The sequence below is a fragment of the Manihot esculenta genome, chromosome 10 (genome assembly GCF_001659605.2).
Source record: "Manihot esculenta cultivar AM560-2 chromosome 10, M.esculenta_v8, whole genome shotgun sequence".
NCBI lineage: Eukaryota > Viridiplantae > Streptophyta > Magnoliopsida > Malpighiales > Euphorbiaceae > Manihot > Manihot esculenta.
The window spans coordinates 8,541,262-8,613,350 of NC_035170.2; the positions used below are offsets into that span (position 1 = coordinate 8,541,262).

The window sequence follows — 72,089 nt, forward strand, 5'->3', positions numbered from 1 at the left end:
GAATAAATCAAACAAATATCCTACTGTTAATGGACAGAATGAGAATAGAAGGAATAAAATTAATTATAAATGTGAGGAAAAAAAATTTTCTGGAGCATGTGTAAGTCCCAATAGGTGATGGCTATTGAGGTAGGGAGTAATGATGATTGTGGTGAACATGTGAATTGGGAGACTGAGAATAAATGTGAAGTGGAAATTTCAATGTATGCTATAGATGGTAGTAGATCTACTAATACTATTAAAATTAGAGAAGTGGATAAGAAGCCTGTGATGATTTTAGCAGATAGTGGCAGTATGGATAGCTTTTGGGATGCCAAAATGGCCAAAAAATTAGGATGTAGATGCGAAAAGCTCATCCTTTGATTGTAATAGTAGCTAATGGTCAGAAAATACTAAGAAAAGCTAGGTATGTGGGCTTTACCTAGAGTATGTAGGGTCATGCCTTTTATTTTAATATGTAAATTACACTTTAGTTATTGAATTTTAGCTTAATTAAAGGATTAGTTTTTATATTTTTAAAACAGAACCTTTAAATTCTTTTGTCTGTCCAAAATCATATTTTTTTAATTCATTATAGAGATTAGTTTAAAGTTATTAAGTAGTTAAATTTGTGAAAATATAATTTTCTTTATAAAAACTCTTCACAAAAGTTTACGAACTATTTAAAGATTTCTTAGCATCCTTTAACAATGGATAAAGTTATAAGCTCTTTTTAAAAGTTTTAAAATTATCTGAAATATTTTAATAAATAAAAAATTAAATAATAAAAAGTATTAAAAATTTATTGAATATAATATTCTATATAAAAATTAATGGGATTGTGCTCTTTTAAATGAAAATAAAGGATAAAATATTTAAATTTTAATAAATATGAAAAAATAGATGAAAATCTAACTCTTTCATATTTTTAATTTTAGAAAAGGATAAAAAAAAAATTCTTACACTTTTATCAAAAGAAAATAAATGGAAAAATTGAAATTTAGATGTACAGCCTCTAGAGGAATTTAAATATTAATTTTTAAAATATAGAGATTAATTTATTTATTATATAAAATTTAAGTGCTAAAGTATAATTTATCTATTTAGAAGGATAATAAAATCAATTGCATGCTTTTAACAATAAAAAATAGATAAAATAATCTCTAATTTAAACGAATTAATTATAAAAAAATTTAAATATTTTATTTTAAAGTATAAAAATTAATTTATTAACTATACTATAATTTAGGCATTAAAGTATGATTTATTATTATTATTATTATTATTATTATTATTATTATGAAGGAGTGGAATGAGCAGCAGCAAGCTTACCTAAAACTAAGTGAAAGGACAAAATTGCTATAGATTAGGTAATGCTTTTGACCTAAAAAAGTAAAAAAGAAAAAAGACGGAACATGTAATGTAATAATAATGGTTGGTGTCTACTCATGCTTACTTGCTTGCATATTCTGCACCGACGATAATTTTTTCTTTTTTCTTTTTTTTTTTTCTTTTTTTTAAGTCTTTTTGACTATCTGATGTGCATGGCCTACGCTCACCGCATGTCACGCTTCCTTCTCTAAACTTTCGCCAACCACCTAATCATATTATTTTATTATAGCCTTTTTTTTAATTTTAAATAATATTTTTTTATTTTATTGTAATTATACTCAAATACTTGAATAAATTTTGAGTAAAACCATCTGTCATTAATATATAAAGAGAAATTATCATTCAAATACATTATACATGATTGATGGATTTTTTTATTAAAATTATTTAAGTATTGGTTAGAATTATAACAATATTGAAAAATAAACTTTATCATATAAAATTAAAAAAATCAAATTATAATGATAAGTGTACAATTTTAAACTTTTCCATTCAATATTCCACGTAAATATAATAAAAACAATCATCCATGAACAGTTAATGTGTAATTATTAGAGAGAGTTGCATTTACAAAATTACCCTCCATTATATGGTTTGACAGCTATACATTGTGTTGTCTTTTTTATTTTTTTTAAAACAACTAGCCAATCACTTTATGCTACGTCATCCATGATAAGTATGAGACCATAAAGTTTCAACATGTCCAATGACTTCTCCCTTTTTACTTATGGAGACGAGATAAAACGAGAGAGCGGGGTCCTTCCAAATAGTTTTGTAACAATTAATCTATATTTTTTAATTAAAATATATTTGTTTAATATTATTTATTATCATTCATATTTATTTAAGGATTTAAAATTAATAACAATTTTTATTTTATTTTTTATTTTACTATTAGATGAAGTATACATACTTAAATTATTGGTATTATACAATGATCATCTAAAATAATTTATAAACTATTATTATAAAATAGGGTCATGTGACAAAAATATGATAAATTGATATGTTGTCTTTTTAGATCTAGACACCATAACGCTCGGTTCTTCATCAAAATTCGTTCTCTTTTAAAGAGGTCGAGTTTTCACATAAAATTATCGTTAATAGACACGATTCAATAAGATTCTCGTTACGTCTATGATCACAGGATCAATAATCAATTGGCTAATGGGATCACTTATCAATTAGTCGGCACAAACAAATTCCCAGAAAATGCTATTATTAACTTCATTTTTTTACAGTATAAAAACTAATGATCGCGGAAACAAATATATTCAATTCTTATATAATTACTCTTTAGTTAAAAATATTATATTATACTACTATTATTAACTCCATTTTTTTTACAGTATAAAAATTAATGATCGCAAAAACAAATGTATGCAATTCTTTTAAACTACTCTTGAGTTAAAAATATTATATTATTTTCATTCTATTCTTCAGTTTACTGATTTGAGCGTCAAAATGGTTGTCATAGACATTAACTACCTCACATTTTTTTTTTCAAGACTGATCAATTTCAGCACAACTCTAATAAAGCTCGATTCTTCATCAAAATTCGTTCTTTTTTAAAGAGACCGATTTTTCACATAAAGTTATCATTAACAGACATGATCTAATAAGATTCTTGTTACGCCTATAATCACCGGATCAATAATCAATTAGCTAATGGGATCACTTATCAATTAGTCAGTATAAGCAGATTCCCAGAAAATGTCATTATTAACTCCATTTTTTTACAATATAAAAGTTAATGATGGTAGAAACAAATGTATTCAATTCTTATACAATTACTCTTTAGTTAAAAACATTATATTATACTGCTATTATTAATTCCATTTTTTTACAGTGTAAAAATTAATGATCGCAAAGACAAATGTATGTAATTCTTATATAACTACCCTTGAGTTAAAAATATTATATTACACTCATCCTATTTTTCAGTTTACTAACTTGAGCGTCGAAGTGGTCGTCATAGGCATTAACTACCTCACATTTTCTTTTTTTTAAGATTGATCAATTGCAGCACAGCTCTATTTCAGCCACATCATTTGGTTTCATTGTTGAAAAATCTACCGAAGAAGAGGTTACCATCCTTCTTCTGTTATTGTAGCTAAAGCTACTAGTTGTGCATAGTATAAGAAGTTGTCTACTAAGATTGTGACATTCTAACTACATTTAGATACTCATGTGCTATATGTCTCTCATGTCCACATCTATAACAGATTATGATTCAAAATTTATAGAGCCTGTTATATGGTTTTCCACACCCAGTGCCGTCTATAGTGAAATTTGAACTACTATCCATTCCCAAACTAGACTTTAACATATTATAGAACTTGTTCTTGTTGATTTTCTTTGTAGTTTTTTTTTTTTACTTTTTAAAGTGACTGTATTAAAAGAAGAGAGATCAAAATTTCAAGCACATAGCCTTAAAACTTGATGACTACGCCACTTGTTGTTTTACTATCCCTTGTATTAGGACACTGACATCTATCTTTTTTTCTCCATTATGTTGTGAAAAAAAAGAAGAGAGTAAAGTTTAAATAAAGGATATTGTTGTGATATATGATTGGTCATTAATAATCAATTTCACATAGAACATAGTCTAGTAATAATGTTTTGTGACATATATTTGACATTAAATTGGTACAATGCAAGTTCAGCGTGTGCCTACTCTAGCTACTTAAATATTTCATGTAAAAAATGCAAGTATTTGCCTTAGGATTAAAAATTTTTCTTATAATTAAAATTTTTTATTGACTTAAAATTCTATCTAATTAAAATGATATGGTATTAAAAATATCTACTTTAATTAAAATAAATCCTATCCGTTCATTTGAGTATTTGATGGATGTATCAGATTAATATATAAACTGGTCATATCTCTACCCATAAGGTCACACACATTCTTTCTAAAATATCAAAAATATTAGGATTATCTATTTTATAAAATCTCCATTAAAAAAAAAATTATTTAGAATCAAAAAGTATGAAAAGAGAAAAATCAATTTATTCAAATTTAGAGCTTTCTCCTATTGAATCAAGATGGTTCAAATTAATTTCGTATCAGGCATGCTTTTTTATATTTGTGAAGTTTAATTTATTCAAAATTTATTATTTAGATGCTAAATGAATCTTTTTTTTTTTGAAATAGGGGTGGGGGAGTCGAACCTTTGACCTCACAAAGCTACAAGATGCACTTTCCACCAGACTAAGCCTTGGAGTGCGATGCTAAATGAATCTTATATTTATAATTCATATTATATTTATATTTATGATACATTAAAAGATTATTTTACGTGTGGTATTAGAGTCTTATGAACAAATTAATTTCTCTACATTTATAATAAATATGATGTTCATGCTGATTAATTTAAATAGTTTGAATTATATTTTTTAAAGTTTATATTTAAGATTTATTGAATAGGGATTAAAGATTAAAAAAAGAAGAAGAAAAGTTATTGAAATTCTTCCGAATGGCCAAATCACGTTGAAATATGTTTTCATCATGCTGATGGTTTCGCCCAAACTTCATTGAAACATTTTATATATATATAAAGCTTCTAAGTGTTTGGCTAATCTCGGCCATGGCTATCGCACGATGAAATTCGTGTTATGCTTGAAATCAATTTTTAAAAATCAAAAGAAATTAAAAGAAAAAAAAGTTTATTGACGTTTAGTTGTTTTCGTTCTCTTTCGTTTCTGTGTTGCTTGTTTTTTTCAGTTCTGATGGTGCATTTCCTTTCCCTTACATTAGGACGAGAGGAGAAGAGTTTCTTTTTGGGGTCGCGTTCTTACCGGACCTACTTAACTGTGGATGGACAGACCGACTCTTGTTGTTGGCTTGTTGTTTTATTTTCTTAGGTCTTCGGCGATGGTGTTGGCATAGGAGATGTTTTTATGGGGACCTTTCCTTTGAGGGCATCGACTATGACTTCTGATGGGCGGATTGATCAGTGTGCGATGTTATATCTTAGGACCATATCACTATATTCGGTGATCATCGCTTTCGTTGGGTTTTTTTGGCTGGACTCTTCGGCGTCTCGTCCCTCGATTTTATTTTTGTCGGTAGACTTTATATTCCAGCAGTCTATTCTTCTCCGTTTTGCATATCTATATGGTGGTTGGTCCTTTGTTCTTTATTATTGTGTTTGTTCTTTTGAGATTTTGTTTCGATTGTTGCTACCAATCACATTTCTTCCAGTTATTGTTGTGGTCATCGATGTTGCTTTGGCAATGTGGGGTAGTGTGTGGCGGTTTAGTCTTTACTCGGTTGTCTTGTTTAGTTGAGTCTGTTTGGCTGATTTGATTTATTTTGCTTTCTTTGTTTCCTTTCTTAATTTTTGGTTGAATGGTTTAATTGATTTTGTCTTAATTTTGGACTGGAGTGGGCTTATGGTTTTTTATATGGCTCTCTTTATAATTATATTTGGTTTCGGCCTTGAAAATGCAATTTAAAAAAAAAAACAACTTTATCGAAATTTAATTAATAATATATATATATATATATATATATTTAATTTTTCGTAAAATTGTATAAGATCATAAAGGTATTTTTTTGGAAAAGAATTATTTTTTTGGGAATTTGATTTCCATAAAAAAATAAAATAAAATTTACTTTGTTACCCAATTTAATTAAAGATAAAAATTAAATTTTATTATTAACTTTTCATTATTTAATTATTGAATACATATTGAATTTTATATATGATTTATAGTTATATTTATGTTATTTATTAGTCATTAAAGTGGCCTAGCTATATAAATATGACATAATTTGTTTCTCGCTAAAGTGGCGGAATTATATATATTAATGATTGTTTAGTTTCTTTTTCACCAAAGAGGGCCAAATTAAAATAACATTCACGTGCATAAAATTATGAATAGTTATTGAAATGCCCATAAAGAAAATTAAATATATTATAGTAAAACTTACTAATAATAAAATCTTAAGAATTTTACTTAAAGATGAATTAATTATTTCATGAATAGTAATATTACGGAGACAATAATATTTTTTCAGATATATATTGAATGTTCAAAAGCAATTTATATATTTAATATAAGTTAATTACTTGTCCAATCAAATTCAAAGGCATTTAATTTATGATAGTGATATCACATAACATCTACCTAAAGAAAGGCGTAAACTGTCGCTACTAAGTAAGGACACGTGAAATGCAGTCTAGCACGAGAAAGAGAAGTTTTGGACACTTTAGTACCCGAGTCACTGCTAGAAGACTCGCCCTTTCCTTGGCAAGGCGAGCCTTCATATAAAATTACCATTATTAGGCATGGTCTAGCATATTTCCATTATGCTTGTGATCGCGGGATTTCTATCTAATGGCTGGCGTGTCCCATATTAAGCAGACGACTATATTACAGCCGAATTATCAGAAAGATACCATATTCACCTTTATCTCTTATAGTATAAAGGTAGAAGTGTTAGTATATTTGGCCTTGACCATTATCTTGGATCTTTTGTATGTCATTTTGTTTATTAATAAAAGAGGTTTTATTATTATTATTGTTTGTTTGCATGTTACATAATAATGATTAACATTCTTAGTTACTTATTATTATAATAGTAATAATAAAATATGACTAGTATGATTATTAATTGATAATCATGAAATAATTATGTGTATGTTGATATAAATCAATAATCATAGATACTTGTTAGAGAACAAAGTATTAGATGGACACACACTGAGATCACTACATAGGTTATTGTCATAGGTGAATCTCAATATAGTTATATTTTAATCATTTGACTTGAGATTATCATAGTTTCTAATATAAGGACTGTTATGATTTGACATAATCAAACATTGTCTTTAATCGGATAGTCATAAAGGTTATGATTGAGCATAATAGAAATTATGTAGAGGATATTGAACAATCAAGATAGAATTTGTTCCTCTCTTTGAGAGAGATATCTTCTGGGCCTCTCGATAAGTGAGACTGAGAAATGCATGACCGTGCTCAAATGAATTGATAATGTAATTAATATCATTTGATTTTATCAGTCTACTTAGAGATCGAGAAATCATAAGTTTGAATATTATAAGTTTGACATTGATTATGACTTATGTTCAAATTAGATATCGTGTGACAAAGGAATTAATACATGTTCTGTTTATTAGGTTTTATTAAACTATCGATCCTCATATTAATTGGGTAGTCATAACGTCTTGTTAGAGGCCGCTTATGATTTATGGGTCGTGTTGGACTGGACTTATTGTCAATTAATGTGAGCCTACTGGATCACACACAATAGAATATCATTGATGTGTTATGTCATATTAATGGGTTAAGAGCCCGTTAGCATAATTAATAATAATATTGATAAAGATGTTACTATTATTAATATTAATTATTTGTAATTATTATAAGATAATAATATCTGCAATCTATCTATAACAGTTACAGATTAAAGGTTTTTTCGTTTTCTTTTGAAAAAGACTTATCGCACAAATATATTAGTATATGTGATTGTATGTCTGTTATGATTTCCACAACTCTTTTATGAAAAGAAAAAGTGTGAAAACGAAAAGTTTTGGAGAGAAAATTGAGTGAACAGAAAACACCTTCTTTGAAAGCTTTACAGAAAGCGTGAGGAGGGTTTTTGTGATCGTTTTTTGTGTTGCAGATTTGGATCACATAGCTAATCCATCCATTCAGAGAGCTAGCACTCCAGATGGAAACGTTTGTGTGGATACCATTGAGGGTGTTCATTTCAAAAGCAGCACCATCAGTCCTGATAAGATTTTCAAAATCTAAAAGGTTAGTTTCTTTCGAATTAAACGAAGCACTCAGATCCTGAAATGAGAAACATAGATTTTTACTTTTTCACTGCATATTTTTGGGTTGCAGCAATTTCTAGGCTTCCTTACAAGAAGAACCGCAGATAATAAGATATGCTATCTCTACTGCTACTCAAACTCTAAGTAATCCATCGTATCCTCTCTATTCTTCGAAATACTGACTTGAGCGTCGGAGTTACTGTTATGGGCACTCACCACTGCCTCATATTTCCTCCCTTGCAAATTCCAGCAGGTCACAATACAGTTCCATTTCGGTCACGTCATTAACCTAATCTCAGCAACATCATTTGGTTCATTGCCGGAAAACCCATTGGATTCTCTCTGTTCATTTAGGTTTACACCGGGCTCTTGTCCCCTTTCTCTCTTCCCTATTCTTGGAAATTGTCGGAATTATATATGCCATCACTAGAGAACCTGACAAAGGAACTTTTCAACCCATACAATGATTTTTTTAAAAAAAAAATTGCATGCCTTCTGATTGATGCTGTAGGTATCATGCATCCTAGAGGAAGATCCATAGAAACTTCTTCTAATAATTCTCCATGTAGAAAGGTATATTTTACATCAAATTATTGTAACAGTCAATCCAAGTTTGCAGCTAGGGATAACAAAACTCGAATTGTGTTGATTTCAACCATTAGTAAAAAATCGATCCCATAGGTCTAAATGTATCCCTTAGTCCCCTCCCTCCTACAAAAAATTAGACCACCAACTGTATTTTAAATTGCTTAATCATGCCATCAACATTGAATTTTACAGTATATACCCATCGACATCTAACTGTTTTCTTTTTTTATAAATAAAAAATAAGTTCCTAAGTATTAATTTTAATAAAGGATTTTATGACATCTAACTGTTTTATTTTCTTATAAACAAAAATAAGTTCCTATAAGTATCATTTTTAATCAAGGATTTTATCTCCTCGTTCATAGCGGCTTTCCATCTCGAATCACCTAAGGCTTCCTACATATTGTTAGGAATAGATAGGTGGATAATTGATTCACAAATGATCTAAAAATTTGATGGTTAGACACGTAATGGCTCATTGGATATTTAACCTTACTAGAAATTTCAGGTTCATATTTGGGCTTAGAAATTCCTCTCACTATAAGAAAATTATAAATTAGGGACTTTTTTTAAGCAACAAATCTTAAAACATCTTAAAAGTTAACCTTTCAGTGACTTTTTTTCAACAAAAAAAAATCTAAAATAGTAATTTATTTGTGAAATTCCTCTAAATCATCTCAGAAAAATTTAGAGACGGTAACAAAATGTCCTTGTGTGGAACCTAATTTGTGACATTTCTCTAAAATGTTACTAAAAGATGATTAGTGTCCCCTCCACTGATTTAGAATCGACGCTAAAGTTTATAGCGATGTTCTTATTTCTTCTATAAAATATTTATCAATAATGACGTCATGAAAACATCGGTAAATAATAATTTCTTTGTGATATTCCTCCAATCTGTTTTTGAAAAATTTAGAGACCACATCAAAGTATTTATCGATTTGTTGTGTTGTGATGGTAGCTATCTTTTAGATGGTTCAAAGACATCTAAATCGATGATTGGTTTGGTACTTCAATTGCTTATGCCACATCATTAATAGCTTGTGGTATATCACCTTCTAAATCCACAAGTTCATATTAAACCATGTTACCTTCCGCTATTTAGTCTTCATGCATATCCTAACTAATAGGTTTAGAGAGACCCACTCCTTTAAATGGTTGAATTGCTTCATGTTTAAATGTATGAATATCATCATTATTATATGACAGAGCAATTAGTTTTGAACTTTACGGCATGCTTGGACCGGATCTAACTTTTGCTGCCGATGTCCGATAGATATCCACGATAACTTTTCGGAAAGGGAATTTTGAGACGCATGATTTTCAAAAGTGTGACGATGTTGCATTCTTAAAAGAATTTCAATGAGACTGTTCGTCTTTCAGTCTATCTTTTCTCTTATATCATATTAGTCAAATGATATTGGTTAAAACTCCTGACAGAGTCTTATTAGTCCATTATCATTATAATATAGAGTTAAAACTTCCTCTTTACTCATCCAACCCAACACTAATAGCTTAGCACCTTCTTTCTTCTTATTTGACTTTCAAGGGAGTGAGCGGGAACGCTAGATTGTAAAAGCTCGAAGGTAAATCCTAGGCCTAGCACCCTGTTCCTTCTTATTCCCCTTGCACGATAGCACTAAGAGAAAGGAAGTAAAGGCTAGCCACTAATGCAATTCATTGCTGCATGTTTCCCCATAAATTTTTTAGAATTCATTATCTCAATCGGTAAGAAAAAAATTTATACCCATTGTTGCTGAACTGGTTTGCAATAAGATATAATATCTTTCTTGATTTTTATAATCACCTTGTCACAATTATCCAATTCACTGAAAATCTCAATTAATTTTCCATATTAAATAAAAAGTGATCTACCATTCTATTTCGTGGAGAAGCTCTTCGATCCAAGGTAAAATCCTACAATTCATCAGCTCCATCACAAAAGGCTTTTGATAGAGCTTTCAAAATATCTTTGAGTAGTGGGCAAGTGAATATATCATTTCATAATATTAGGAGTCATAGACATTAGCAACTATTTGACATGGAGTAATTAGTCTTAAATTTTATGGCAAATTTGGACCGAATCTAATTTTTACTGTCGACATCTGATAGAGACCCACAATACATTTTCAGAAAAGGACTTAATTTTTATTGTCGACATCCGATAAAGACCCACAATACCTTTTTAGAAAAGAAATTTCGAGACGCACAATTTTAAAAAATATAACGAGAGCGGCAGTCCTGTTACAAAGTTCGTGACGAAAATTTCACCGAGTCCACATGTCATAGTTCATTTGATTGAGAATAGTCTCATCCTTGAAGGATGGATTTTCATATGAAGGATAATTGAATGAACTTAGTCTCAGAAGTGTTTACTTTTACTTTGCTCAAGGTCCTCTTTAGAAGTAGGTTCCGATGCCAAATTGAAAAAAAAAGGAAGTTTTTTTTTTATATTGAATCAAAAGAATTTATATACATGAGTATTTATGAGCATATCGACAATTTGCTAAAGATCCCACAATCAATCTTCTAATTTACAATCTCTAAGGAGACCTTCAATTTCACACAGTCAAAATATATGGACTACTGTGTTAATTTTGATATACTTCAGTAATTTTTACTAAAATTTATTATTAGTGATATTAGTGACAATTTTAGAAGATTAAAGTCACATTTTAAAGGGATTATGAGTTAAAAAAAGAATTGTCCCTCTTCTTATTTATTTATTTATGGTTAGTATCCATCTTTACTTTAGTAATTCCAACATCATAATAAGAGAGAGAGAGAGAGAGAGCGCGTTCAAAGCAATTGCATAGACATAAAAATTACCAGAAGCAATTCTGTAATGATTAAAAGTAGTTGTGTGGTTCCCACTCCTCCGTAACTAATGCCTTAATGGAACACTTTCTTCAATCAACTTTTATACCGCCTTCTTCTTCAACACTTCTCCATTGAAACCCCTCCTCCCTCTCTCTCTCTCTCTCTCTCTCTCAGAGCTTCTTCAATGGCTAAACCTGATCTTCATCATCAGTTAATCCTGTTCTTCTTAGCTGCTTCTCTATGTTTCTCCATTTGCAAACCTTTCCAGCTTATCTCTGGTCCAGGGGATGGATTTTCGTGGATCAATGAGGAGGACAGTGAAGTGGATATGGTCCAAACCAGGCATGATTCTTCAAGTAGCTGTGACTTGAACTCTGGGAAATGGGTTTATGATCAGTCATATCCTCTCTATGATTCAACTTGCCCTTATCTTAGCACAGCAGTCACTTGCCGAAAGAATGGAAGGCCTGATTCTGACTATGAGAAGTGGAGATGGAAACCCCATGGCTGCTCTATTCCTAGGTACTATATCCTTTTGGATGCATATACAGCTAATTTTTAAGGGTAAAAGCTATTTAGTTTCTGTGCAATTGGAAACTTATTACTTAGTCCTTTGAAATTGGAAATTTTTAAGTTTTTCGATTTTTAAAGTGAGTTAGTCGTTGGCTTATTTACAGAGATGGGATTTTAGCAGATAACTAATTTGATTAGTATCCATTTTCAGTTTAAAGAAATTACTAGTAATAAGATGCATTGATGATTACAGGTTTGATGCATTGAAATTTCTTGGAAAAATGAGAAGGAAAAGAATAATGTTGGTAGGTGATTCTATAATGAGGAACCAATGGGAATCTCTTGTTTGCTTAGTACAAGGAGTGATTCCAACTGGGCATAAGACTGTCAGCTATAATGGTCCTTCAATGGCATTCCATGCTCTGGTAAGATTTTCATTTTCTTCCCTTCACAATTTCAGGTTTTTGACTTTACATTTTAACTTTGAGCTCCCTTTATTTCCCAGAGAATAAAATATTTAATTACAATAAAAAATAGAATGTATTAATAAAATTCATATACCAACAAAATTAACGGGTACTAATAAAATTATCAAATTTTAGAAAATACCTTTATCTGTCAAAAAGAGATTTTCTTAAAAATTATTAAATTTTTTTCAAATACAATTTTTTTTTTTTGGCAAAAGCAACAAAGTCTAAATGAGTGATATGAAAAACAATGCAGTCAGTTACTTGAATCCATCCTCTTATAAAAACTTGAATACTACGATGCTGTTGACAGGATTTTGAGACAACAATAGAGTTCAGTTGGGCTCCACTACTTGTGGAATTGAAGAAAGGGTCTGGAAACAAGAGAATCCTTCATTTGGATATGATAGAAGAGAATGCAAGATATTGGAGGAATGTTGATGTTCTTGTGTTTGATTCAGCTCACTGGTGGACTCATTCTGAACAATGGAGTTCGTAAGTTCCATGAACAGCAACTGATTTTTAGTTGCCAATGAACAAGTAGTAATAAAAATCTCTTTATATGACAATTTTCAGGTGGGATTATTACATGGAGGGACAATCTCTTATCAAAAGTATGAATCCAATGATTGCATATCAGAAGGGACTCACTACATGGGCCAAATGGATTGATTTAAACCTTGATCCTCGTAGAAACAGAGTCATTTTTCGAAGCATGTCTCCGAGGCACAACAGGTAGCTAGCTCTCCTTCAAACCCTATTTTTCCAGATGTTTGCATATCCTTTTGGGGTCAATTTGGCATTGTTTTTGAAATTACCTGAAGTTTTAAGTCAGTACTAAAACTCAAGTACCAAGTACATTTAGAGCTTTAGAGTACAATGGGTGCCTTTAATGTTCAAACTTTGATTGCAGGGAAAATGGTTGGAAATGCTATAACCAAAGGGAGCCATTAGCATTTTTCAGTCATCAGCATGTTCCTGAACAGCTGGTAGTACTGAAAGAAGTAGTGAGAAAGATGAGTTTTCCCGTATATTTACAGGATATCACAACGATATCGGCTCTGCGTAGAGATGGGCATCCATCGGTGTATAGAAGGGCAATAAGCCAAGAAGAAAGGCAGCACCCAAGTGGATTTTCTTCAGACTGCAGCCACTGGTGCCTCCCTGGGGTTCCTGATATCTGGAATGAGATGTTAAATGCAATTCTGTAGCTGAAAAAATTATAGGCATGAGTGGTGTAGGATGACTCTTCTTCTACTAAACTATAGGCTTTGTATGTTTAATTTGTGATGTTAAAGAGTCTGTGGTGAGTAGTAATGAATGGTTTGTGTTTTTGGTTTTGTATTATAGTGAGTAGAAATGGATGATTGTGGCTTTGCTGGCGTGTTCCTTTATAACTACCTAAGAATTACTAGGTTCTTGCTTGCTTTTGTCATATTATCATTAGCTTTTGGTATGAAAAGTTTGAATTGCTGTCCCAAGAATCATTGATTAGTATGGACGATCCCTACGAGTTATTTTTCCTTGTATGGAATAAATTATTTACTCGAAAAGAATTTAATTAAATTTTTATATAATTATAAGCTAATGTAGCACAATAATCGCTCAAAGCTGACCATACGATGACACTAAAAAATAGGGTCACTTGATAAGAATCTGTTCAGATAATACTCGGTCCTATCGAGAAAAAAGAAAACCTGGATGCTTCAGGTCTAAAGTTCTTCGTCAAGACTCGCTCTCTCAACTACGGGGCAAGACTCTACGAGAAGTTATTGTTAGCAGATATACTCCAGCAAATTTTCATTATGCCTATAATCACGCCATCTCCTAGCAATTAGCCGGTCTCAACTGGATTTTCAGGAGATGCAATAATTAACTCTATCTTTTTACAATATAAAAGCTAATGATCGCAAAGACAAAGATATGCATATTTTTACATAACTATACTTGAGTTCTAAGCAGTTACATTATACTTGCCTTTGCTTCCATTTACTAACTTGAGCGTCGGAGTAGCTGCCGTAGGCAGTAGCCACCTCACATTCTCTTTCTTGCAGAGTGACCAATCACGGTACAATTTTATTTCAGCCACATCATTTCATTCCGTTGCTGGTAAATCTATTGAGTTCTCTATGTTCATTTGGATTAAAACTGGTATCTTATTTTCTTTCTCTTAAAAAGAAATCTTTTTTTTCTCTCTCTCGAAATGGCTGGCAATTCACGAGTTGTTGCTAAGGTTGCTACCAATGAGGGCGCTATCATTTCTTCCGCTCTTGCCAGTGGACAAAACACACCCTCTATGGTCAACGAAGCAGATCTCAACAATCTAAACAATGAGCAAATGCTCCAATACATCAAAAGGTTACAGGTCACTCTCGAGTAATACAAAGCTCAGGGAGAGGCATCATTCATAGCTTCCAAGGAAAGGGAGGAAGCCTCCGTTGACACCCTAAGGACTCGAATGGAGGCAATCCAGACGTGGTCCAAAAGGAAGGCTAAGTTCGAGGAAGAAGAGTTATCAGACAATGCTCTAAAGGACATCGACTGAAAGTTGATACGGACCGTGTAAAGGTACTAGAAGGAGCAAAAGGAGGATTATGGACTAGACGATACCTCGCACCTGTTAGAAGGGATCTTAGTAGAGACTTTCTCTGCCAAGTTCAAACTGCAGAGCTTGGATAAATAGAATAGAACAAGACATTCTAGAAGTCACCTGGTGATCTTTAGGACGATAATGCAGTTTCAAGATGTCAACGACTTTGTGTTGTGCCGAGTGTTTCCATCAACACTCGCAAGCTGAGCCTAGGTTCAATTCAGAATTTTACACAAGTTGCTATATTATTTAAATCCAGATTTATTATTTGTATACCTCCTAAAAAGCTCTCCTCCGACTTGCAGAATATTCGCCAAGGAGGGAGCGAGTCTTTAAGGAGCTTTTTCTCACGTTTCGATGCAGAAGCAATACAGGTGAAAGAATTAAATCATGAGATAGCATGTGAAGCATTAAAAAAAGGAACGCACAATATCAAGTTCAGGCATTCCCTAATCAAGAACCCAGTCGCTACGTACAAATTGCTAATGGGTAAAGCCCAAGAGTACATCAGGCTAAATGATGAAGTCCAAGCGTTGAGAGAGGACAAAGGGACGAGTCAAAAGCAAAACTAAAAGCCAGAGAAGCAAGGATATGTAGAGATAAGATCAAGGCAACAAGATTGAATTTCGCCAGGCCATAATCCGGGTGTTAGTCCCGCTAAACAAAGCATTATATGCCAGGCCACAAGGCGAGTTTCGTCAGGCCATAATCTGGGTGTTATTCCCAAGGCATTATATGCCAGGCCACAAAGCGGATTCTACCATTCCATAATCCAAGTGTTAGTCCCGCTAAACAAGGTATTGTATACTAGGCCACAAGGTAAGTTCCGCCAGGCCATAATTCGGATGTTAGCCCCATTAAACAAGGCATTGTATGCTAGGCCACAAGACAGGTTCCGCCAAGCCATAATCCACGTGTTAGTTTCGCTAAATAAGGTATTGTATACCAGGTCGCAAGGCGGGTTCTACCAGATCATAATCCGGGTGTTAGTCCCACTAAACAAGACATTTTATGCCTAGACCACAAGACAGATAACCACCATGCGAGTCTTTGGGTGTTAGTCCCAAAAGATTAAGGTAAGTTCCTGCCAAAAAGTGCCACAAGGTGGGTAACTAGCAGGCGAGTTTTCAGGTGTCAGTCCCAAAAGACAAAGGCAATGTTTCTGCCAAAGAGCACCACAAGACAAGTAACTGCTAGGAGAGTTTTTGGATGTTAGTCCAAAAAGATAAAGGCAAGTTTCTATCAAAAAGCGCTATAAGGTGGATAACTACCAGTGAGTCTTCGGGTGTTAGTTTCAAAAGACAAAAGCAAGTTTCTGCCAAAAAGTGCCACAAGGCAGGTAACTGCCAAGCGAGTCTTCGGTGTTAGTTCCAAAAGACAAAAGCAAGTTCCTGTCAAAAAGCGCCATAAGGCAGGTAACCAGCAGGTGAGTCGTCGAGTGTTAGTCCCAAAAGATAAAAGCAAGTTTCTAGCAAAAAGCGCCATAAGAGAGGGTATCCGCCAGGCTAATGACTGGGCCTGCGGGTATTAGTCCCAAAAGATAAAGGCAAGTTCCTGTCAAAAAGCGCCACAAGGCGGGTAACCACCAAGTGAGCCTTCGAGTATTAGTCCCAAAAGATAAACTTAAATTTCTGCGAAAAAGCGCCACAAGGCGAGTCTTCAGGTCTTCTGCTAGAAAGGGCCACAAGGCAGGTAACTACCAGGTGAGTCTTTTGGTGTTAGTCCCAAAGAAAAAAGCAAGTTTCTATCAAAAAGAGTCGCAAGGTGGGTATTTGCCAAGCTAATGACCGATTGCCAGTCTCGATTAATAAAATCTTTTAAGTCGTTATAATGACCGAGTGTTAAGTTCGGTATATTATTTTTCAAGTTATTTATTATATAGCCACGAGGCAAGTATCTGACAGGCGAGTCATAAGATGGAGGGTAAGTCCCCGGCGAGTCATTAGACGGGGGGCAAAAAGCAGAGTCTGTTGGGTGCTTGGTCGGGTGTTAACCTCTTAAAAAAATTTTTGAAGAGATTTAAAGTCTTATTTAGCTATGGTCGGACGAAGGTCATGGTCAAGTACTGAGCATATAAACACTCAGCGAAAATAATAAGAAAGAGTATAGAAGGAAAGATTTCTCATTAAAAATAAAAATTACAAAACAGGGCAATTATCAGGCATAGTGACGTGAGTGTAGAAGGTCAATCTAAACAGGTTACGTGCCCCAAATCGCAAATACAACTGTCACCTTCAAATCTAAAGAATCGAAATCTAGCAGAGGGACTTATAATGTAGCACAATAATCACCAAAAGCAGGCCATGTGCTGGCACTTGAAGATAGGGATCCGTATCAAGAGTCTGATCAGATGATACTCGGTCCCACCGAGAAAAAAAGAAGACCTTGATGCTTTAGGTCTAAAACTCTTCATCAAGATTCGCCTTCTAAACTATTGGGTGAGACTCTACAAGAAGTTATAGTTAGCAAGTACACTCCAGCAGATCCTCATTATACCTATAATCATGGGATCTCCTAGCAATTAACAAGTACTAACTAAATTTTTTTCAGAGATACAATAATTAACTCTATTTTCTTACACTATAAAAATTAATGATCGCAAAGACAAAAATATACATATTTTTATACAACTATGCTTGAATTATAAGCAATTATATTACACTCGCCCTTATGTTCCATTTATTGACTTGAACGTTGGAATTGCTGCTATAAATGCCAACCACCTCACGTTCCCTTTTTCTTGTAGGGTGACCAATTGCAGTATAGTTTCATTTCAATTACATCATATATATATATATTATTTTTTAATTTTTTTAAATTAAAAAAATAAAATTCCTTCATTTCAAACAATGAAAATTAAAAAAAATCAATTGAATTAAATTTTTAGAAATTTATAGATTCAAAAGAAGAGTATATGATTTTTGTGGATTAGCTATTAAACTATATATGTACGTAAAAATGAGACAGATTTCGGTGCAATCCAATTTAAATTTTGATAAAATAGTTGATAAAAAAAAAAAGGAAAATATATTCTTAATCTCTACAAGATAACCAAATTATAATTTAGTTTTCATATTTAAAAAATTATATTAATCAGTTTTTAAGTTTTGATCCCTCACATATTTTTGCTTTTTCATTTATTTTTGTCAACTTTTACTGTTAGCTTTCACCATTATAAATATTTTATACATAGTTTTATCATTGTTAACATTTTTGTCCCTTATTTACCATTTTTTAATTCTTTGACTAATGGTTCAACTAAGAAACATGGATAAAAGAACCAAATAAATTTAAAAAAAAAAAAATCAATCGTGACGGACTAAATTATGTATTTTTGAAAATAAAAGTATTAATAACTAATTTTAACATAATAGCGGCACTAAACAGCAATTTACACAAGAGAAAAAAAGAGTCGAAGGAAGAAATTATCTTGGTGTAATATGCTTTAGTTTCCATTTTTACCCACTTACCATCTCGTCCAGATCTCTAACTAGAGAACTAAATTTAATAAAACTATTTAACATCCATGCTATAGTAGTGGATAACTGTTCAGATACTATTTAATGAAATAATTCACTTATTCAATTGGTCAATACACTGAACATTACTTTAAAAATAATTATTGAGCGGAGCCTTAATTAAACTATAAATGCTAAAATCATTCTATTAAAATATTTTTATATTTTATAAAATTAAAATTTTTAATTATTTTATTAAAAATTAATCGATATAAATATTTTAAATTATAGAGATGAATAATATGCGAGTGTAATAACGGTTAACTAAAATCTTTAGTGTAATTAGTTAAAATATATATAATGTATGTAATAAATTTAGTAGCAAATATTAAATCTAGTGCTAATAAAATCTAGAAAGCATTCACACATATAATTTAGTGGTAAGTGAATTTGAATAAATCTGAGAGATTTTAGATTTTGATTCCCCAATCTTTAATTTTTATTTAAAAAGAAAAAATCAGAAGCGCGAACATTTTCATAACTTGAGACAAATATTAACTCAGCTATAACATTCAGTAATTATGCTGGGGGAGAGACTATTAATGGAATTTTTTTTCCCTTATTCGTTTTTGTTTTCCTATTCAAACTATTGAATTTGATAAAAATCACTTGATTGATTATACTTCCAATTAAAAACAGCACAAAAGAATAAAATCCCATGATCTAATTTTTAAATATCAACTCACAGAGTTATGAGCTTATCAGTCTTCTGCATGAATGGACAAATTAATACATACCCTTCAGCCATTTTAGCTCAATCATGGAGAGCAAATCTTTTCCTGAGCTTGGCAATCTCCTTGGAACTCAATCCAAAAGCCTTCTCCAGGAGCTCTTCTTTAATTCCTGAACCAAATACAGCAGTTGGGATTCTCTGCAATCCAGGATTTTGGCTATTAAAACTACCCAAGATAGTTGCTGGTTTGTCTCCAATGTTCATCTGGAAATGCATTAGACCTCTTGGAAACACCATGATCTCTCCTTTCTCAATCACCTTGGCAAAAACTCGATTCTGCGAATCGACGAATCCTGAATATATTTTCCCTTCCAGAACATATGCAACCTCAGTTGCTCTTGGATGGAAATGAGGCACATTCACACCACCAACTTCAAAATCAGCTCTTACAAGCGACATGCCTAGTGTGCTCAGCCCTGGAAACACGTTCACATTTACTGGATTGGAAGATAGTCCTGTTTCGTCGAATTTTCCAGGAGATTTTTGTATCCCAGAAAAAATGAAATCTTCTACTGTTGCAGCTGATGAGTTCTTGCAGGAACTATGATCAGCTTCAGAATCTGTATTAAGTATGCAGTAGTCTCTAACAGGATCTGGGTCCGAAGCAAAAGCGAAATAGCCATGGAAAAGCAAGAAAAACAAAACTATTTCTGTTACTCTTATAATTAAGGACATTGCTTTGCAGGGATCTATGGACCTACTGATACAGAATGAACTACTAACATAGGACATGTATATATATATATATATATATATATATATGCAATATGCAGTTTGCTTGAGAAGAAAGGGAAGAGGATTAGTTGGCTACCAATGCTTTTGCCAGTTTCTTAAAATTCAAAATTGGTTAAAGCAAAGCAAGGGTTGTCTTGATGGATATGATTATTGAACAAAGAGTATACCTAAAGCTACAAAATTTTAACACAAAAATAGAGTATAATTTAGAGACAGCTATCTCTCCCTAGCAAATATACATTATTCGGTTCAAACTGAAAAAACTGAGCGAATCGAATTAATTTGAAAATTCGGTTCAGTTTTTTATTTATTTCAGTTTGATTTTTAATTTTAAAATTTTTTGTTATTTCGATTCGATTCGATTTAATTTTAATCAAAAAAATTTTAAAAAACCGAACCGGAATGATTAGTGATAATAATATATTATTTTTAATAATATAGAAAGATTAGATTATATTAAGGTTAAAATATTCTAATTAAATTTTAAATACTAAAAATAAAGTGTAAAAAATAAAAAAATTATTAAAAATTTAAATCGAATCAAATCGAATCAGACTAGTTCGATTTGATTCGATTTCTGATCAAAATCGATTCGGTTTAATTTTCATAAATATTAAAATTTTAATTTTTAATTTATTTAATTCAATCAATCGAACCAATCAAATACTCATTCCTACTTAAAACAGGTAAATGAATAGACTTAAATTTAAAATTTTAGACAATATCTCGACTTTAAAATAAATAAAAGCTAAATAAAAAATTTAGTACAAAATTGCGAATACTTTAACTAAACTCAAGATTCCGATTTTCAACTACTACAAACCAAACAAATAAGAATGATTCTTCTCTTATCATATAATATACCAAGGAAAAATTATACCTTTTCCATGATGCTTGTTTTGATGTGCACTAAAGTCTTCCTTTCCTTGAAATTTAAACATTTTAATTCTTGAATATTTTAAAATCAATATTTTTGTATTCCATAAGTTAAAATAAGTGAAAAACACAATTTTTGAGTGGGAGTGGGGCCGGGGATCTTTTTATTTCACTTTTATAGTGGGCAGTGTACCCACCCCACATTCCTTCACTTTTTGTTATATATACACGTTAGAATGCTCTTTACGATATTCAAAAGTAAATATATTTTATATTTATAAATTTCTGATTATTTTTCAATCACATCAAAAATTATTCAAAATACTTTTTTAAAATTATAAGAGATCAGCATTTTCTAACATGTTTATTCTATATATTACAAGATATTAATATTATAAAGCATAAATATTAAAATAAGCTAAATTTTTTCGAATTTTGACAATTTAATCATAAGTATTTAAGTCTAGCCACAATTAGCTAAATTTTTTAAAATTGACAAACTTTCATCTAATTTTCGTTAATTGAATTTTAAACTCCATTTTCTGATTTCCTTATGTCTGCTATTAAAATATAATTTTACTCCATTTATTAACTGTTCCATAATTTTATTTTATAACTAATGATTGTCATACATAAAAAAAATATATAAAATAAATTTTGATGGGACTGGAAAATCAAGTTGTATTATGATTCTTTAGACTTGTAAGAAAATATGAAATGGTAGATATTTACGGTATCCACCTCTGACATTTCAAGTCAATATGCTGGTGAGAAGGGTAAATATAATAAATTGTTTAAACATTGAATGATATAAAAGAATCATATATATTTATTTATGTTATCGTTTTTTTTTATATTATAAAAATATATAAATAAATATAATATTTTTTAATAATACACGATACTATAGCAGTATGTTTAATCTTTTTCCTTTTATATAGTAAAAAAATAAAAATAACTATTTTATAGTGCTAGTGATAATTACTTATCGCTAAAAATTAGTCACTAACTTATATCTATTGTCTCTAAACTCTATTATTAATGATGAAATTCAATTTTTGTTATTGGAATACTAAGTTTTTTAAAGATGAATTTTTTTAAATTTATTTTTTGTAAAATTTTATTTTAGCTTGTAATAAAAAAATTTTAATTAAATAACACTAAAGTAATTAATGAATTCTTTGATCAATTTAAATTTAAATAAGAATCTATTTAATCAGTAAATTTGAAAATTTTAAAATAATAATATATCTCTATATTATTTTCTAACTAATCAAATAAGTGCATAAATTCTTATTATTAAATATAAGTATGAGCATTTATGAAAATTTTATTATTTTACCTTTATTTATACTGTGTTTTTGCAATCTGCATTGCATGCTATTTAACTCTGATTTTTATATTAATTTTATATTTATTATTATATTATTATTTTTAAATCAATGAAATTTAATTATAATATCATAATAAATTTATGAATATAGTTCTATGGTAATTTTATTGTCTTTTTTATATGGATAGAACACTTCTTCCTCTCCTAACTGGATTTCCAGCTCCTTTTCTAACGGCCCCATCCGAGTACCAGCCCCATTGTTCCATTGAAGGAGACCTCTGAGAACGAGGATGACTCTCTTAACGACATCCCATTCATCTTCTCGGATAGCGATGTGGATCCTTTGTATGATACCTATTACATTCCTCGAAATTATTTTCAAATTTTTGCTCCTTTTTTCCGCGTATGTGCTAACGACTTTATTCCTACTGGCGGCACCATCCTAGTTTGCGAGGAGCAGTTAAAGGCGGGTCTTCATTTCCCTCTAGACCCCTTTTTTTATGGATGTCCTTCGGTTTCACAAGTTTTCTGTTGCTCAGCTTCATTCTAACAGTGGAGAATCTTGGTAACCTTTCAATTCTGTATTTTAACAATCACATTGAACCTAATGTAGCACTTTTCTTCTAGTTGTACCAACTGGGTACTTTTAAGAATAAGGAGTTATGGTACTTTAGCAGTCGAAAGTACTTGAATATTGTTTATCGAATGCTCTCTTTTTTAAAACGGTGGAAGAATAAGTTTTTTATCCTCTGTCATCATACTCTAGGGGGTTTTAGGCGTCTTCAGACTAGTTGGCACTACTGAGTAGGGTTGAAAAAAGATAGAATCCACCCGAGGAGAGAGGAAGACGAGGCTTTGGCTTCCTTATGGCAATGGCTAAAGCCTTGAGGAAGATTGATTTTACCCAAGTGGTGACGAACGCTATCTTGTCCTAGCAGAGCCATCTGCTAGCAAACCGAACCCGCACTCCTCTCCCGCCTAGCGTACCCCTATCTCAAGATCAGGGTACTTGTCTTTTCATCCTTTTTATTTTCTAAACTGACTATCTTACTTACTTTTCCTTTTATTTGCAGATATGGTCGGATCAAGCAGATTCGTCGAGGTGGTGCGTGCCGCTTGAAAGGGCAAGGTTGTTGCTACTGAGGTTGCCACTCCCCCTACTAAGCATACTCGCCCATCAAAGGAAGTGACTGTACTTCCCTTTCCTCCTTCCTAACCTACGTCAAGGAACTGGCCTCCCTTCAACCTGAGTCTTTGGTCTTGGGTGCCTCTGTTCTTGAATCAGTCCATGTGCTCCTTGTTGATGCCCCTTCCTCCTCTGCTACTGCGAGTGCTGGGGTCGAGTCTTTTTAGCCTGTCAGCATTCAACGTTTAGTTTTAGCACTAATTAGGGTGCCTTCTCTCCTTAATGACTCTTCTCTGGGTCTCCTGCTGATAAAGAGTGCCCTGCGGCTCACAGATTGTCGTCCTTTAAATGAGATTGAGACGGACGAGCTGTTTATTAATGCTATTCATTCTACGTTGGAAGGTGCTCTTTATGCCTACATGGTAAAGGAGCATTTTAGAACTTTAAGGCGAGAATTTGGCACAAATGAGACGCACAAGGAGATTTTAGCCGAAGAATGTTCAAATCTAAAGACTCAGGTCATCGAAGTCGAGGGTACAATGAAGGAGACCCTGGAGTCGGTGGATAAGCTTCAGGCTGATCTTGACGTGGCCCGTGCTTCTAACCTGGGCCTTGAGATTTGGGCTAAGTCTGCTAAGGATCAAGTGGCTTTGTTGCAATACCAAGTCTAGGAGTTGCAGGCTCAGGCGGAGGAGGCCCGAGTTGCCTCCATCAGGGTAGTCGAGCTTGAAACGGAACTCCAGGAGACAGTGGTCCAAGACGGGTAGATATTTGTTCAAGACCAGGATTCTGTGAAGAAGGAGCTGATGAAGTATTTTCCTTTTGAGGATTTCTTGGATAGATGATATCCTCCCCGAAGAGGACAATGAGGATGGAGGGGAGCGTACCAAGGATATTCCTTTTGAGGATGGGCATGATGAAAATGTACCCTTCGGTCGGATTTCTCCTGCTGAAAATATATTATAACGGAGACTCAAGGCAAATGAATCTAATGACCTTGCCCTTTTGTAATCTTTTTATATTTAATAAGAATGTTCCTCTTTGTCTATCATTCATATTTTCTACATATAATTTTTTTTCTTGAGGAAAAAGGTTTGCTCATATGGCTAATACTTGTTTATGACGTCTAGTCACTGACCCGTCTTGGATCCATAAAATAAGAAACTTAGTGAATTTCCAGCGACCAAAAATAAGGTATGGCGGATGCTTGCCTTGTGGTTATAAGTTGTGATCTAGCATAAACTGCCTTATGGCTTTAATTCGTGGGACCAATCATTCGAGTGATGAGAATCGCCTTGTGACCTGGCCTAGCGGAAATTATCTTGTGGCCTTAATTCGTAGGACCAATGCCCAAGTGGTTTGGCGAAAATCGCCTTGTGACCTAGTCTGGCTAAGATTTGTCTTGTGGCCTTAATTCATGGAACCAACGCCTGAGTGGTCTGGCGGGAACCCCCTTGTCACATGTCTTAGCTAAGATTTGTCTTATGGCCTTAATTTGTGGGACCAACACCCGAGTGGTCTGGTGGGAATTACCTTGTGACCTGGCCTGGCGAAAATTACCTTATGGCCTTAATTTGTGGGACCAACGCCCGAGTGTTCTGACGGAAATCGCCTTGTGACCTGGTCTGACGAAAATTACTTTGCGGCCTTAATTCATGAGACCAATGCCCAAATGGTCTAGTGAAAACCGCCTTATGACTTGACCTGACGAAAATTACCTCGTGGCCTTAATTTGTGAGACCAATACCTAAATGGTCTTACGGGAACCGCCTTGTGATCTAGCCTGGCGAAAATTATCTTATGGTCTTAATTTGTGTGACCAATGCTCGAGTGGTCTAGTGGGAGCCACCTTTTGACCGAATAACATACCATGTAAAATACTTCGTTGGCTTTATTATTAAAAGAATATCATTCATTTATATACGAGGGTAAAACTAAATTGCTTGTCAGAATGTAAATAATACCAGAATGGATACTTCGGGTGGACGACCCTTAGGGGCAAATGTTTTTTATAGACTTATAAAGTTCCCTACCTTTCTAGTAACTAAGCTTGCAATCATGTCTATACCTCATCGGGTCCTTTTTTTATCACATGTATGACTCCCTCAGGTTCTCTATCAGGAGTCATCTCAGGGTTATTTCCTCAGGTTCAGACTTTTGCCCTTCTTTTTCTTTTCTCGTGAATTTTTGGAGGGTGCCATCCCTTATGTGCCTCTCAATCTCGTCCTTTAATTATCGATATTTTTCTATTATGTGGCCATGATCTTCATGGAAGTGACAATATTTGGTCCTATCCCATTTGTCTACCTTCTCGAGATTAAGCTTGGGCAGCCACCTAATTTCTTTATCATTCTTTCTGATCCACATCAAGATACGAGTTTGTGAGTCATTTAGTGGGATGTAATTCTTATACTTACTCTATTCGTCCTTCTTTTGCGAGATAAGGTAGCTCCTGTGATCTCCTTCATGGGCTCATCTCTTAGACTTTTGACTTAGCTTTTGACTTGCCTTCTTATTTTTCTTTAAGTGTCTGGATCTCATCATCCAACTTGATATACTTCTGGGTTTTATCTATCAGCTGTTGGTATATTGCTACTGGATTTTTGATTAAGGAATCCACGAACTTGATGTTATGGGTCCTTTCTTCAACGCCTCATATGTTATCTCATGATTCAACTCTTCCACCTGTATGGCTTCAGTATTGAAACGGAAAATAAAACTCCTTAAAAACTCGCTCTCTTCTTGGTGGATCTTCCGTAGGTCCGAGGAAAGCTTTTTTGGAAGTATGCAAGTGATAAATCTAGATTTGAATATCGTAGCAAACTATATAAAGTTTTGGATTAAATATGGACTTAGGTATTGATACTATTTCTGAGCTAAACCCATAAGTATCGACGGGAACACTCGGCATAATACAAAATCATTTACATCTTGAAGCTGCATGGTTATCCTGAAAATGGCTAGATGATTTCGGAGGTCTACCGTTCTGTCATACTTATCCAAACTGGGCAAATTGAACTTGGCAGGGAAAGTTTTCGCTAGTATTTCTTCCCAAAGAGGCGAGACCCCATCTAAACTAAAATCCTCTTCATGTTCTCTTTGGTATCTTTATACAGCTCTTACTAGCTTCTAATCCACTCCTCTCAGAATCTCATTCAATTCATCTTCAGATTCGAACTTACCTTTATGCTGCAATTTGGCCGCTTCCTTCTGGGCTCTTGGAGTGTCTACGGAGGCTTCGTCTCTTCTTCTAGGGTCCATCTTAGATGCCTCTTCCCAAACCTTATACTGCCCAAGGGTAGCCTGCAACCTTTGAATATACTGGAGTATCTACTCATTGTTTAAATTATCAAGGTCTGCTTCATTGATCACTAGAGGCGTATTCTCCTGGTTATCTGGGACAGAGAAAACGATTACTCCCTCATTGGTAGCTATATTGTCGGTAGCTGTAGGACTTTCGGTCATTTCGAGCGGAAAAAATGATAGGAGACCGGTCGTAATCCAAAAAAAGGGGTTTAATGGATTTTTATGGCAACTGAACCAAATGATATTGCTGAAATTAGATTAATGATGTGGCCGAAAGGGAACTATATTGTGATTGGCTGGAACCTGTAAGAAAGAAAGCGTGAGGCGGTGGTGGGTACTCACGGCAGCCACTCCGATGCTCAAATTAGTATCTTGAAGGACAGAGAGAATGTAATGGACTACTTAGTCATTCTCATTTTATACTGTAAGAAAATAGAAATAAATAACGTTTCCTGAAAATTTGACGATAATGTGGCTGACTACTCGATAATTGCCAATAAGTTGATAATTCCGTGATTTCTGGCGAAATAAAAATGTGTCTAATAACGGTGACATTGTATCAAGACTCAACTTATCAGGGAAAGGTGAGTTTTAATGATAATTCGGATATTAAAACATTCGAGTCTCCTTTTTCAGTGGTGAGTTTTAATGATAATGTGGGAACCTATCCGATTATTGCCACGTGACCCCTTAATTGTGGCAATAACTCATAACTTATTTTGGACGAATGTGATGTACTATCAATTACCAATTGTTTACCGACTCTCTATAGTATCGATTTTTGAATTACCAACCGTTTAAAATATTCTAACTATATTTTTATTTTTTATAATAAAATAAATAAATATAAATTTTAATTTTAATTTAACCATAATTTTTTTAAATAAAAACTTACATAGTTATAATTTATAATATATTGTGAAAATTTTTATAATTTGTTAAAAAAATTTAAATAAAATTTTTTAAAAAATTTATTATACAAATTAAAGTTAAAAGAAGATTATAATATATTTTTCTAAGTTCAAAAACGGTAAGTAAAATTTGGACATGAATTGAATTGTAAATCAATAATAATAAGTTATTGGGATTTTAATGATACTAAAATTAAAGTTAATGAGTTTTCTTATATAAAATTGAAGTCAAGAGATATAATGGTATAAAACCTAAGTTTGTGACAACGAGTAAAATGAACCCACAAACTAAAGAACCCTAAAACTTGCCATGAGAGCGAGACAAAAAAAACTCACCACACTAGCAAGACTGATAATTCTAATATTATTAATTTAATCAATAATATGGTTTAGTTTTATGTGAAAGGGTGCAAAACAGATTGTCAATTTAATTTTAAATGTATTCTGAAATAATAATAGCAAGATTTATAAAAATAATAAAAATAATTACCATCTTAAAAAAATTTAGAGATAGAAATAAATCTAAATTTATTCTTTGTACTTTTCATTGCTCATCTTATTTTTTTATTAAATAGACCACGAACTCTTAATAAAGTGTCAATTAACTAAATAAACCATAAACTCTTATTAAATTCAATTATCGTCAAAATATGAGCGGATGTAATGTAGTATTGGAAGCGACCTATCAACTAAACGTTTTAATAATTCGATCTGTCCAATTTATCGATCAATGTCAACTTTTAATAATTCAATCTGTCGACTAGACATATTAAAAATTCGATCTCTTAATAATCTGTATAGACCCGTCAAAATATCAAACAGATTGGCACAGGTCATCAAGAGGTCTAATCTTCATTATATCTCATTGATTTTGATCAACAGGTCAAATTATCAAAACATCTAATTGATAGGTCGTAATTACATTTGATTGACATTGTTCAATGGATTAAATTATGAGAACGTGAGATTGACAGGTGGCTTTCAATAATATTCGGAGTGGAAGTGGAATTTTTATAATAAAATATTATTGCTTTGAGGGAAAAAAAATATATAAAAAGGAAATATGATACTGACTCAAGCCATTTATAATAGTTAACATTCTCATTCCATAGCCATTGGAACGCGGAACTTCTTCACCTCCAACAAATATAAGAGAGTAAGAGACAGCTACCTCGTCGTCTTGAACTTGGGTGGTTCAACTACTGAAGATTTATGCGTTTTTCAAATGTCTTTTATCACTGCTTCTGTTGATGGACCCAACCACTTTTTTAATCCTTCAGTTTGCTTTCCATCATACTTCTGCTAATGGACCCAAGAAAATATATGTTCTTCGGATTTTCTTGACCGGTACCTACTGTTAGATTTAGTAGTTTATCTTAGGGATTTTTACCTTTTCAAAGTTCAAAATAAAAAAAATTCTTAAATCTTGATCGAAAAAATTATTTTTTTAAATCAGAGTGAAAACTAATTTTATCGCATTTTAAAAGTGCGGTAGAACTTACCGCACTCTAAGAGTGCGATAAGAAAGAATAATTTAAAAAAAAAATACATTATCATACCATTTAAACTGGAGTAAGGTATTGTGAAAAAATTTGAAATGCGGAATTTCACATTTTAAAATTTAATTTTTATTTAATTAATTATTATATTATATTTTATTAATTTAATTTATTTAATTATATATTAAATTTATATGAATATAATTATAAAAATTATATTAATATTAATTATTTTAAGTTATTTATAATATAATATTATATTTTTATTAATTATAAATTAAATTTATATAAATATAATTATAAAATTATATTAATATTATTATAAATATTAATTATTTTATTTTATTTATAATATACCATTATATTTTTCATATTTATCATTTTATTTTATTATTTTTATTATTATAAAATTTTTAAAAAATTATATAACTAACAACACCTAAAAAAAATTTTGGACCTTTTACTATTTTAAAATTTAAAAAAAAAAATTAAAAGCTGTTTCAAAAATTAAATATTTATAAATTAATTGTAATAAAAACAATAAAAATAAAATAATAAATATTAATGATATAATGTTATATTATAAATAAATTAAAATAATTAATATTTATAATAATATTAATATAATTTTATAACTATATTTATATAAATTTAATATATAATTAATAAAATAAATATTATATTATTTTATAAATAATTAATATTAATATAATTTTATAATTATATTTATATAAATTTAATATATAATTAAATTAATAAAATATAATATAATTAATTAAATAAAAATTAAACTTTAAAATACAGAATAATAAATATAAAAATATAATGTTATATTATAAACCCATTTCAAAAAAAATAATATTATAAATAAATTAAAATAATTAATATTTATAATAATATTAATATAATTTTATAACTATATTTATATAAATTTAATATATAATTAATAAAATAAATATAATATTATATTATAAATAATTTAAAATAATTAATTTTAATATAATTTTTATAATTATATTTATATAAATTTAATATATAATTAATAAAATAAATATAATATTATATTATAAATAATTTAAAATAATTAATATTAATATAATTTTCATAATTATATTTATATAAATTTAATAAATAATTAAATTAAATTAATATAATATAATATAATAATTAATTAAATAAAAATTAAATTTTAAAATGCGAAATTTTACATTTTAAACTGTTTAAATACATTACCGATGTTCAAGTAATTACAGAACTTTTAAAGTGAGGTAGTATAATTTTTAAAAAATTTTCTAAAAATATGATAATATAAATTTTTAAAATTTTTTTTTTATAATCAAACTTTAAACGTCCGGTAGGTTCTAAAATGTGATAGAGTCGGTTTTCACCTCAGTTTGAAAAAAAATAAATTTCGAATCAGGATTTAAAATTTTTTTTTTTATTTTTCAACTTGAAAAGGTAAAAAGCCTTTTATCTTAGGAGCTGCAATTTAGTTTGTTTTACTCCTGTGTGCGCGTGCATACATACTCTGTTTTCCTCGGTTTTTGTCAAAATAAGATATATTTGAATGTATTACTCTAAATTAAAATCATCAAGAGACGATAAGAGTATAATGTTAGAATCCATCTATAAAAATTTTATTTTTTATTTTTTATTTAACATATAATATATTAAATAAAATTTATTTTATCAAATTTAAATATAAATTAAATAAGTTAACAGCGATTAAAAAGTGAAAAATGAGTATTTTAAGAAAAAGAACAAAATATATATATAAAAATAAAGTTATTGCCAAATGAATTAAACAGTAGCTCAGGCTGGAGTGTTATAAATTAAAATAATAAATAAATCAAGGGGAAAAAATAACAGGAGAAAATAAAAAAGTAATTAATTATAAAGAGAACTAGAAAAAAAATTTTGAATTTTGAAGGACGTTAATAATAAGTAACAAGTTACTTGTAGTAATAAATACTCTTCAACCAACACTTCTAAATCAAAGAAATTTGCAAGTAATCATTGAAACAAAATGGCTGAAATTTTAAAATAATAATAATATTAACAATAATAATAATGAAAAATTATAAATTTTTAACCATTACACTTGTTTATTTTTCATTTCAATCAAATTTGACATACTATACATAATTGAACTAATTTTCAAATCAAGCAAAAGATGACCAAAATCAAAAAGCCCCGTATATTTAGACAAGATTTTTTTGTGCTAAATGAGTACTTAACACAACGAAATCGAATTGGAAAGTCAAAGAAATCAATAAAAATACAATTCTAATTGAAGAACTCTTAACAGCAAGAACAGTAAAACTCTAAGAAGAGTTCTTGCACAGAAGCAAGCCACAAATTATAAGTTCCGACATTCCACAATCCACATATTATAACTTTGATGAATAACGGAAGTCATTCATATTTTGCTTCACAAACATCAGATTACAGTAAAGAACATATGCAGGATAGTAAGAGACATGGTAAAGAACATCTCCAGGACATCAAGAGACACAAACACAACATAGCAGCCGAGTTTGACCTCAATAACACTTGGTACATGGACCGTTACATCGAGTTTACAGTTGAAAAGTGGTTCCACCTGAGTATTAATAGCTGTCAATATCTATTTCTGGTCTTCTGAGATAGTAACGCAGGCAGTTCCTCAGAACCTACAGATTCACAAGAAATATTCAAAAATGGAGAGAGCATATTAGAAACACACAATGCAATTTAATTCTGGCCTTTATAAAAGATCATCGTCCTCTTGAGCAAAAAAAATAATAATATATTTGTTAAATTTGGGGCAGGTCTAACTCACACCCAAAAAACTAGTTCAGGAGGAGGAGTGCCTATAGCCCATATAAGAGCACGTTAACCTTTCCACAACTGATATGGGATTCAACACACCCCTCACATCCAGAATTTTAGTGTTGCTTAGACACATTTATGGGAGGCCCAACATCGGATGGAAGGCTCTGATATCAATTGAAACAGTCCGGTCCAAACTGATCCAAATAACTTTTAGAACTATTTTCTACTTTGCTCAAAATGGTTAATCCAAGTTATTTAGTAGTTTCGTGCTAGCTAATATATACAATTCGGATTTTCTATAAACCGTCGATGTGGGACGGCACAAGCAGCTGAATCTCACACTCTCTCCTGCTAAATTTACAACATTTTTTTTGCAACTGAATACTGAATCTGATACAATTACTAAGCCAGGACCGGACCCTTGGGTATTGTGATTCGCTGGTACCTCGGGCGGCTCCACCTCGTCTCACACGGGTAGCCCTTTCCTCACAGGCCCATTAGCTCTACACAATTTTTATGACCCAGGGTAGCTCTGATACCATGTTAAATTTGGGTCAGGTCTAACTCATCCGAAAAGCTAGCTCAAGGAGAGGAGTGCCTGTGGCCCATATAAGGGCACATTATCCCTTTCCACAATCGATGTGGGATTCAACAATATTCACAAATTTGGGCAACAAGGCAAAACAGCGAGCATGGGTCAATTGGAAGCAAATAAAGCCAAAAAATGATGGTTAGTGATCGTCAAACAATTGTCGTTACCTGAGACAGTGAACTGTCTAAGGCTGACCCTCTGTAGCTGACATGAAACTTGTCCTTGGCTATCAATCCCTGGGTGATAACAGGGAGAAGTTAGTGAAAAAAGAATGCAACAAATGCTTGAGGGCATGTGGCGGTGTGTGTTTTGTGGGGCAAGTATAGAGAGAGAGAGAGACTTCTGTATCAATCTCTGCCGATTCCACGTCAACATTGATATCAGCCATGATTTTAATAATTTCTACAAGTAATCCAGGTCGATCTGCTGTCTCAATACAAAGCAAGCTGACACAATAAAAGTTATAGTTTTAACTTCATATGTCGAGAGGAAGCAAAAACACATGTAATACAACTTAAGAAAAATGCTAAATCATTATTGTTTGAAGATGCATACCTCCTCTTGGGTCCATCATTTTTGACATGTATATGAGTAGCAATATCAACATCAGGCTGCCATAAATAAAATCACAAGTCACAACTATTACTAAAATTTGTAATGGATATATATGTAGCATATTCAAGACACTTCCGCTAATCACAAAAGTTTGACTATTGCTATTATGCATAGTAAAGATGGTTACCAGACCTAAAATATATAACAATACCACACAGTCACACATGAACAAACCACTTAATAAATAAATCGATAGCACACTTGAGGATTGACACTGGAAATAATTTTAAAAAAGTCAAATGACCAGGAATCTAGACATTCATGCATTATCTATTCCTTTAGGATATGCTAACATAAAAAGCTGGCGTTAAAATAGAAAAGGCACACAAGGGTTTGGATCTTTTTTTTATATCATTCAGTCTTATGGTTAAAAAAATCAAGTTCATTGAAATGTTTGATGTTATGATCAAAAGTACGGTTTTCAAACTCCTCACATCTCATATTGAAGTCACAAACATCATGCTGATAGGTACTTCAGTTTGGGATTAGACAACAACAATGCCAAACTATTGGAATCCTAATCAGGAGTATTTAATGCATGAAGCATATTGGGTTCTTCATGCTTTCACAGAAGCACATTGATAAAATGAAGTTGCTCTCTATGGCATCAATTAATGATTACTCAAATACAAATGTGCTTGAAATTTCGTTTTTGGTGTATATTCAAGAGTAAGAGAATACTGTTGACCAGGCCTTTTGCGTAAAAAATAACATCCAAAATGTTGATCATGTAAGGAAAAAAATGAAACAAATAAGCAATAACAAGAGAAGTTCATCAAGCTTGAAGAATGTTTAACAGCGCTACCTTTTTCTCAGGAGCCTTTATTCCGAAAGCCTCACCCAGAGCAAGTTGCTCGCTAGATTCCTAAAAATAGCAAAAAGAAACAAATTGTCCTGAGAAATGTGATACAAAATTCAATGTCATAAAAATGTGGTGCGTATTTGCTCGCTAGATTCCTAAAAATAGCAAAAAGAAACAAATTGTCCTGAGAAATGTGATACAAAATTCAATGTCATAAAAATGTGGTGCGTATTATAAAAATTTTCTTACATTTATTCACGCATATACAAATAAATAAGGATAAAGAATAAAAGAACATTTTTAAAAAAATTAACAGAAGGGGTATTATCAAGATTATGAACTGGGCATACTTACTGGATGATACTTCAGAAGATTGTTAATGATGGTAAGTCGAATTCTCTCTAACATATCAGGATCTTCAACCTTTCGCCCATTGCCTCTAGCATAAAATAAATAAATAAATAGATCAATATCTACATACCAACTCACAATAGAACACATTAGCATACTGTAGTTGGGCTATTATGTTGACATCTTTAAAAAATTCAAATGTTCAAAACTAGGCAGGGAAAAGAAAAAAAAAAAGAAAGAAAAAGCATGTCATGAAATTCCCACTTATAGGATCTTCATTTTAGATTGATATGAACTCACTTAATCTCAAAGTCGAAGAAAAGCAAGCAGAGGACCAATGGCGCTAGTTTCTTAGACGGTTGTAAGACTCATTTAGCTTGCTTGCCACTTTTTATTCAATATTAAAATACAGCTTTTTCATGCACAATTATATTTTGGTAACTTCAAGAAACTGACTGGATCTGCAAATCAGGTGCTCAAACAACCAAGGAATATATGTAGCAAACATAAGATAACTATCAGCCACAAGGTCCATAAAAGTTATTCTTCAATATACGATTTTGACAAAAATAGCTGTCGGACAGTACTTCTGATTAAGATATAATGCTTTCATCCTGCCATGACCAGCTTACAATAGCTATTCAAAAGCATATGGTTGAGCATGATTTCAACTCAACTTCCCCCCTTACCCCCAAAAAACCTCGTTTTTCCTCCACTCTACAGGCTCCAGTTTAAATTTATAAACTGATAGAGAACTGGGGAAAGAAACACAACAAAAAAGTTTAAACCCTGAAACTTTTTTCCAACAAGCAGAGTATAAACATCCCACCCAGTAAGGAACAAGGATATGAGATAAATCAATTTTTTTATGAAAAATGCACATTGAAAATTAATAGTTAGACTGATCACAAGTAGGTAAATGAGGAAATAAAGAGAAAATTCTGAACAAACCTGAATAATTGAAATCTCAAGAGATTATCAACAGTTCCAAAATTCTAGAAAGAGATTTTTGCGGATCATGCACCCTAACAGTGTCAAGAAACATTTAAATAAAAAAACACTTACAAATGTGTAATAAAGAATTTTGTTTGCTTAACAGATCCTTCTGTGAGAACAGATCCTTTTGCCACATCCAATCCCAAATCTTTCAAGGCCTTCATCTGCCCTATGATAAACCAAGAAGATTGACAAAAGTTGTAATGTTATTCAAGGACTTAACAGGTGTAATATAATTAAAAACCAAAAGAAGCAAGGGAAAAAAAGTATTAAAAAAAAAAAAAAAAGAGAACATCTCCAATGTCTCCCATTGAGGATATCTTAGGATGAAAATAAAAGCCAGAAGCTAAAAACATGAACGTTACTGTTTATCTAATTCCAGTAGAATGAAAATCTAAAACCTTGAGAATGGTAGTTGCATGTAGCACCTTTATCTATGCTGCAATTTAAGGTAATTGAGCAGAGGGCAGCTCAACAGAAATCATTTTGTGACATTTACAAATTCAAAGAACCTCATGGTCTTTTTCAACTACAAATGGATAAAATATGGAGTCTTTCTAATAGTCTTTCTCATTAAAATAGTATTACTTTTTTCTCATGTTCTTCAAATGCTGAAAATTATTTCGATAGGATTCTGAATATAATTTCCTGTTGCAACTAAATCGCAATAAATAATTTAATTTTCTCAAACAATTTTTTCCATGCAATTTTTTTTCCCATGAAACAGATAGCCTAAGCCTCCAAACCAAGGGGGGAAAATCTTAACACTTCAGGTACCTCAAAAGTAATCATGTAAGGTGATAGTGCTGGAAATTTGGAGGAGGCTGGCAGAACACCTCAGTCATTCATAGCATAATCTAGAAGAGAGAAAGGACAAGGCAAAAAGAGAGGAATATCCGACATTTGGGAATTGGCTGCTTGCTAAAATAGGAGAGGACACCTGTCCAAAGTTGGTTCCAATGGAAGAATCTTCTCAAATATTAAAGGACAGAGAAGTGGCAGAGGAGGACATCAAGGTTTTTTATAAGAATTTGTTTAGTGGGTAGAAGAGCATTCTGCGCAGAAGGAATCTCCTGGTGGCTGTTTTCAGTCATCTTTTTACTTCAGCTTGTATTTTCTTTCTTGACAGTGTTTTCTTAATTTGGTTCTTGTTTTCAGATTGAGAATTCTGATTGTAATTTCCTTCTTCTTGCTGTGAATATTCTACTCTGAATCAATATAACCAAATTTCATTTTTGAGCTTGGCTTTTCTTTTATTGTTGCTGTGGAAACCTTTTGCTATGTCAACATTCCAAAACCCCTAACTCTATCATAAGTATATGCAGACTAAAATACATCATAATAACATTTCTATAGCTCCTCTTGTAGGGAAGGCTATCAGGTCAAATTGTATTATCAGTAGTAGGTTTGAGGTTTGTTGTATGGTTAACTATCAGCCTGCTGTTTCCTTTTATACACTTATGATAAGATCAAGTTTCAGAAATGGGGATGGAGTAGCAGGCAAAAAAGGCACTTTACCGTATCAATGAGAGCTCCAAGACGATCACCAAAGCTGATTTGTACAATTGTTGCTTCAGAGTCAGAATCTTGATCTATCATAACTACTGGCATGGGAATATAATCATCCTGTGCTGACTTCTGCAAGTGCCATTATAATATAAATTTCACATAAAGACCAGAATATATATATATATATTCCAGTTCAAATGTGAAACTAACTATCTACACCAATATTGAAATGAATGTAAAAACAGAAGCTAACTGTTTAGTTATTTCAGTTGAGAAAGCAACGGGTAACATGGGTTCCACACCCAAATTGAAAAAGTTTCAACAGCGCTACTTATATGGACAACTTGTAAAACAATGAATTATTTGGAGGAAAAAGAGAAAAAGCAGGATTCATTAATAATTTCTCAAACATGGTCATGAGATCATCAAAAGGACCAAAGGCATCAACAGGACAGCGTAGTAGGACAGGAAATTAACAATAAATGAATAAATGTTTGCACTGCTCTGCTCCAATCAGAAAGGTCTAATTACTCCATTAGCAGTATTTGATGAAGCTCACAATAGGTCGCCGTCAAGGTTACTTACTAATACTTACAACTGGAAGCCCTTTTGGTCCATCAAAATTAATCCAAACACTCCAACAGATAGAAGAAACTGACCTTTCCAGTAGTTAAACTTGGGCCTTGGGTAATTAAATCCAATCAGTTAACCGATCTCAAAACCAAAAATTAATTATGGTGTGAATACTTTTGCAATTTACAAACTTTAAAAAGAAAATATTATTACAGAACATAAATAAACAGACTAATCCCAAATAATTTAACGGAGATACAATGGGTCATAAAAAGACTTGAACATAAAAGAAATGTAACTGACCAATGGAATTGAGCTTGCAGCATTTGTGTCATTGGTGGAAGCATAGAAAACGTGCCTGCATAGCAATTAAATCAGAGATGAGAAAATAGATTATTTAAACAAAAGAAAAGAAAAGAAAAAGAAGATAGCGAGAGTGAGAAGACTATGCTTTTCAGTTTTCATTTAGCTAATGAACAACCTAAAAACCGAAACAGTAAACATACTGCTGTCACTTTTCTCCATCTCTCCAAATCAAGAATCAAACAGAAAGCTTATTGGTGACATTTTCACAAAAAGAAATCAAATTAAACTATAACAATCCGATCGCAGCATAAAAGGAAAATACCAATTTCAGAAGAAACGATTACACAGGCTAACCTTCTTGACAAAACGACTTGATTTTCAAGGCGAATCGGAGATGAAAAGGAACAGGAATCCAGAGGAGGAACAAAGATTCGAGGGGCCAAATCCTTGGATCGATGATGGAGCCATGAAGAAAAAGAAGATAGGAGACTTTTAGTGGAAGCCATGGAAATGGAAGTCTTTGATCGATCAAGAAAGAGAGCGTAGGTTCAGTCGGTTGGCCTTCTGGTTTTGGAGAAGCTGAGAGAGAGAATTTTGTTAGGGACTAGAAGCTACAGCAGCAATGGAGGAAGTGCGTGATCCTGGCGTCATCTTGGTGGACCAGCGTAGGCTGTTGCAGGCCACGTCGGATTGCAGTTTTGGTGTCTTATCCGAGTACCCCACAGAGTAATTATTTAGTGAACCCCACACCCATAATGGTTTTAGAGTATAAACTTGGTATTCAACAATACAATGATATTATAATATGTGAAATAAAAAAATAAAATAAAATAAAAGTTAAATTACTTTTTGAGCTTTTTTCCACATACATATTAAAAATAAATTAATTATTACATAATTAAAACTTTTTAATTAATATTACTGACGTAACAGAAATTATATTTATGACGTGACTAAAATAAAGTTGTGTTGTAATTAGCTAAACTTGCAAAAAATAGAATGTGAGGTGGTGGTGGGTGTTTACGGCAGCTATTGTAATGCTCAAGTTAGTAGACTAAAGAATAGAGAGAATGCAATGAATTACTTATAATTTAAGTAATGTAAGAGAATAGTATACATTTCTCTTTATGATCTTTTCCTTTTTATATCATAGAAAAGTGGATAAATATGACATTTTTTGATAATTCAAAGATTATATGGTCAATTTTTTGATAAGAGATACCGCCAACTAATCGGTTGGTATTCCGCGTTTACAGGCATAACGGGAGTACGTTGGACTGTCCCTGTTTAATGGTAACTTTATACTGAGACTCGTCCCATCCAGGTGAGGGCAAGTCTTGATGATAAAGCGAGTGTTTGGAATGTCCGGCTCTTTCTTTTCTCGAGCGAGACCACGTTACTTATTTATCAAATTCTTGCCATGTAGACTTATCCCGTAGTGATAGCTCGCGACTTACTTTGAGCGATCGTTATGTAGTATCAGAGGTCCCCGTTGATTTTTTATTCTTTAGATTTGAAGATGATGGTTGGTCTTTTCAGTTATGTGGCATGATCTGACCGACCTTTACTGCTTCCGTCATTTTGCCTACTTTTGGTCATGATGTTTACCTTATTTCTCGAGCCGTATTTGAGGTTTTGTCAGCTATGCCACTATATAAGAACCCCCTCTCTCTTCTTTTATTTACGATTGTCATTTGTGGAAGTCATGAATAGGGGTGCTCTCTTTACTTTTTCTGAGAATAACCAGATCTGTGCGGAGGATATCATCATGTTCTATGAAGAGTAGTTGAAGGCGGATCTTCGTGAAGGTGCAAGCATACTGTTTGGCCTTGAGGACTGCAACCAGTATGACTATAACCAGTCCGACTATAATGACATTTCAGCACCACGACCCTAGGGAGGGGGTTGGATTGTGCAAAATTGATTTTGAGGGCTAGGCCAGGAAAACAGTTAGAAGTTAGAGAAGCAGTCTTTCAGATGACCTCTTCCCCTGGGATGAGTTCAAGCGAGAGGCTAAGGAGAATCTCGCCAATCGAGTCTCTGCTAAAGACATAGTAGATATTTAGAAAATTATAATGTAATAGAGGCTGAAAGTCCTCCTCCTTGTGATTTTTTATAATAAAAATACATATTTGGTATATATAATCTTTTGTTTGTTCCATGTGTACCCTCGTTACTGCCCATGATTTAAATCATTGGCTATGAATCTGATAACCACTATTTTTTTGTCCAAAGAAGGGGCTAAAGCACTTTTACTTTGTAGGGGTTAGTGCCCGCTTTAACAGATATAAAATAATTTAGAGAATTTTTTATAAAACATGATTAATACATGGGCCTGTGACTTAGCAAGCTCTCACCTAGAAGGAATTTTGCAATAAGAGAATTTCACCTGGTCACTTGTCTTAATATAAGACTCGCCTTTAATCTTTGACTGACACCTTCGTCTTTTGGGGATTGGTATACCTATCTCATGGCTGTCTGGCATGGAGGGCTTGATTAGTGGGACCAACGCCTTGATTGTAGTCTAGTGAAACCCACCTTGTGACCTAACCTTATGGAACCTGCCTTGTGGCCTTTTTTAGTGGGACTAACGTCCAGATGGACTAGCAGAATCCGCTTTGTGGCCTTATTTAGTGGGATCAATGCCCGAATGGTCTGGAAAAATAAGCCTTATAACCTGACCTGGCGGAACCAGCCTTGTGACCTGGCCTGGCGGAACCCTTCTTGTGGCCTTGTTTAGTGGGACTAACATCTGGATGATCTGGCGGAACCCGCCTTGTGACCTGTAACGACCCGGAAACCGGACCGCTACCGGCGCTAGGATCCAGGTCGGCTTAAGGCCGCCGGGACCCGTAGCAAGCCTGACATACAACCTGTAAACCTGTTTAATCCCATACATGATCAACAACATATATAAAATTTTGAAATTTTCTTTTACCAAGCTCAACCTGTGCATGCTCATAAACATATACATAAACATAAACCCCACACTGGAGCTCTCATCAAATGCTCCAATGGGGCATCTCATCATACACAAGCTTGGTGGAACATAACATCATAAAACATAGATCATGTTTACAAAAGGAATTTCTATACAAACTCGGTCGAGCACAACTTCTAAGCCTCAATCTCAAAATCAACATTTACATGACATAACTATATATCATTTTACAATTTATCATGTCCACTTTCTATCTATTACATACACATGACTTCATTCATCTCGACTTCTCTGCCTAGCCCGTACCTGCAAACCTGGGGAATTAGGGAGAGGGGTGAGCTACTAGAGCCCAGTGAGCAGAATAATAAAAACATTATATTAACATTTCATGCATTCATGGAATGCATCACATCACAAACATATCACATCAAGGATGAACTTGTCACCAGTAGCCCTCTACATATCCAATAGCGCCAGAACGTAGAATGGGTCATGGTCTTTCTCTTACATAGCATAACATAACATTCCAATGTGCCAGAACGTAGAATGGGTCCTGGTCTTTCTCTTACATAGTGCCAGCGAACGTAGAATGGGTCTCACTGGTCTTTCATTCCATACCGTACATATCATATCGTCACATCATAGGTCGAGAGCTATGGATCATCCAACGTTCATCCATATCAACAACAAAATATGCAATGCAACATATTCGTGAATTCTAATGCAAACAACCTAGTATATCTCATGGCATTAATGATGCGTGAATCATGCTAAAATGTCCATTATTTGCTTTAAAATGTAATGAGTTATTTCCACTCACCTCTGGATAGCTCTGACCAGACACTGGAGCAGCTGACTCACTGCTGGGGTCCTCGTTTCCTCGGGTCCGAACCTACACAGGTGGACTCAAATGAGGGACCAAACATACATGAACATAACTCTAAACTACTCCCCAAAAACCCCCTAGAACATCATGAAACAATCATAGAAAAACATGCAAAGGAGGGCTGGACAGGGCACTTTCGGCAGCAGGTTCGGCGGCCGAAAGTCCCTCCAGAGCCGAAAGTCAGGCAGGTTCGGCGGCACCTTCGGCGGCTGAAACTCCCAGACAGAGACGAAACTCATGCATGTTCGGCGGCACTTTCGGCGGCCGAAACTGCCCTCCAGAGATGAAAGTCCTCTTTTGGGGGCAGGCTTCGGCAGCCGAAGGCTGCCTCCACAAGCTGTAATACCCGGCTAGACTCCGGTATCGGAATTCCTACCGTCTGGTGGAATCTCGGATGTTGGAAGCCTCTAGTAGGGTAGAAACATGTTTTCATAAAATGTTTTAATGTATTCCATGGTTTTAAGTAAAAAGGAAATGAGTTTTTGCATGAAAACAACCTTGGAGGAAAACCCAGGTTCGGCCGCCGAACCCCAAGTTCGACCGCCGAACATGCTTGCATTTCGGGTGTGCCTTAGGCCCCCGAAGGCATAAGTGAGGGAAGTCCAGGTTCGGCCGCCGAACATGGCATGCATGCGGAGGCACGTTCGGCCCCCGAACATGGCCTGGCCAGCCACTATAAAAGGGTCCCTTAGCCGAAAACGGGCGAGCTTTTCTCCCCATTGTCGGCCAAGGTGAGTTCTCCGCCATCCCTCACCAATCTTGAGTCCTTTCCTTCAGATCTTTCAAGATTTTCACAAGTTTTTGCTTTCTTTTGAAGATTTTCAAGTTTTGAGCAAGTTTTGAACTTGGAGACCCAAAGAGCTAAATCTCTCCCAACTCCAAGTTAGATCGCCTCTACTCTCGATCTTCAAGAGGTAAGAGTCGATCTCTAGCTTACATTATGTTTTAAACAAGTTTTATGCAAGTTCATGGGGTAGAAATTGCATGAGTAAGCTTATGTTGAGTTTATGGGTTTTTGATGAGTTTTTGAGCAATGTGGCTTGTAAATGTATGTTTGATGTGTTGTAGTTGGGGTTTAAGGTAGTTTGAGACCCCTAGGAGCTTGTATGCATGTTTTGGTTGAGCTAAATGCATGATGGTATGAGTTAGGAGGCATTTGTGCATGTTTGAACCAAGTTTCTGCCCTTTGGGAGAAACCAGGTTCGGCAGCCGAAAGGACTTTCGGCCGCCGAACCCTCTTGTGGAAGCAGCCTTCGGCTGCCGAAGCTTGCCCCCGAAAGGAGACTTTCGTCTCTGTCTGGGAGTTTCGGCCGCCGAAAGTGCCGCCGAACATGCATGAGTTTCGTCTCTGTCTGGGAGTTTCGGCCGCCGAAGGTGCCGCCGAACCTGCCTGACTTTCGGCTCTGGAGGGACTTTCGGCCGCCGAACCTGCCGCCGAAAGTGCCCTGTCCAGCCTTCCTTTGCATGTTCTTGCATGGATGTTTTGAGGTGTTTTAGAGGGTTTTTGGGGGATGTTTTCAGAGTCATGTTATAGTATGTTGGTCCCTCATTTGAGTCCACCTGTGTAGGTTCGAACCCGAGGAACCGAGGACCTCAGCAGTGAGTCAGCTGCTTTAGTCAGTGTCAGAGCTAGCCAGAGGTGAGTGGAATAACTCTTATGCTTTTAAATAAATAAATTAGTTTTGAGCATGTTCATGCATCATGGATGCCATGTGATATTTTAGGTTGTTTGCATTAGAAATCACGAATATGTTGCATTGCATAATATGTTGTTGATGTGGATGAATGTTGAATGATTCATTAGCCCTCATATGTTATGACATGATGATATGATATGGAAGTCCAGGTGTGGCCTGCACTACGCCCCCGGCACCATTGGTTATGTATGTTATGTTATGTATAAGAGAAAGACCAGGTGTGGCCTGCACTACGCCCCTGGCATGATTGGAATATGTAGAGGGCTAAATGGTGACAAGTTCATCCTTGATATGATTAGTTGTGATGTGATGCATTTCATGATAGCATGTGTTTTAAATGATTTATTATTCTGCTCACTGGGCTCTAGTAGCTCACCCCTCTCCCAAATTCCCCAGGTTTGCAGGTACAAGGTAGACTAGGAGGTCAGCAAGAGTATTGAAGTCATTTGTATGTAATAGATAGAATGTGGACATGATAAAATGTAAAGTTATGAATAGTTATATTATGTAATGATATTGAGGATTAGAGGTTGTGCTTGACCTATGTGTAAGGTATCCCTCTTAATGCATGATCCTAGATCTCTTATGATGTTTATGTAAACTAACTCAGCATATGTTGTATTTGCCCATTGGGGCATTGATGAGATCCCACAGAGGGGTCGATGTTTATGATTATGTCTATGTTCAGGTTGAGTTTGGTGTTTGAATGAAAGAAAAGCTCAAAATTTTTATGTATGTTGTTGATCATGTATGGGATTAATCAGGTTCACAGGATGTATGTTAGGCTTGCTACGGGTCCCGGCGGCCTTAAGCCGACCTGGATCCTAGCGCCGGTAGCGGTCCGATTTTCGGGTCATTACAGAATGGTATCAGAGCCCTAGGTTCATATGGTTGGACCTAGAGTGTTGGGCTTATAGATGTTGTAGAAGGTCAAGCACAATAGGAAGATCATGTCCACTAGGATAGGATGTGGAGTTCTGTCTTGCATGATGATGTGAAATGCCATGATTATATGCATGTGCATTAATGATATGTGATGTATGTGATGAGGGTTCATGTGTGCCCACATGACCCATATGATGCTAATGTTTGCTTGTTATGTGCTGCCTTTCAGAAAACAGGATGAGAGGAACTCGTCGATCTGCACGATTGACTGGAGTGCCACCTGAGGATGAGGACATGAGCGCCCGTCCTCATACATTGCCTAGGGCAATGTTTAGCAGGTCTAACAGAGAAAGAGCAGTAAGAGACCCTAGAAGGTCTCTGGATCTGGGTAGGAGCAGATCAGTGAGGGGAACAATTCAAGGAGGAATGTCTGAAGACATGGGGGATGATATGGATGTATAGCAGAGGAGGGATGGCAGTCTGGGAGTTAGCATGTCAGAAGAGGGAATGGGAGAGTCCCAAGGAGGCACTCAGGCCTCGGGATTTGTTCAGCCACCCCACTACCCACACTTCTCACAAAATCTCGGGTATTCGATGGGAGGTACATCGGATTACCCTAGCTTCACCCCTTATCCCACACAGATGCCATACCCACCCTACTACCCACCATATTCACAATACCCAATGTATCCACTCCCACCTTACTATCCAAATCCAGCAAACCCTACCTCAGAAAATGTTGCACCTCCTCCACCATCAGCAGAACCCACAGTTCCAGCAACCCATATGCCTAAGCCTAGCTCATCTGGTGGGAGCAAGGTCAAGATGACCGACTATATGAAGCTGGGTGCTCCCCAGTTTGAAACTGGAGATGACCCATTTGTGTACCTTGAGAGGGTCAAAACCATTACAGATGAGATAGGGGCGGATGATAGTAGAGCCATTCAGATGGCTGGGTTCACATTAAAATGCAAAAAGGCCCGTGAGTGGTTTAAGAACTATATGAGCCCGAGGTTGGATAGCCTATCATGGGAGGAGTTTGCAAATGAATTTGCAGGATGGGCTTTTCCTGACAGTTCAAGAGAATTGAAGATGATTGAGTTTGAACAGTTAAGGCAGACAGAGGAAATGAGTGTAGAGGAGTACACCGACAGATTCTTGGAGCTGTTGCCGTTTGCAGGGCAAACTCTTGACACAGACCAGAAGAAGTCAAGGAGGTATATCATGAAACTTCACTCCAGGTATTCCTCCTTGATCCAGTCCGCAGATAGGGAGAGCTTCCATGCCATAGTGGATATGGCTAGGAGGATGGAGGCTAGTGCTATCATCGAGGGGAAAGTCAAGCAGTCAGTGGCACAGCCTTCTGGTTCTAAGACCCCAGGCTCTTCTTCTATGAGTGCAGCAGCTTCAGGTAGTAAAAAGTGGGACAGAGGCTCTAGGAAGTCTAAGAAGAACAAGTTCTGGAACAAGGTTAAGTCCAGTCTGGGATTTGGAGGTGGCTCAAGCTCTGGTGCGAATAATGCAGTTTGTGTGAGGTGTGGTAAGCCACACAGGGGAGTATGTCGGTTTGGGACGACAGCCTGTTACAGATGTGGTCAGGAGGGGCATATGTCTCGAGAGTGTCCAAGAGCAGCCCCGATGGCACAGTCCCAGCAGACAGCTTCAGGTAGCATAGCGCAGCCAGCAGCTCCAGCCACGACTCAGGCCAGTGGCAAAGGTAGAGGGAGAGGGGCAGCCTCTTCTTCAGCGGGTTTCAGAGGTGAAGGTCCATCAGCTCCAGCAGCTCCAGCACGGATCTTCACGATGACACAGCAGGAGGCAGATGCATCTAACACCGCGGTGGCAGGTAACTTACTCATTGGTTGTTCAGATGTGTATGTCTTGATGGACCCTGGTGCATCTCATTCTTTTATTGCTCCGAGAGCCATTGAGAGGGAGTGTCCTCTCTGGGTCAGTGGACCCAAGTGTGATCCATCAGTGGCAGAGTTAGTCTGCCAGTGTAGTCCTGTGTTTGTTGAGGGAAGATGCTTGTCCGCCGACCTTGTGGTTCTAGACTTGACAGATTTCGACGTCATTCTAGGGATGGACTGGTTATCTACCCATGGTGCTACCTTGGACTACAGGAATAAGGTAGTCAGGTTCAGAGGTCAGGATGGGTCAGAGGTTGTCTTCAGGGGAGACAGGAGGGGTACACCTAGAGGTCTGATATCAGCTCTTCAGGCTCGTAGGTTGCTTAGGAAGGGATGTTAGGGGTATTTGGCTCATGTGAGAGAGCTTAGCAGTCAGGTTAGAGAGCCCGCCTCGGTGCCAGTGGTTAGAGAGTTTCTAAACGTCTTCCTAGACGAGTTGCCAGGTTTACCACCTGCTAGGGAGATAGAGTTCGAGATAGAATTGATGCCTGAAACCCGACCGATCTCTATCCCTCCCTACAGGATGGCTCCAGCGGAGTTGAAGGAATTGAAAGAACAGTTGCAAGAGCTGGAGATAAGGGCTTCATCCGACCGAGTACCTCACCCTGGGGTGCTCCAGTTTTGTTTGTGAGGAAGAAGGATGGATCCCTTAGACTTTGTATCGACTACAGGCAGTTGAACAAAGTCACTACCAAGAACAAGTACCCTTTGCCAAGGATCGACGATCTATTCGACCAACTAGAGGGAGCGGGTTGTTTCTCCAAAATAGATCTGAGATCTGGGTACCATCAGCTGAGGATCAGAGATGAGGATGTGCCAAAGACGGCTTTCAGGACCAGATATGGGCATTTTGAGTTCCTTGTAATGCCGTTCGGGTTAACCAACGCCCCTGCAGCATTCATGGATCTCATGAACAGAGTGTTTAGCCAGTACCTGGATCACTTCGTTATTGTCTTCATAGATGATATCTTAGTGTATTCCAGGAATGCAGAGGAGCATGCCCATCATCTGAGGTTGGTTCTGCAGACCTTGAGGGAACATGGCTTGTATGCCAAGTTCTCTAAGTGTGAGTTCTGGCTGAGGAGCATTTCATTCTTGGGGCATGTCGTGTCAGAAAATGGAATAGAGGTGGACCCCAAGAAGATAGAAACTGTGGCTAACTGGCCTAGACCCACTTCAGTGATAGAGATTAGAAGTTTCTTGGGTTTGGCAGGTTACTACAGGAGGTTCGTCCAGGACTTCTCAAAAATTGCAGCTCCTCTGACCAGGTTGACCAGGAAGAATCAGAAGTTTGTGTGGACCGACCAGTGCGAAGAGAGTTTTGAAGAGCTTAAGAAGAGGTTGACTTCAGCACCAGTGTTAGCTCTGCCATCTAGTGATGAAGACTTTACAGTCTTTTGTGATGCGTCCTGTGTGGGACTGGGTTGTGTACTAATGCAGAATGAGAGGGTGATCGCTTATGCTTCTAGGCAGCTAAAGAAGCATGAGTTGAATTACCCCACACATGACCTGGAGATGGCAGCAGTAATCTTTGCACTCAAGATGTGGAGGCACTACCTCTATGGGGTTAAATGTGAGATCTTCACAGATCATAAGAGCCTGCAGTACATCCTGAGTCAAAGAGATTTGAATTTGAGACAGAGGAGATGGGTAGAGCTGCTGAGTGACTATGATTGCAAGATTCAGTATCATCCGGGTAAGGCGAATGTTGTGGCAGACGCCCTAAGTCGGAAGTCACTAGGCAGTCTATCCCACATCACGGCAGAGAGGAGACCAGTGGTGAAGGAGTTTTACAAGCTCATTGATGAAGGTCTACAGTTGGAGTTGTCTGGTACAGGTGCTTTAGTGGCCCAGATGAGAGTGGCACCCGTGTTTCTGGAGCAGGTGGCTCAGAAACAGCATGAGGACCCAGAGTTAGTGAAGATTGCCAGGACTGTTCAGTCAGGCAAAGATAGTGAGTTCAGATTTGACAGTAAGGGGATCCTCCGCTATGGGAGTCGATTATGTGTACCAGATGACATAGAGCTAAAAGGAGACATTATGAGAGAGGCTCATAATTAATGCAAGGTACAGCGTTCACCCTGGAGCCACCAAGATGTATCAAGATCTGAAGAAAGTTTATTGGTGGCCAGCGATGAAGAAAGAAGTGGCACAGTTTGTGTTAGCTTGCGAAGTGTGTCAGAGGGTGAAGCTGGAACATTAGAAGCCGGCTGGAATGCTTAACCCGCTACCTATTCCAGAGTGGAAATGGGAGAATATAGCTATGGACTTCGTAGTGGGGTTACCGGCGGCGTCCAACAGATTGGACTCCATATGGGTGATTATGGACAGACTCACCAAATCTGCTCACTTCATCCCTGTCAGGAGTGGCTATTCTGTGGACAAGTTGGCGCAGGTGTATGTTGATGAGATCGTCAGACTGCATGGGGTTCCTGTTTCGATAGTGTCCGATAGAGGGCCCCAGTTCACCTCCAGATTTTGGTGGAGTCTGCAGAACGCCATGGGTACCAGGTTGGATTTTAGCACTGCTTTCCATCCACAGACGGACGGACAATCAGAAAGGACCATCCAGACCATAGAGGATATGCTTAGAATGTGTGTGCTGGACTTTGGCGGTTCTTGGAGGCAGCATCTACCCTTGGTGGAGTTTGCCTACAATAACAGCCATCATGCTAGCATCGGGATGGCTCCATATGAAGCTTTGTATGGGAGGAAGTGCAGATCACCTGTTTGCTGGGAAGAAGTTGGAGAAAAGGCCTTGGCAGGGCCTGAACTAGTAGAGATTACCAGCAGGGTAGTACCCATAATCAGAGAAAGAATCAAGACTACTACAAGCAGACAGAAGAGTTATGCAGACATCCACAGAAGACAGGTAGAGTTTCAGGAGGGGGATCTGGTATTGCTCAAGGTGTCTCCAATGAAAGGAGTGGTTCGCTTTGGGAAGAAAGGTAAACTAGCCCCACGATACATCGGACCCTTTGAAGTCTTGCAAAAGATTGGAAATGTGTCGTACAAGCTGGATTTACCTGCTTCAATGGAAAGAATCCATCCGGTTTTCCATGTTTCCATGTTGAGAAAGTTCGTGTCAGATCCGGGCAAGGTTCTTAGTGAGCCTGATGTGGAGATCCAAGAAGATCTCACCTATGTTGAGCAGCCAGTATGGATCATAGACACCTAGATCAGAAAGCTAAGAAACAAGGAAATCCCGATGGTGAAAGTCCTGTGGAACCACCACAATTTGGAAGAATGCACTTGGGAGACACGGGAGTCCATGCTCCAGCAATACCCTTATCTTTTCTAAGGTTAGTTTCTTATATGTTTCATGTGTTTTATGTGAATGATATGTTGTATGCCTTGCATGTGCTAGTTGAGGAACATTCGGGGACGAATGTTCTTAAGGGAGGGAGAATGTAATACCCGGCTAGACTACGATATCGGAATTCCTACCGTCCAGTGGAATCTCGGATGTCGGAAGCCTCTAGTAGGGTAGAAACATGTTTTCATAAAATGTTTTAATGTATTCCATGGTTTTAAGTAAAAAGGAAATGAGTTTTTGCATGAAAACAACCTTGGAGGAAAACCCAGGTTCAGCCGCCGAACCCCAAGTTCGGCCGCCGAACATGCTTGCATTTCGGGTGTGCCTTAGGCCCCCGAAGGCATAAGTGAGGGAAGTCCAGGTTCGGCCGCCGAACCTCAAGTTCGGCCGCCGAACATGGCATGCATGCGGAGGCACGTTCGGCCCCCGAACGTGGCCTGGCCAGCCACTATAAAAGGGTCCCTTAGCCGAAAACGGGCGAGCTTTTCTCCCCATTGTCGGCCAAGGTGAGTTCTCCGCCGTCCCTCACCAATCTTGAGTCCTTTCCTTCAGATCTTTCAAGATTTTCACAAGTTTTTGCTTTCTTTTGAAGATTTTCAAGTTTTGAGCAAGTTTTGAACTTGGAGACCCAAGGAGCTAAATCTCTCCCAACTCCAAGTTAGATCGCCTCTACTCTCGATCTTCAAGAGGTAAGAGTCGATCTCTAGCTTACATTATGTTTTAAACAAGTTTTATGCAAGTTCATGGGGTAGAAATTGCATGAGTAAGCTTATGTTGAGTTTATGGGTTTTTGATGAGTTTTTGAGCAATGTGGCTTGTAAATGTATGTTTGATGTGTTGTAGTTGGGGTTTAAGGTAGTTTGAGACCCCTAGGAGCTTGTATGCATGTTTTGGTTGAGCTAAATGCATGATGGTATGAGTTAGGAGGCATTTGTGCATGTTTGAACCAAGTTTCTGCCCTTTGGGAGAAACCAGGTTCGGCAGCCGAAAGGACTTTCGGCCGCCGAACCCTCTTGTGGAAGCAGCCTTCGGCTGCCAAAGCTTGCCCCCGAAAGGAGACTTTCGTCTCTGTCTGGGAGTTTCGGCCGCCGAAAGTGCTGCCAAACATGCATGAGTTTCGCCTCTGTCTGGGAGTTTCGGCCGCCGAAGGTGCCGCCGAACCTGCCTGACTTTCGGCTCTGGAGGGACTTTCGGCCGCCAAACCTGCCGCCGAAAGTGCCCTGTCCAGCCTTCCTTTGCATGTTCTTGCATGGATGTTTTGAGGTGTTTTAGAGGATTTTTGGGGGATGTTTTCAGAGTCATGTTATAGTATGTTGGTCCCTCATTTGAGTCCACCTGTGTAGGTTCGGACCCGAGGAATCGAGGACCTCAGCAGTGAGTCAGCTGCTTCAGTCATTGTCAGAGCTAGCCAGAGGTGAGTGGAATAACTCTTATGCTTTTAAATAAATAAATTAGTTTTGAGCATGTTCATGCATCACGGATGCCATGTGATATTTTAGGTTGTTTGCATTAGAAATCACGAATATGTTGCATTGCATAATATGTTGTTGATGTGGATGAATGTTGAATGATCCATTAGCCCTCATATGTTATGACATGATGATATGATATGGAAGTCCAGGTGTGGCCTGCACTACGCCCCCGGCACCATTGGTTATGTATGTTATGTTATGTATAAGAGAAAGACCAGGTGTGGCCTGCACTACGCCCCTGGCATGATTGGAATATGTAGAGGGCTAAATGGTGACAAGTTCATCCTTGATATGATTAGTTGTGATGTGATGCATTTCATGATAGCATGTGATTTAAATGATTTATTATTCTGCTCACTGGGCTCTAGTAGCTCACCCCTCTCCCAAATTCCCCAGGTTTGCAGGTACAGGGTAGACCAGGAGGTCAGCAAGAGTATTGAAGTCATTTGTATGTAATAGATAGAATGTGGACATGATAAAATGTAAAGTTATGAATAGTTATGTTATGTAATGATATTGAGGATTAGAGGTTGTGCTTGACCTATGTGTAAGGTATCCCTCTTAATGCATGATCCTAGATCTCTTATGATGTTTATGTAAACTAACTCAGCATATGTTGTATTTGCCCATTGGGGCATTGATGAGATCCCACAGAGGGGTCGATGTTTATGATTATGTCTATGTTCAGGTTGAGTTTGGTGTTTGAATGAAAGAAAAGCTCAAAATTTTTATGTATGTTGTTGATCATGTATGGGATTAATCAGGTTCACAGGATGTATGTTAGGCTTACTACGGGTCCCGGCGGCCTTAAGCCGACCTGGATCCTAGCGCCGGTAGCGGTCCGATTTTCGGATCGTTACACAAGCGGGTTCGGCGGCCGAAAGTTCCTTCGGCGGCCGAACTTGAGTTTCTCCAAAGTGCCAGAAACTCAGCTCCAACATGCACAACGCCTCCCAAACTTTTCAAACATGCATAAACCTAGTCTACAACACTCCCAATCATACACAATCAAGCATACAAGTTCATAGGGGTCTCAAACTAGCCTAAACCCCAACTATAATACATCAAACATACCCACATTGCTCATGAAAACACATTAAACCCATAAACTCAAAACAAACTAAACATGCATTTCTACTCCAAAAACTTGTATAAAACTTGTTTAAAACACATAGTGAGCTCAAGATCGGCCCTTACCTCTTGAAGATCGAGAGGAAAACGACTCTAGCTCGGAGATGGGAGAGATTGAGTTCCTTGAATCTCAAGCTCCAAAACTTGTTTTATACTCGAAAATCTTCAAAACAAAGTGAAAACTAGTGAAAATCGTGAAAGATTTGAAGGAAGAAACTCAAGATCGGTGAGGGGCGGCGGAGAGCTCACCTTAGCCGAAAATGGGGAAAAGCTCGCCCGTTTTCGGCTAAGGAACCCCTTTATAGGTGGCTGGCCAGGCCACATTCGGGAGCCGAACGTGCCTCCGCATGCATGCCATGTTCGGCGGTCGAACATGAGGTTCAGCGGCCGAACCTAGACTTCCTCACTTATGCTTTCGGGGGCCTAATAACGCTCCCGAAGGCATGCATGTTCGGCGGCCGAACTTGAGGTTCGGCGGCCGAACCTGAGTTTTCCTCCAAGGCTATTTTCATGCAAAAACTCATTTCTTTCTTAATTAAAAACATAAAGCACGTTAAAACATTTTATAAAAACATGGTTTTACCCTTCTAGAGGTCTCCGACACTCGAGATTCTACCGGACGGTAGGAATTCCGATATCGGAGTCTAGCCGGGTATTACATTCTCCCCCCCTTAAGAACATTCATCCCCGAATGTTCCTCAACTAATACAAGCAAGGCATAACACACATCATACACATAAAACACACGTAAAACTAACCTCAGAAGAGATAAGGGTACTGCTGGAGCATGGACTCCCGTGTCTCCCAAGTGCATTCTTCCAAATTGTGGTGGTTCCACAGGACTTTCACCATCGGGATTTCCTTGTTTCTCAGCTTCCTGATCTGGGTGTCTATGATCCGTACTGGCTGCTCAACATAAGTGAGATCTTCTTGGATCTCTACATCAGGCTCACTAAGAACCTTGCCCGGATCCGACACAAGCTTCATCAACATGGAAACATGGAAAACCGGATAGATTCTTTCCATTGAAGCTGGTAAATCCAGCTTGTACGACACATTCCCAATCTTTTGCAAGATTTCAAAGGGTCCGATGTATCGTGGGGCTAGTTTACCTTTCTTCCCAAAGCAAACCACTCCTTTCATAGGAGACACCTTGAGCAATACCAGATCCCCCTCCTGAAAGTCTACTTGCCTTCTGCGGATGTTTGCATAACTCTTCTGTCTGCTTGCAGCAGTCTTGATCCTTTCTCTGATTATGGGTACCACCCTACTGGTGATCTCTACTAGCTCAGGCCCCGCCAAGGCCTTTTCTCCAACCTCTTCCCAGCAAACAGGTGATCTGCACTTTCTCCCATACAAAGCTTCATATGGAGCCATCCCGATGCTAGCATGATGGCTGTTATTGTAGGCAAACTCCACCAAAGGTAGATGTTGCCTCCAAGAACCGCCAAAGTCCAGCACACACATTCTGAGCATATCCTCTATTGTCTGGATGGTCCTTTCTGATTGTCCGTCCGTCTGTGGATGGAAAGCAGTGCTAAAATCCAACCTGGTACCCATGGCATTCTGCAGACTCCGCCAAAACCTGGAGGTGAACTGGGGTCCTCTATCGGACACTATTGAAACAGGAACCCCATGCAGCCTGACGATCTCCTCAACATACACCTACGCCAACTTGTCCACAGAATAGCCACTCCTGACAGGGATGAAGTGAGCAGATTTGGTGAGTCTGTCCACAATCACCCATATGGAGTCCAATCTGTTGGACGTCGCCGGTAACCCTACTACGAAGTCCATGGCTATATTCTCCCATTTCCACTCTGGAATAGGTAGCGGGTTAAGCATTCCAGCCGGCTTCTAATGTTCCAGCTTCACCCTCTGACACACTTCGCAGGCTGACACAAACTGTGCCACTTCTCTCTTCATAGCTGGCCACCAATAAACCTTCTTCAGATCTTGATACATCTTGGTGGCTCCGGGGTGAACGCTATATCTTGCATTATGAGCCTCTCTCATAATGTCTCCTTTTAGCCCTATGTCGTCTGGTACACACAATCGGCTCCCATAGCGGAGGATCCCCTTGTTGTCGAATCTGAACTCACTATCTTTGCCCTGACTGAACAGCCCTGGCAATCTTCACTAACTCTGGGTCCTCATGCTGTTTCTGAGCCACCTGCTCCAGAAATACGGGTGCCACTCTCATCTGAGCAATCAAAGCACCTGTACCAGACAACTCCAACTGTAGACCTTCATCAATGAGCTTGTAAAACTCTTTCACCACTGGTCTCCTCTCCGCCGTGACGTGGGATAGACTGCCTAGTGATTTCTGGCTTAGGGCATCTGCCACAACATTCGCCTTACCCGGGTGATACTGAATCTTGCAATCATAATCACTCAGCAGCTCTACCCATCTTCTCTGTCTTAAGTTCAAATCTCTTTGACTCAGGATGTACTGCAGGCTCTTATGATCTGTGAAGATCTCACATTTAACCCCATAGAGGTAGTGCCTCCACATCTTGAGTGCAAAGATTACTGCTGCCATCTCCAGGTCATGTGTGGGGTAATTCAACTCATGCTTCTTCAACTGTCTAGAAGCATAAGCAATCACCCTTTCATTCTGCATTAACACACAACCCAATCCCACTCGGGATGCATCACAGAAAACTGTGAAATCCTCATTGCTAGCTGGCAAAGCTAACACTGGTGCTGACGTTAACCTCTTCTTAAGCTCTTCAAAACTCTCTTCACACTGGTCAGTCCACATAAACTTCTGATTCTTCCTGGTTAGTCTGGTCAGAGGAGCTGCAATTTTTGAGAAGTCCTGAACAAACCTCCTGTAGTAACCTGCCAAACCCAAGAAACTTCTAATCTCTGTCACTGAAGTGGGTCTAGGCCAGTTAGCCACAGCTTCTATCTTTTTGGGGTCCACCTCTATCCCATCCTCTGATACTACATGCCCCAAGAATGAAATGCTCCTCAGCCAGAACTCACACTTAGAGAACTTGGCATACAAGCCATGTTCCCTCAAGGTCTGCAGAACCAACCTCAGATGATGGGCATGCTCCTCTGCATTCCTGGAATACACTAAAATATCATCTATGAAGACAATAACAAAGTGATCCAGGTACTGGCTAAACACTCTGTTCATGAGATCCATGAATGCTGCAGGGGCGTTGGTTAACCCGAACGGCATTACAAGGAACTCAAAATGCCCATATCTGGTTCTGAAAGCTGTCTTTGGCACATCCTCTTCTCTAATCCTCAGCTGATGGTACCCGGACCTCAGATCTATTTTGGAAAAACAACCCGCTCCTGCTAGCTGGTCGAATAGATCATCGATCCTTGGCAGAGGGTACCTATTCTTGGTAGTGACTTTGTTCAACTGCCTGTAGTCGATACAAAGTCTAAGGGATCCATTCTTCTTTCTCACAAAGAAGACTGGAGCACCCCAAGGTGAGGTACTCTGTCGGATGAAGCCCTTTTCTACCAGCTCTTGCAACTGTTCTTTCAATTCCTTCAACTCAGCTGGAGCCATCCTGTAGGGAGGAATAGAGATCGGTCTAGTTCTAGGCATCAATTCAATTTCAAACTTTATCTCCCTAGCAGGTGGTAGTCCTGGAAGCTCCTCTGGAAAAACATCTTGAAATTCTCTGACAACTGGCACTGAGGCTGGCTCCCTGACCTGACTAACTAGCTCTCTCACATGAGCCAAATACCCCTGACATCCCTTCCTAAGCAACCTACGAGCCTGAAGAGCTGATATCAGACCTCTAGGTGTACCCCTTCTGTCTCCTCTGAAGACGACCTCTGACCCGTTCTGATCTCTGAACCTGACTACCTTGTCTCTGCAGTCCAAGGTAGCACCATGGGTAGATAACCAGTCCATCCCTAGAATGACGTCAAAATATGTCAAGTCTAGAACCACAAGGTCGGCGGAAAGGCATCTCCCCTCAACGGAAACCGGACTGTACTGGCAGACTGACTCTGCCACTGACGGGTCACACTTGGGTCCACTGACCCATAGGGGACACTCTAACCCAGAGACCATCAGACCCAATCTCTCAACGGCTCTCGGAGCAATAAAAGAATGAGATGCACCCGGGTCCATTAATGCATACACATCAGAACACCCAATAATGAGATTACCTGACACCACGGTGTTGGATGTGTTAGCCTCCTGCTGTGTCATGGTGAAGATCCTGGCTGGAGCTGATGGACCTTCACCTCGGGAACCAGAAGAAGAGGCTGCCCCTCTCCCTCTACCTCTGCCACTGCCCTGAGTTGTGGCTGGAGCTGCTGGCTGTGCCACACTACCAGAAGCTGTCTGCTGGGGCTGGCCCATAAAAGGTGCTCTAGGACACTCCCGAGCCATGTGTCCCTCCTGTCCACATCTGAAACATGCGTTAGTCCCAGCTCGACACACTCCCTTGTGTGGCTTCCCACACCTTAGGCATTCTGTACCATCTGAGCCTGAGCTCGAGCCACCTTCTAATCCCAGACCGGATTTCAACTTACTTTAGAACTTGTTCTTCTTCGGCTTCTTGGTGGTGTTACTCCACTTCTTGCTACCTGAGCTCTGAGAAGAGGGACATGGCCCTCCTCTACCTGGGGTCTTAACTCCTGAAGACTGGGTCACTGACTGCTTCACTGACCCCTCAATTATAGCACTAGCCTCCATCCTTCGAGCCATATCCACCATAGTGTGGAAACTTTCCCTCTCAACTGACTGAATCAAAGAGGAGTACCTAGAATGCAGTTTCATGATATATCTCTTGGCTTTCTTCGAATCTGTATCTAGAGCTTGCCCTGAAAAAGGCAATAGCTCCAAGAATTTATCCGTGTACTCCTCTATACTCATGTGTTCTGTCTGCCTTAGCTGCTCAAACTCAATCATCTTCAGTTCTCTGGAACTGTTTGGAAAGGCCCATCCAGCAAACTCATTTGCAAATTCCTCCCATGTCATGCCGTCTAGTCTTGGGTCCACATAACACTTAAACCATTCCCGTGCCTTTTTGCACTTTAAAGTGAACCCTACCATCTGAATGGCCCTGCTGTCGTTTGCCCCTAGCTCGTCAGTTATCGTCTTCACTACCCTCAGGTACTCAAATGGATCATCCCCTGACTTGTATTTGGGAGCATCCAGCTTAAGGTAATCTGTCATCTTCACCTTGCTCCCACCGGCTAAGCTAGGTCTAGAAGGTTGAGCAACTGGGGCTGTTGGTTCTGTAGGTGGTGGAGGTGGGGGTGCAGCATTCCCCGAGGTGGGGTTTGCCGGGGTAGGATAGAAGGGTGAGGGTGGATAAGCTGGGTACTGTGGGTAAGGTGGATAGAAAGGTGGATAAGGCATGTAGGTAGGGTAGGGGTTAAAGCTGGAGTAGTCTGATGTGTCTCCCATCGGATACCCTGAACCCTGTGGGAAGGGTGGATAATGGGGTGGAAAACCATACCCCGAGGCCTGAGCGCCTCCCTGTGACTCCCCTGTCCCTTCTTCCGACATGCTGACATCCAGATTCCCATCCCTCCTCTGATCCTCTTCCAAAACCTCCCTCACATCTGAATAACTTCCTCCTCCATCTGTCCCCCTTCTGCTAGCATCAAAAGACCTTCTAGGGTCCCTTGACACTCTTTCTCTGCTTGATCTACATGACATTTCCCTAGGCAATGCAGGAGGACGGACATCAGTGCCTTCTTCCTGGGGTGGTACTCCAGTCAATCGTGCAGATCGACGAGTCCCTCTCATCCTGTTTTCTGAAAAACAGTACACAACACTAAAAAAACATCAGCATCATATGGTTCATGTAGAAACACATGAACCTACATCACATACATAGCATACATATCATAGCATTAATGGTCATGCATGTATGCATGGCATTTCACATCATCATACAAGACAAGACTCAACATCCTATCCTAGTGGACATGATCTTCCTATTGTGCTTGACCTTCTAGAACATCTATGGGGGGAAGGAACCCCATGAGGTGGATTAAAAGTATCCCACATCGGAAAGAGGTAAGGAGGGGGGGAAGCCTTATAAGGGCAAGCCCCAAGAGACCCCAGTGGACGCGTTTTGGGAAGACAGGGTATCAAATCCCTTGACCCAAGAACAAAACCGTGAGGGAAGAAAGGGTTTTAATCCCTTGACCCAAAGCGGACAATATTCACTGGTGTAGGCCCAGAGGATGTTACAATTGGTATCAGAGCCTAATCCTCATGAGTACGGTGTGCTGAGCGAGGACGCTCAGGCCTTATGGGGGGAAGGAACCCCATGAGGTGGATTAAAAGTATCCCACATCGGAAAGAGGTAAGGAGGGGGGGGAAGCCTTATAAGGGCAAGCCCCAAGAGACCCCAGTGGACGCGTTTTGGGAAGACAGGGTATCAAATCCCTTGACCCAAGAACAAAACCGTGAGGGAAGAAAGGGTTTTAATCCCTTGACCCAAAGCGGATAATATTCACTGGTGTGGGCCCATAGGATGTTACATGACCTAACCTAGCAGAACTTGCCTTGTAGCCTTGTTCAGTGGGACCAACGCTCTGATGCTTTGGCAAAATCCGCCTTGTGACCTAGCCTGATGAAATCCGCCTTCTGGCCTTATTCAGTGGGACCAATGACAGGATGGTTTGGCGAAATCCGCCTTGTGACCTGACCTGTTGAAGCCCAATTTGTGGCCTTGTTTAGTGGGATCAATGTCTGGATGGCCTGGCGAAACCACCTTGTGATCTGGCCTGGCAGAACCCGCTTTGTGGCCTTATTCAGTTGGACCAACACCTGGATGGTCTAGCAGACCCCGCCTTGTGACCTAATCCAGCAGAACCCGCCTTATAGCATTATTCAGTGGGATCAACGCCCGGATGGTCTGGCAAAACCTGCCTTATGGCCTCTTCTTATCTCCTTAATCTTTTTTTCTTTTGAGAAAGGCAATCCCATCATTCCTTATCACTAAAAAACACAACATATGAAAATATCTTGTTAACTTTATTATTGATAAAATTTCTTTATGTTTCAAATATACCGACTTATAAGATTTGCCAAGATTAGATTGATGACATAACCAGAGTAGAGTTATGCTGTGATTGGCTAAACTTGCGAAGAAGAGAATGTGAAAAGAATAGCGTACATTTATCTATGTGATCCTTCCCCTTTTATATTATAGAAAAGTGGATAAATATGATATTTTCTAATAATTCGGCAATGATGTGGCCAATTGCTTGAGAAGGGATATCGCCAGCTAATCGATTGGTGATTACGCATTTATAGGCACAGTGGGGTATGCTGGATTGTCCATATTTAATGGTAACTTTATACTGAGACTCGTCCCATCCAAGGGAGAGCAAGTCTTGATGATGAACTGGGTGTTTAGGATGTCCGAATCTTCTTTTTCTCGGGTGGAACCACGTTACTTATTTATCAGATTCTTATCACTTGAACCTGTCCCCTGATGACAATTCACGACTTACTTTGGACAATTATTATATAGCATCACAAAATTGATTTATGCATGTGTGGTAAGAAATTTATTTTGAAGGATTAGATAATAGTTACATAAACGTTTTTTTTTTTTTTTTGGTTTAGATAGATTATGTTATTTACACAATTTATAATATTATAGTGAGTATTTTACTAGCTATCATCATGATAGTTTTCCTTTGTTAAATGATTCAAAAAACGTGTTATATTATTATAATGTGATTATAATCTAATAAAATATTATTTTAATTGTTATATGACGAGATGAGCATATAATATAACTAACGAAAATATATATATATATATATATATATATATATATATATATATATAAAGTAGGCAAATCTACAAAGTTTTCCTCTGTAGTCCCTTTGTGCCTCGATGCTCTCGCCTTTTCCTCTTCCTTAAATCTAACTTCTTCTTTCCCCTTTCCCATGGAAGACGATCTGCATTAATTGACTATCGATGAAGAAAAAGATGTTGGTGTCCCTATTAAGAGCTCCAGAGATATTCCGATCGTCATTTATTATTTTTTTATGGTGGTGATGTTTCTCACATACAATCCAATCAATTTTCAGAATATGCAGACTTCTTTAACAGATTTATGGCGGCAATCCTCAGACAGTTAATGTATTGAAAGATTTGGTTACTAGTTACAAGCCGGACATTTTATTTTTTTATGGAAACAAAAGCTCTTAGTTCTCGTATGAAATTTTTTCGTAATTTTTTACATTTTGATGGTTGTTTCTCAGTCAATAGACAAAGATTGGGAGAAGACTTTTCGTTAATGTGGAAGTGTCATGTGTCTGTTTTTGTGGTTGGTTTTTCTTCAAATTTTATTGATTCGGTTATTTCGGAAGTTAATGTTCAATGGAGGTTTACTAGTTATTATGGGTTTCCGAAATCGCAATGATGACGTCAGTCATGGAACCTTATTCGAGCTTTATCTCGTAAAAGCTCTCTTCCGTGACTTTGTTCGAGAGACTTTAATGATTTATGCTCGAGAGATGAAAAAAAATAAGGAGTATCTTTGCCAAATTATCTTATATAGGGGTTTAGACAGGCACTTGAATAGTATTTTTGTTAAATTATCTTATGCAAGAGTTTGATTTTGAATGATTGTAAATCTTTATTAGACTCTAGAACTGATATTTCTGTTAAATGGATTCGTCGTAATGCTACTTTAGCTGCTCATATTTTGGTTAGAGAATCTATCAGGCATAATTGTCTCTCTGTTTGGAATGATATCATTTTTTGTTTGATAACATTTTATTAATACAATCAGGAGTTTTGCTTTTAAAAAAAAATTAAAAAAAAAATATAGGCAGTGGCAATAATAGAATTTTCCATAATGTTTTTAAGTATTTAAATTATATAAAAATTAATTAATTTAATTATTTAAATAATTAATAATTTTATTATTTAAAATTTAATTTTAAAATATATGATAATTGCATTTTTTAAAATTAATTTTAATTAATTAAAAAATCTTAAAAGATATATAAAAATATAATAAGATAATTTTTTAAATAAGGATGTATATTAGATTATAATTTCATTATTTTAAATTAATTTTAGAGTTTATTAAGAAAATCTAAAGTAAAGACTTAAATTAATTAAATACCACTAAATTAATTTTAAAATAAAAATTATTAAAATAACATATTTAAATATTAGATAAATACTAAGAAGATTATTAAAATAATAAATTTATATTTTTAAAGTAGAAATTAAAATAAAAAGTTAAATTTAATTAATAAATATTAAAAATATTAATTAAATAAAATAAATTAAAATAAGAAATACATAAAATCACTAATTTTTTAGTGAAATAATAATTTAGAAATGATTACACTTATATCTCTTTAACTCTTTTAATTTTTATAATTTATCTATACTTGGACAAAAGATTTTTTTATTTTTTAAATTATTTTTAAAAATTAATTAAAAAATAATAAAATATATAAATTTATTAATATTTAAAAACTTTAAATTAAATGTATTATTCTTTATTTTTTTATGATAATCCATCGAAAATAAAAAAAAATACTATGTAAATCAGCCGATACTAATTTTACTAATTTTACCATCGTTTTAAGTGAATTCAAAAATTATTTCAAATATTTTAGGTTGAGATCACTTATATAATAAAATATTTTAAAAGATATTATTTTAAAATAATTATTTTTTTAATTTTTTTAAAATAATTTATTAGTTACAATTTTTTATTTTATATTAATATCCATCAATCATTAATATAAAAGAATCCTTTCAAATTATTTTAATAAATTTACTCTGCAAAAAAATGAGAGTATTCAATATTGATATTTTAAAAAATTGCAAAAACGAAAAAAAAATAATTTAACTAATAATAAGTAAAAAATAAATAAAACTATTGATGCTACACAAAGTTGCGCAAAATAAGTTATGAATTATCACCACATAATAAAGTTCACGTGATAAGAATTAGAAAAATGGGTAACACGGCTCTACCTAAAAAAAGAAGACTCAAATACCTCAACACCCTATTTATTATTATAACTCGCCCTTCCTTAAATAACACAAGTCTCGACATAAAATTTATATTATCAGACATAATTCAACGAATTTTCATTATTTTCATTATGTCTATAATTGCGATATTATCGATCTATTGATTAGCGATATTCTTTATCAAACTGCCGATCACATTATTATCGAATTATTATAAAATATTATATTTATCTTTATTTTTTTACAGTATAAAATTAAAGAAATCATGGAGAAAAAAATATATTATTCTCTTGCATCACTTAAATTCTAAGCAATTTATTATATTCGTTCTGCTTTTCCATATATTGACTTAAGCGTCGGAGTGGCTGTCCATCTCGCATCGGAGTGGCTGTCCATCTAACCAATCACAATACAACACTATTTTTTAGCTATATCAACTATATAATTTATTATGTGAAAATAATAATCCATATATTTACACAATTAAATATATGTTTTTACTTTTAAAAAAATTATTGACATCTATTATATTTTTAGAAAACAAAAATATTAACGATAATACTTATTGTGCAACAAAGAAATTTATATATCATTTTAAAGAAAATATATACCATCACTAATAATGTGGTGAAATTATTTGATACTAAATATATTAATGTTTATGAAAAATTTAAGTTGATACTAACCAATATAAGGAAATAAAATTATCATGTCTCGAAAAATTTTATATTATAATTTTGCTGGATACTCTTAATAAAAGTAATAAAATAATAAGAATGTAAAGTTCAAATATTTTTATATTTTATTTTATTTTGAGTCAATTTTATAATAATTAAATTTTAATATCAATATTTTTATTATAATTATTCATGTGAAATCAATATATATAATAAAATTACACAAAATATAGTAACTACAAATGCAAAGTAAATATAATCTTTGTATTATTTTATTAAATATAATATTAATTTATGGATATTATCATTTAATTCTCTTAATAGTTTTTATTTTTTATATAGATTAACAAAATATTATTAGTTTTATAAAGAGATTCTGCTGATAATATCATGATAATAATAAAATTTTTGAATTTTTATTTAATAAATAAATAAAAATCAACAACAATACTGTCAAATGTTATGGTTGCATATAATACTTTAAAATTATGTCCAATAAAATTTTTATTTTTATAAAATTTTATAAATTTATCAATTGTGTAATTAAATTAAAAAATATTATTTAAAAATTAAAATTTTATCATTGAAATAATAAATATATGTATGCACGTGCCAAAAAGAAATTAGTATTACTTGAGAATTGTCGGTCATAAAATAATATGACCGAATATAAGAAAAATGATCTAATTATATTAAAAAAAATGAAAATGATCTAATTATTTTATATATTTTAAAAATTTACAGATTTCTTTTAGAATTTAAATAGTTTATATGTCCTCTTTTGAGAAACCACAAGTATATGATACGACTGAAAATAGTGCCTTTGCTTCTTAGTAGCCCGAATTATTGGTAACGGGTATTTTCAATTGGTGAGCACTTTTGCTCATAAGGCAACAATTTCTTGCTAATGTAGTACACAATCTTCTCAACGTGTTCTATCTCTTGAGCAAGTATCACCAAGGGTTATCTCTTCTATAAACAAATACAGAGTCAAAGGTGTACTAAGAGCAGGTAGCACTTACATCGGTGAATTCTTCAAGTACTACTTGATCCTCTCAAAGGCTATTTAACACTCCTCATTCCACTAGACCAATTGATTCTTTCTTAACAGCTTGAAGATCGGCTTGCAGATGGTAGTAAGTGTTGATGTATTGAAGCTTCCCTAGGGACCCTTGGACTTCTTTATCAGTGCACCGTGTTTGCACTTCTACTATGGCTTTGACCTTATTTGGATTCACTTCCATACCCCTCTAACTAATCTGATGGCCCATTAATTTCCTTGAGGTAATCCTAGAGATACACTTACTTAGATTCAATTTGAGCTTGTATTGCACCACTCATTGTCGGAACTTCTCCAGAGCTTCAAAGTGACCTTTCCTAGTAGCTAACTTAATTATCATGTCGGCTATATAGACTTCCATCTTATTATGGATCATGTCATAAAGAAGCATGGTCATCATCCTCTGATAAGTTGCTTTAGCATTTTTCAGACTAAAAAACATTACCTTGTAGCAATAGATTCCCCATTTAGTGACAAAAGAGGTCTTTACCTTATCTTCAAGGTCCATCATGATTTGGTTGTACCTTGATAATCCACTAAGGAAAGAGCACATGGCTTAACTCGTAACTTTGTCTATCAAGACATCAATGTGAGGTGGAGGAAAGTCGTCCTTAGGAGTTTCCTTGTTCAAATCCTCATAATCAACACACATTTTGACTTTTCCATCCTTCTTTAGAATTGGAACTTTGTTGGCCAACTATTCTATATACTCTACCACTTATATGAAGTCGACATCTATCAGCTTCTTTACTTCTTGTGTTATCTTTTCTTCTTATAAAGCTTTAAGGCAATGTTTCTTTTACTTTACTGGTTTTACTCGGGATGAGTGAGAATCTGGTGCTAAATAATGTCTTTGTCTAATCTAGGCATATCCTTGTAGGACGAGACAGAAGTTTCTTGGTACTTTTTTAACAATGTTGTGAACCTTTCTCTTTCCTGTATAGTGAGATCATTTGCTAATTTTATTAATTTTGAATCATTTGGTGTATCCAAATTTATATTTATTACGTCCAATGTGTTAATAGAAATCTTTTTAAAATGATTATGAATATTATGCATATATCCATTAGAATCAACATCAAATAAGTAAGCAAATGCAGAGTTCATCTTATTAGTCTTTACCTCTAAATTCACATCCATTACATAAAAAATAGTAATGTAAAAAACATAATTATTAAAAATAGAAACGAAATTAGGAGTGAAGAAGCTCTAGGTGTTCGGCTTCCAAGTTGTAGTCTTGTTTAGGCCCATGGTACAAATCCCCTTTTGAATTTTCTGTCAGTCCAAATTAGTGCTTCCACTCTGAAAAACTTGATCTCTTTCTTTTTGGCTTTTAGCTCCCCATCCTCATCAGTAGGTTCATATCTAACCCATAATTTATGATCTTCCCCTTAAAATCAGAAAATGCTCCAGCTCCATCGGTATACCTCCCTAAGCCCATGCCAGGAGAGAAGTTCATTTCCTTCATCATGCTTGTTACCTTGGGTCCATCCAATCTTCATATATCCAAGCAATTTGAAACCCAGCTAAGGAAGGCATCAACTGTTCAACTGTGAGAGCAATAACCTCTCTATCCTTCTCAGCGTTGATGGTTACCACCCCATTCTTGTAAGGAATCTTCATCTTTTGGTGGATAGTAGAAGGGAATCCTCCTAGTGGATGAAACCATATCCTTCCTAATATTACAAAGAATAATACATGTATGTTTAGAACTGTGAACTCAAACTCTGTCTCGACCAGTCCAACCTTAACAGTAGCCTTGAAAACCTCAACTACCTTTATCTTAGAGTTATCACAGGCATAGACAACCATATTAGAAACATTAAACTCTGATGGTTTAATCTTTCGCTTGGATAGGACTTTCAGTGGGCATACATTAATGGTGGATACATCATCTACCATAACTGTAGTTACATTCCACCCCCTAACATCACGGTGATGAACAATGGATGGTTATGGTTCTTACCCTCAACAAGAGGGTTAGAGTTATTAAAGACAATATGATCTTGGTCTTGGACTAGTAGAACCTTAGCACTTCTTTAGGGGTAGCATCAATAGAGACTTTCAAAACATTGAGAGCCTTGGTAAGTGCACTATGAAGTTTCTCAGAATCCATGAGTAATTTTTAAATTAACACATTGGCTTAAGTCTTGTTAAGCTGTTTCAAAACCTTATCATCCTTATCATCCTCCTTTTCAATCACTTTATCCTGATGCCCATAAGTATGTTGTTTTCATCACTATAGCTACTCCAAATGTCTATAGTTAGGACAAGGTTCCACTACAAAAAAACAGTGATTTAGCGACCAAAATTTTGGTCGCTAAAAGGCAGAATTTGGTCGCTATTATGAAATAGCGACCATTTAGCGACCAAAATGAAATGGTCGGTGTTTGGCCAGTCGCTAAATTTTTGGCGACAATCTAGAAATTGGTCGCTAAAATAGCGACCAATCAGCGACTATTTTTTGGTCGCTAATTTGGTGTCATGGCAAATTAAATATTAAAAATATTAGTCGCTGGACGGAAGTAAATTGGTCGTTAAATTTTAGTCGCGAAATGGTCGCTAATTTGGTCGCTAATTTGATTATAAAATCATTCTTATCCCTCTTGGAAATAAATCAATATGTCCCTTTCATGTTCCATTTATATATGGTTAATTAACTCAATTCTTTTTTTTAATTATTAAATTAACAAAATTAATTTAAAAAATTTGGAAAGTGGATAAGTTTTAAATAACCCATCTCATCATTTTATTTATTTTTTGTAAAAAAGGGAGATGAGTTTCCCTGTCCATAAGAATTACTTGGATTATCATATTTCCATTAAATAAATAAAAATTCCACAAAGATTTTAGAAGTTCTGCATGAAATTAATATACATATGCATATCAAATGCTGCTGCAGAAAATGATGGATCTTAATCTTATTATATATACAATTTTTTTTTTTCTGCAGAAAGCCATTTTCAATGTTCCATCAATAAATCCATGGATGGATGGAGAGACAGAGAAAGAAACAAAATCTAAAACTCAACCAAAATAATTCACAACCATAGACAAAGGAACTAAACAAAGACCCATTTTCTTCAGTTCTGTGATGTCACTTTCGCTCCCAATTAAACCCAAATCCTCTCTGCTCTGTGATCGGCTTTCTTCCTTCTTTCTCCTAATTCATAAGTCAATTAATCAACCTCAAAATATGGAAAAAAAATTCTTAATCAGTAATTAATTAATCCCTAATTACCTGCAGTGATGGTGATGATGAAATAACACCCATTTTTTCTCTCTGTTTTGTGTTCTTGTTTAACTGGTTCATCATAATCAGATCATAAATCTGTGCATAAACAAAAGGGGTTAACTAAAAAAGAATATATTTTTAACTAAAAGAAAAAACATATAAATAATTTCTAACCTTGGGACTATTGACAGGAGAACTAGCAGTATACTACCCAAACCTGATTAACTCATAAACACAACAGAAACAAAACAGAATTTCACACAAACCTCACATTAGCATTTCAATAAAATTCAGAAACCCATTTTAACTATCTCACAAAAACAACTCTTAAACCATTCACAATAGTCTTTATTTCAACATTTTGTCAATAAATCTCACAAATACAACCTCGGCACATTCAGATAAATCTTAGAATTTCCACAAATTTCAGAAATCTCCCATTAGCAATTCAAACCAATTTCAAAGATCTTACGTAAAACAACTCCCAATCCATTCACAGTAGGCTTCATTTCAAAAAGTTTATAATAAAAAATTAAAATTAATTTAAAGTTAAGTGTAATATATTTTATTTATATAAATTAAAACAATTAAACAACAATTGATTGCTAATTTTGAGAATAAAATTTTTTCAAATTTATATAAATTTATTATTCATCATAATTTCAATACCCATATCTAAATTTAGATCTATATTTCTGTATATCAGAATATGTACCTATTTCTCACACTCATATTCGAGTCCGAATAACCTAAGTTATAGCTGTAGCAAAATCAAGCCAATATGGAAAACTACCTCTGCATGTTCTCACAAATATTGTATGGGCACTAGGTAAATGTTCATTGTTAATAATTGAGATTTAGGAAGCATCTCCAAGAGTTACACAGAGGTGAACATTGACCAAAGTTAAAAGATAATTGCTTATCTCCCAAATTGTCATACTAGTTTGGGAAATTATGGTTCTCTTGAGCAACACAGCTCATTAATAGTCAAATGGAGGGGACAAGGCAAAAAGAAATTTGAGAGGGCAAAGCTAAATAGAGCTTGAAAAAAGAGATGAACTTGATACCTGGGAAGTGTCGAGGAAAGAAAAGCCTGAGCACCACTGCAATGAAAGCAATCCATTTCCCGACCTCCCCTCTGTACAATTTAAAATACAGATGTCAAGAAATAAAGTTCAGCAGAAGGTAAGTGAAAGATTGAAGAGCTCTATAAGTTTATTATCAAAGGAAGTTAATACCTTAACAAATTAAATATTGCTGCAGGAAGACTAAAGAAAATGTAAGGGACTAGGAGTGAGGTCAGCATGTTCGTTCTCCAGTTTGTTCGATCCAATATGAGCAAATATCTGCATTGAACATTGACAATTGTCAATAACTTGCCAAGTATTGGACAGAATCTAGGCAAGAACAAATGCAGTCAAGAAGAGACTAGGCTTCAAAAGCACCTAAAATGAGATACAATCCTTATATTTCTTTCATCAAATCTCCCAATTCAAGAAGGAAAATAATATTAAACAGCATCGGATTACTTCTGTTTTTTTTTCCCCAAGTTTTACAAGCAGGACACTCGCTGTGTAGTCAAACAATTTAACTTCAAAAAGGAACCCAGCATAATAGAAGAACCCAATCAAATCTTATTTGAGAAATAAACATCTTTATCAACGTCGTAGTCCTGCTTGAAAATGGGTTATCCATCCAGCAATCTGTCCATTAATGGGATTTCTAATAAATCTCACAAATACAACCCTCAGAACATTTACATAAATCTTCGCATTTCCACAAATTTCAGAAGCCCACATCAATAAATCTCACAAATTTTAGAAAGCACATATCTGAAACCACAATCTCAAAACCCATTCAAACCTGCAGTGACTGAGGACGTACACGAAAGCGGCAAGGGGCAGCGGCAACGTGACTTAGGATGAGGAACGGCGGCGAGGAGCAGCACCGGACGGCAGAAGGACTAGACCAGCGGACGCAAAAACAAGGACCAGATGAAGCGACAGAGGAGAGCCACGACAGCAACAAGGACCAAGACGCCAGAGGAAGCGGCGGAGGAACGTCGACCGCCTGATAGAGAGAAGAAGGGGCGTAGGGGGGTGGCGGGCGGCTCTGTTGAGAGTTGAGAGAGGAATGTGACTTTAGGATGGGCAACTTAAGGGTTTAGTTTATGTAAGCTTTAAAAAAAATTTATAACTTAGCTAAAAAATATATTTAAAAAAATTATTAAGACTTTTTATTTTAGAAATGTATTAGTTTTCAATTAAAAATTAAATAATTTTTTAAGTTATTAATTTTTTAAGTTAATTTTTCAATTAAAAATTAATTACTTAATTTTTTAAGTTAAAATAAATTAATTATTTTTTTTAAGTTAAAATTAATTAATTTTTTTAGTTAAAATAATTAAAAATTTAATCGTGTTTTGTTCCTCTTTAATCATAATATTTAGATCTCACAAACCTCAGAAAGCACACATCTGAAATCACAATTTCAAAATATTCATTCAAACCTGCAGTGACATAGGATATACGTAAAATAAATTGTACTAAAAATAAAAATATACGTAAAATTATAAAAAAATATTTTAACAGTATATTTAATCTTAATTTAAAATTTTAAATAAAATAAAATTTAATTTAAAATTAAATTAAAATTTTAAAAATGAAATGGTTGCTGATTAGTCGCTGATTGGTCGCTGTTTAGCGACTAAAAAAATTAGTCGCTAAATATGGTCGCAAATTACAACATTATATTTCCGCCTAAAAAGTTGTCGCAATTTCGTCGTAAATATGGTCGCTAATAATTCGCGCCATTAATTTCCGCTAGATTTAGCGACCATTTTATATTTGGTCGCTAAATAGCGACCAATTAACTACAAAAAATTAGTCGCTAAGCTTTTTATTAAATAAAAATATTATTTCATTCATTTAGTAGCAGAATGGTCGCTGATTGGTCGCTATATAGCGACAAAAAAATTTGGTCGCTAATTTTGGTCGCAATTTCACAATTTTTTTGTAGTGTTCTATGGCTTTAGGTGAATAGGCTGGCTTAGCTCCAAGATGTGGCTAGGTTCCTTTTAAGAGGTGGTAATCATGTAGAGGCTAGGTATTGGTGTGGTTAGGCATAGGGTTGGTTCTTGTGTTTAGTCTTCTTCCAGGATTAGCTATCTTTTTATCATCTATAAGGTATTGGATCTCATGCCTTAACCTATAGCAATTATCAGTATCATGCCTAGCAGTTTGATGAAATTGACAAAACATATTGTGGTTGAAATTGGTTGGTAAGGGGTTTGGTAGTAGTCTAGTGGCTAAAGGTTACAACAAATCTTTGGCTTTCAACTTTTCTAACACTTTTGATAAAGGCTTATGAAATTGGGAGAATGTCCTTTGGTTCCTCCCTATGATTCGAACTTCCATGTTCTTCCCACTTTCTTGACTATAAGCATGCTGATACCTTGACCTTTTCGACTGGTAGGTACCAGTCTTAATAGTCATCCTATCTTCCAGTTATACTCCAATGTCATATTGTTGCATAAATGTGAAGATAGGCAGGTTATACAACTTCTCATATTAAGCAGACATAGATCCTTCACTACTAAATGGACTTAGTGCTTTTCAACAGGTCGATTGGTCAACTTTATAGCCTTTTTTCTCCACCTCAAGCGGAACTCAGAAAAAGTCTCATTCTTCTTTTGTCTGGCAGTCTCTAGGTCTCTCAAGCTAATGTCTAGGATAGTGTTGTAGGTATACTATAGTATGAACCACTTTACCAGCTCATCCCAATCCTTGTGAATAATGACTCCAAACCCAGATACAAGATGATTCAAACCCTTCAAGTGACAAGGTGAAAAACTAAGTGACTTGCTCCTTCTTCAATTCAATGATCTTCATTGCAATTAAATAGGATCTCAGGTGGGCTTTTGAATCTCAGTGGGCTTTCATATTAGGAGTGCCAGTGGTTCATTCGGAGCTATGATGGTTGTACATTATAAAGAGTTAGTATGAATGCATGTACTAATATTGATACATGAATGGACTTTTTCATTTATTAGAGCACATATTATTGAGCCTTGCTTATAGCATGGGCATTAAGCCTATCGTGATGGATTTATTGAAGATTAGATTAGATGAAAAATAAAAGAAACATTTTATTGAAAGCAAAATTGAGACAATTTTATTAATAAGAAAGAAACAACACTATTAGCCTTATCATAAAATGTATCTATATGTAGTAGAGCCTTGAAAGTATTTCCAGTAGGTTGGTGCAACAATTCCTCTCAAGTTTGGATCTTAGGCCAAGACTAAATCCTAGCTTTGCTCTCTTTAAAGTGTGCTCGAAGTTCCTTTTAGGCTTTGTATAGTAGCGCAGAGAGTCATGCCTCCTCCTCAATGAGTGAGCGAAAGAACCCTCGGTCTTCCATGTTCAGGAAGAGCTCAGTTGTATGGATTGCCTCAATCATAGAATAAATACCTGCCAGGTATGTGTCCATCTTGTCTTTTAGTTCTCCCACTTCATCCCATGGTAGATGATTCTCCTTAGATGACATCAATGGACCTCAACAACATGTGATCCTTTAGATAAAGAAGTTATATATGTGATGCATTCATGCATGCATGCATGAATGGATGCAACTCTCAACCTCAACCTTACTTTGGAAACAAATTATAGAACCAAGTGAACTAGAAAGGTAGAAATAAAGAAACCAACAAACTGGAAGCACCTTTCTTATCCCTCCAATACTTACATATAAAAGTGTAGGTATCTTCAAAATATTGCACTTTATATTCCTATAGCTTATAGGTACACTAGGCTTGTATCAGCAAGGGATTATAGCCTAGGAAGATTCCTCTCACTCAGAAAAAAATGACTATTTAACCTAAAAGTTGAATATATAGATGGGCTTCCACTTGCCTCCTAAGAGATGAAATAGACTTGGGCTTTTGCTTTGCCATGTGTTATATGACTTTGATGCTTAACCTTTAGGCTCAAGTTTATTTCATACTCCGTTGGTCTTATATATCTAACACATAGAATAGATAGGCAACACATAGCATGCCTATAGGCCTTAAGGCTGCATTTTCTGAGGCTAACATGGGTTCATCTTTCATTTTGGATCAATAGATAGTTCCCGTTATGGCTAGGACCCTCGGCTGATAAGCCTC

General features: G+C 35.7%; 4 protein-coding genes across 4 annotated transcripts; 1 reads left to right on the forward strand and 3 right to left on the reverse strand.

Moving 5' to 3' along the window:
• Nucleotides 1-11,689: 11,689 nt before the first annotated feature.
• LOC110624106 (protein trichome birefringence-like 36) lies at nt 11,690-14,049 on the forward strand. The gene is made up of 5 exons (XM_021769191.2): nt 11,690-12,110; nt 12,355-12,526; nt 12,882-13,063; nt 13,145-13,303; nt 13,482-14,049. The coding sequence occupies exons 1-5, from the start codon at nt 11,773-11,775 to the stop codon at nt 13,777-13,779; spliced, it is 1,149 nt and encodes a 382-aa protein (XP_021624883.1). The 5' UTR covers nt 11,690-11,772; the 3' UTR covers nt 13,780-14,049.
• A 5,224-nt stretch (nt 14,050-19,273) lies between these two features.
• On the reverse strand, nt 19,274-20,130 carry LOC110625220 (germin-like protein subfamily 3 member 2). Its single transcript, XM_021770818.1, has one exon. The coding sequence runs from the start codon at nt 20,082-20,084 to the stop codon at nt 19,431-19,433; it is 654 nt and encodes a 217-aa protein (XP_021626510.1). The 5' UTR covers nt 20,085-20,130; the 3' UTR covers nt 19,274-19,430.
• An 11,334-nt stretch (nt 20,131-31,464) lies between these two features.
• On the reverse strand, nt 31,465-38,382 carry LOC110623874 (ACT domain-containing protein ACR12). The gene is made up of 10 exons (XM_021768884.2): nt 38,108-38,382; nt 37,751-37,805; nt 36,884-37,003; nt 35,435-35,529; nt 34,373-34,457; nt 34,022-34,081; nt 33,157-33,212; nt 32,942-33,047; nt 32,769-32,837; nt 31,465-31,867 (listed from the first exon to the last, which is right to left on the reverse strand). The coding sequence occupies exons 1-10, from the start codon at nt 38,257-38,259 to the stop codon at nt 31,805-31,807; spliced, it is 861 nt and encodes a 286-aa protein (XP_021624576.1). The 5' UTR covers nt 38,260-38,382; the 3' UTR covers nt 31,465-31,804.
• Nucleotides 38,383-66,805: 28,423 nt separating this feature from the next.
• Nucleotides 66,806-70,421, reverse strand: LOC122724807. Its single transcript, XM_043960662.1, has 5 exons — nt 70,246-70,421; nt 68,166-68,273; nt 67,995-68,065; nt 66,934-66,996; nt 66,806-66,855 (listed from the first exon to the last, which is right to left on the reverse strand). The coding sequence occupies exons 1-5, from the start codon at nt 70,419-70,421 to the stop codon at nt 66,806-66,808; spliced, it is 468 nt and encodes a 155-aa protein (XP_043816597.1).
• Nucleotides 70,422-72,089: the final 1,668 nt, after the last annotated feature.

Bases quoted from the DNA above. Each gene is read 5' to 3' on its own strand.
- LOC122724807 (XM_043960662.1), bottom strand. From the start codon at position 70,421: ATGACTATTAAGACTGGTACCTACCAGTCGAAAAGGTCAAGGTATCAG. The intron at 68,274-70,245 runs GTAACCTTTAGC...TGTTCAATGCAG, and splicing joins TTGAAAGCCAAAGATTTGTT to ATATTTGCTCATATTGGATC. The intron at 68,066-68,165 runs GTATTAACTTCC...TAAATTGTACAG, and splicing joins GCAATATTTAATTTGTTAAG to AGGGGAGGTCGGGAAATGGA.
- LOC110625220 (XM_021770818.1), bottom strand. From the start codon at position 20,084: ATGTCCTTAATTATAAGAGTAACAGAAATAGTTTTGTTTTTCTTGCTT.
- LOC110624106 (XM_021769191.2), top strand. From the start codon at position 11,773: ATGGCTAAACCTGATCTTCATCATCAGTTAATCCTGTTCTTCTTAGCT. The intron at 12,527-12,881 runs GTAAGATTTTCA...TGCTGTTGACAG, and splicing joins CAATGGCATTCCATGCTCTG to GATTTTGAGACAACAATAGA. The intron at 13,304-13,481 runs GTAGCTAGCTCT...CTTTGATTGCAG, and splicing joins ATGTCTCCGAGGCACAACAG to GGAAAATGGTTGGAAATGCT.
- LOC110623874 (XM_021768884.2), bottom strand. From the start codon at position 38,259: ATGGCTTCCACTAAAAGTCTCCTATCTTCTTTTTCTTCATGGCTCCAT. The intron at 34,082-34,372 runs GTAAGTATGCCC...TGCTATTTTTAG, and splicing joins ATCTTCTGAAGTATCATCCA to GAATCTAGCGAGCAACTTGC. The intron at 33,213-34,021 runs GTAGCGCTGTTA...TATTTATGGCAG, and splicing joins TAAAGGCTCCTGAGAAAAAG to CCTGATGTTGATATTGCTAC.